A 72,089-nucleotide genomic window follows, 5' to 3' on the forward strand; every position below is an offset into this window, starting at 1 on the left:
CTGTGTTCATTTTTGCAGTTGGTCCTACTTTAAAGCTTTCTGGTACATAATGGTCTCTAAGATAATTTTTCTGCTGCCTGTATTGCCATATAGAGGCTGCCTGCAAATGATACAAATATTAGGTGGGGCAATCTGAGTCAATTTGTTGTGGAAACCAAGGAGCATCAACCAGTATAAGCTTTGTTTTTAAATAGGTACAATACAGTCAATAAAATTGGCAAGGAGAATTATAATACTGGCTGCTAGAGACAGGATTAAGGCAGAACTTTAAATGGCAGAAAATTTTTCTGTGTTTGCTTCACTTTTTGCCAGAAATCAGTTTATTAATTGCGAATCAGTGTCATTGGCTTTTTCAGAGGTGGAAGCAATAAACATACAACAAGAGTTGCCTCACTAGGGGAGAACGTAATTTAAAAGAATTTGGGTAGTATGGTAACAACTTTGATAACTTAAATTGGGGTACAATTCTAGTACACCTGTGCCTGCGGGGGGGGTGACTTTCTGATTTCATTCCAAAATGTTCAAAGGCTTCTTCTAATTTTTAAAGTTCATAGAAGTGGGTAGCATCAGAGAGATGATCTCTCTGTTGATGGGTACAACCAACCTCAAATGTTGGAGGCAGTGAATGCAGAAGTGTAGCATCTGTTCTGCAAAAGAGCAGTTTGATACTAATCCGCTGGGAACTACTTGAATTATTCAGATTAAGAATCAAAAGTAGAAATTCCCATGCTGAAGAATGGGAAATCATCTGGGGCTTTGCTGCCATGATTGTTGCTGCTGAGCTAGCAAAAAGAGAAGGTCCCACATCAGACTGTCAAATATTGCATAGCTATGGTTTAATATATACAAGCTAAATTCTTGGAATGAGGGAACACTGTGGCTTTTAATCTGCATTTTGGTCTTGTTGGCCTATAATGCTAGGAGTTAAATTAAAATTAATTGTCTCAAGTGGTTTGTTATGGCTTTGTGAGGTGGTGGTTTAAGGCATCTTATTTGCTAAACTGACATTTCCAACTGTCCACAAGCTATTAGATTATGTTAACCTAGTGGGTGTTATCAACATCAATATTTTCACTTGAAACAAAACAGGATGGCAGCTTACAAGAATGGGTTTTGCCAAGGGATGAATTGATTTTCTATCATTTCAAGTCCCCCAAGATGTCTAGATGGCAACAATGTTTGAATTTACTCTCTTCTGCTACTAAGCATGCTGAATTTGGACCTCAGCTGCAGCAGAAGAGACTATTCTATCACTGCACTGAAACAGTGTAAATCCACACTAGCTGAGAATGTGTAACCCACTGTGTATGAGGCCTTGCTTGACTTGAATTAGCTGCTTGTTTGTGATGACAAGATTAAGATGTTCTCAAAAAAAATATTCACGCATTTGAAACAGAGAAGCTGGCTGAATTCCCTCTTGTTGTTATACTGCCATTTTTCTTATCAGTCATATTTTGGGTGGAAAAACCTGTTTATTTGTTCTGTACGCTCCAGAGCTTGTTTTAAAAACAGGTAAGACTAGGAAAGATTCTTGAATAAGTAAGATCTGGCTTTTATTTCTTCCACTACCACTCCTAGTGAACTTTAGCACATGGGAGATGGGGCCCTTATTAAGCCCTATACTTTTTGTGAACAATATGCAGTTAATTTAAGTGTCCTTCTATGCTGATAATTTGGAACAAATCAAAGAAACACCCTCAAGAGTCAAATATTAATTAATTAATTTCCTCCAGTTTCTAACTTCAGTTCTACGGTTTCTTGCCTTCAATAAATAGAAGTTGATCTCTTCACTTACCTAATTTGGCAGTTTTCATATTAAGTGCAGCAGGATCCGAGCCCCTTGTTAGCTGTCAGCTAACTGACATTTAATGTCCACTCTTTTTTTTTTTTTTTTTTTTCAGAGCTTCCCTTGATCCAATTTACAAAACACTGCATGTGGTCGTGCAAGCAGGAGATATGTTCCTCCAGCCAGGCAGGAGTCTATTCTAGATGACTTGGATTAATGGAATGTTCTTCCATGTATTTTATTTTGTTCCTCTGGCTGGCCTTACAGCTGGAAGCCGGCATCTTCAGACAGTTCCATCTATAATACCAGGGGACATAAATAATCGGAGTATATCTTTAATCTTATTAGAAAATAACGTGGAGGAGAGCGTTACTTTGTCTTTGTATAGCCTGCACAAGTAGTGAAGTGAACCTCTGTAAAGAAAATTTAAAAAAAAAAATATTTTGGGTCTGTAAGTCTAACCTAGAATGAATGATTAAAATAGAGCAGATATAAATTACAGTAATGTGCAACACATTGCATTTGAAGGGTACAGAACACTTGGAGGGGTAATTTTTCAACCTGGAGACGTAATTTTTCAAGAAAGCTTGAAATTCCAGCATTACCACAGAATTCTGTGGCTGACAACAGCTAAGACTGAAACTAAGGCTTAGGCTTTGTAGAATAATCACCTGTTTGGAAATATCCCACATATGTTTCTGCTTAATATTTTGGTATAAGTAAAATTTCTTATTTTGAATACCAATACACTTTTATAACAAGTTTTTGCTTTTTTTGAGGTGTCATGGATGTATATTCTAAAACTTTAATTGATGAAAGTAACCTGTGCACCATCATACCTGCATGAAGTTAATGCATGTATTTAAGTTGCTGACAAAACCCAGCAACACCATGGAGTCATGGTTTTAGCTGGAATAGAGTTGACTTCTTTTTACTAGCAGCTGGTATATTGCTCTGTTTTGGATTTGGGATGAGAATGGTGTTAATAGCAGACTGGTGGTTTTGGTTGTTGCTAAGCAGTCAAGGCCTTTTCTGCTCCTCACACTGCCTCACCAGCGAGCGGGCTGGGAGGGCACACAGCTGGGACAGCTGACTCCAACTGACCAATGAAATATTCCATGCCATATGACGTCATGCTCATAAAGCTGGGGGAAGAAGAAGGAGGACGTTTGGAGTTAAGGCATTTGTCTTCCCAAGTAACTGTTATGTGTGATGGAGCCCAGCTTTCCTGGAGATGGCTGAACACTTGCCTGCTGATGAGGAGTGGTGAATGAATTCCTTGTTTTGCTTTGGTTGTGTGCACAGCTTTTGCTTTACTTATTAAACTGTCTTTATCTCAACCCAGGAGTTTTCTCACTTTTGCTTTTCTGATTCTTTTGCCTATTCCCACTGTGGGGCGAGTGAGCGAGCAGCGGCATGGTCCTTGGATGCTGGCTGGAGTTAGACGACAACACATGGAAAAAGCATATTTTTTTTGATTATAAAATGACCTAATACTTAATATACTTTAAAGCTCAGGCACCAAACTTTAATAGCAGCTTCTGAATGAATGTGGGGAGGCTCCAACAAAGCTTTTGACAGCCACTTTTTATGCATCTCTCTTCCCAGCAGCCTAATCCAAGGCTGCACATCAGAGCTGCTCAAGGTGCTCGGGGCCTGACAGTTCTAATTCCTACAGTTCAGCACCAAGAGTAGGACTTTGAACTTTTATTGCATGTATTGCTAGGTACAGCCGAACTTTCGGCTTAAAGACAATCAGCTTGCTCTAGTCCTTAAACATTTATTTTTCTTTTCTGGTTCAGTTTCAAGCCACTCTTCTAAGTGTAAGTCTAGACTGCAGTTGCCATATTTACTTACAACTATGAAAGTGCAAATCTCTGATCAATAAAGTTTCAAAATTCATCAGGTGGGAGGAATGGAGTCTGCTTGAATCAATGCTATAAGCTGTCCAGTGCTTTGCAATCTTGTACCCTACCATTTGAATTGTAGCCAAAATGGAAACTATAACATCTAGTTTTGTGTTGAAATTCTTCTGATTTGTAGAAACATACAACAAATATATTCCTGTCTCTTGTGCTTCATAGCTGGAGAATGCCTCCTACCATTTGCACAAATGCAGAGCACACTGATTTTTTTATTATTTTTTTTTGTTACGGTAGGGTAGTCTAAACTGCTATGCAACTCACACAATCTTGCATTACTGAAGGATGATGCCAAGGCAACTTACTGAATAAAATGCTATTCCCTGCTGTTCCTGCATGTATTATAAACGTGTAACAGAAAATGACCTAGTAATACGATCTTATGCAATAACTAGATAAATTAAAGCAATTAAATACTTTTGAAGGTTTCTTTAGTTCCCTTTGTATGTAGAAGAAATTCATAGTACGTCAAAGGGTACTTTTCAATTCACATAAAGTTAAAATGTGGTAATATTTTTCAGTTATGCAGCTTTGCTATAAAAATTAGATATTTACTTTGTTTCATTTAATAAATGCTGTTGTTACATACATATTGTAATGGCAGCATTTTCCACAACTAATAAATGGATTGAAACAAATTTTTAAAATTATTTTATCTCCCTTGTTGTTAATTTGTTTAGCATTATCTTGCATTTTTGAGAGGAAGCACAAAGGATCTATGACTTTGAGTAGTATGCTTATGATTCTTCCCAGCCTAAAAAGGACTTGTGATCTTAAACATAAACATGATAAGAGCTGGGTATTAGTAACATTCCTTTTTATGCTGTTACTTTGCTAAGATCTTTCTAGAGCTTTTCCAAAGTTGAGCTGTCATTCTGGTTTATGGTATTGCAGGACATAACTGGACAACAACTGTATAATGAATAGCTCTGTGATAGAGAATTCAGTCAATATAGAGGTTCAATTCCTGTTCAGTCCAAAGGAGTTATCAGACTGTCCGGTATTGTCTGGCCCTCGTTGGGTCAAAGAGAGCAGGAAGATATAAGGATAGTGTTATGCTTTAAGTGTGGGCATTCACTTGACAGTGACCTTCTGCAGTAAGCATTTAGGCATTCTTGAAATAAAGGTGCTGGAAGTTTCAGTATAACTATGCTAGAGGTGCCTAACTAAAGGGAGGATTTAAGGTTGTGAATCACTAACAGCGGTAACTAATCTGCAGAGGGAGTTAGGGCTCAGGGCATGTTTTAACAGTCTTGTCTTGGACAGCTTATGCAGGCTATTCTGTAGCATCCACTTCTTGTCCTGTGTTGAACAGAGTCAGGGTGCATTGCTCAGACAAGGCATGGGAGGCAATGTGTTTTGCAGCATATTAACTTAGCGCTGTTCTGTCACAGTTCGCTGTTTATGGGTGTACTGGTGAACACTGGAGGACAGGATGCCATGTACAGCTGCCCCCTTATTCCTGCTTTCTGTCTGGAAAGTCAATTGTGGTGGGGTTTTGTTTGTTTGTTTTTTAAGAAGGGCAAAATGGGCTATGCAATCACTGTTGTAGGCTTTGGTGCTCTTCCAGCTACTTTTGGTTCTCAGCCCTTCTCCTCCGCAGGAGAATGTGGCAGGAAGGGAGGAAATGTCTGTTGAAAGCTTCCAACCATGAGCTGGTAGAAGTGAAGATATTCCTGGGAGAGAATAAGCCAGTAACCCTCAGGGAAGGAGGAGCCTCTAAAAATCTGGGAAAGGCAAGAGGATATTTTTGAATATTTATTTGTAGAAGCTCAGAGGAAGGTAGGAGTAAGAACTACCATAAGTAATCTTCACAGATGTAATGTATTGGGTGCTTATCACTCAGCACTTTGAGTGCTTAGAACCCCGTAAGATTCCCAGGTTTAGCAAAATAGAACTATGGCTCCATTTGGAGAACCAAAGGGTACTTTGGGGAAACATATTTTGTAGGTAATTCCTAGAACTAAAATTAATTAGTGGGAAAGACATAGCTATGTTATGTGGACCGTTCATTGCCATATCAATGAAAAACTACTGGCTCCAATGTGTACTCTGAAAACCCTGGTGTAATTAGAACTTAATGATTTTTCTCATTTGAATTATTCGTCTCTAACTTTCTTGATCTCCTAACTAGCTCAACCATTCATTATAGGCAAGGTCTAAGACAGGACTGAGTTGATGGGTTTGCTGCATAAATGTATGTCTGCCTACCTACAGGAAGATGGATGTGTTGTTAATGCAGTTAGTTTTCTTTGTGTGTCAGCAGAAGCTTTACCATCAAATCACTTGCCAAATGAGACTATAGAAGCTCAAATTAAATTCTGAGACAAAGAAAAAAGGTGTAAGATGGGGTAGAAAATGTGCTTATCTCAAGCAACATCAGGTTTTGATCTAAGGATCCCCAATTTCTCATCCTTGTGATTCTTTTTAGTGGCTTTTAGGTTTAGGATTTTCTTCCAGAGCACTGTCTTGATGGACTGTAACAATCTTTGTAGAGTATAAATATTTAGTGCAGCTGTATGGAATGAACTAAACTGCCTGGGAAGCAAACAGCTTTGAGAAGATATTCCTAACAGAGGTCACACTTTTTGTCTGAGAATTGATGTTTTTTTAATGCCTTGTTTATACCTGGGGGAAGGGGGTCTTGCTGTTAGTTGTAGTTGGTTCTTTTTTTTTTCCTTTCCATACATAAAAGAAAAAAATATACTAAAACCAACAGTGTGGTGCAGTTCTGAAGGATGCTTTTCGGTGGTAGAGTGTAAAAGCAGCAGCAGGCTAAGCTGTATTTGCTGTACTTGGGGAACTTAGTGTGCTGTGTAGCAGTGCCCTGCACTGCTAAGAACTAGTCCTTGCATGCCTGTCACTCTGCATTTAAGAGTCATCCATTTTGTTCTGCAGTTTTCAAGTCCTGAAAGGATGATGTTTATGTTTACCCCCTTTACTTCAGCAATGCCTTAACAACTCAGTGAAAAAGTAGGACCCCTCCATGCTAAGTAGAGAACTGACAGATGGTCCCTGCCCTGAAGAGCTTACAGTCTGTTTTCTAAGCCTGGACTAGTATTTCCAAAACACTTAAATGTAACACTTTGTCACACTATTTAGCAAGCAGTGTCTCCTGCCAGCAGTTCTGCCAGTTCCCCCTATCCAGGGGGCAGGCAGCTGTGGTGGGCTTGCTCAGCCTGCCCAAATCTGCCTGCCTGGCTGGAGTTGTGCCATGAGGAGCAGCTGCCCCCAGCTCTTCCTCATGCTCTCAGCTGTGCTTCCCTGAATAGCAATGCTCCAAGCACCTGGGGATGTCTTGTCTCCCTTGTGTCCCTCAGGCCAGAGTGGGGAGGAGGGCAGGGTTTGTTCTCAGTTCCTGGTTTCAGCAGCAATCTGTTTCTGTGGACCTTGAAATCATTCAGATCGAGGGTATTTAGGCTTTCCTATTCTAACTAATCCATAATATCAAAACAACAAAAAAAAGTGACTCCTTTCCTTTATGCAGTAAATACTGGAAGTCTGTTTGCAGTCATAGGGAATTAAACATCTTTTGGGGTTATGAACTGAAGTATCTGCATGCCAAAAATAATAGGATAGGGCAGTAGGGAGTACATTTTTGCCTCCTCTGTACAAAACATTTTGCTCTCCTTTCTGTCTCTTAGCAGAACATGGTGAGCATTTCAGAGCTACCTCGTGTTTTGTCATCATACCATGAGTAACTTGTGTTTTGTTTGTTTGTGGAAGAGAAAAACACTGCTTTGGCTTGGGCTACATGTCCACATCCTGTACTGTGTTTTCATCTCCAATGACAGGTGTTTCAGATGCTGCTAGACTCAGTAATTCCCCTGCTTTACTTCTACATGCTAAAAGTAGAAACAGTTAACTAAAATGTAAAACACCGGAAGCCTGAGAAGCAATGCATTGCTAATGGCTGGAATAGTCTGTTACTTGCTTAATTACTTATGTTAAACAACTTGAGCTTTGGTGTTATTAACAAATTCATTTAATCGTAGTAAATCATGAGGGTTATAACTGAAATCATGACCTTTTTCTCCTGCAGAGATACTAAATTGTGCCAAGTTTTCTTCATACCTTATAAATCAGTGCTGATCAATGACTGGCAATGGCCGGGTGTAATAATGTATTTGCACCTCTTAAAAACTCTAGAGGAAGGGATGCCAGTTCAAACATGCATTAAGGATCTCAGGAAGAAAGTGAATGTTCTCTGCTATGGAAAAAAGTGAAAGTGATTGCAACTAAAAGTAGGAAAGTGCCAGTATGTGTTGCTTATGCAAATGTACAGTGGCCAATAACTTCTGACCTCAAACTGGTTAGTTATAGCGTGCATTCAGGAGCTCTTTTCAAGTGGGGAGCAAGTGGAACTTGAATCTGTGCCCCCATTTTCTGAAACTTTATTAGAAAGGCAAGATTGAAAAAGTAGTAAAGACTATGGAAAGTCTTGGAAGAAGCCAGAATCTTCATCACGTTGTATACAAATGCCTGTCTGTAGGGTACCAGGTACAAAAAAACTGATGGGTTTAAGAAGATACCATCCAGTGGCCAAGATATTCTAGGGCTGTATGGTACTGGCTTCACATTTTGCATGCTTTCTGCAATAATGTCTGAGACTTCCCTCCTAGAGGAAAGATGCCTGATCAATTAGTGTATTTCCTGTTTAAAGGTCTACTTCTATTAAATATATGTGCTCACCCACGGCATAATAGTATATAGCCAAAACGTGGAAATACTGACTTACAGGGAACCAGAATATATCTGTAAGCAGTTTGCATGCAAATACATACTGTTCAGATACATATATTCTGATCAGATAACTGATGAGAAAACTTTGGCCTTAATTTTTCTTCCTATGTCCCCCTCTTTTTTTTTTTTCTTACAGCTGTAGCACACACTTACTAGCCCACATTCAGCATGTGACTGTTTGCAATTGCCACCCTTCCCTGTACAATGTTGCTATGACTTCTATCTAAGTAAGAGCCAAGAGTGTCCATCTGTGGAGCAGGAAAAAGGGGGGAAAAAAAGATATATTAGTTTCCTTAGGCAGCTGCTAATTGCAAGCTTCCCAAGTCCTGTTTTGTGGGATGGAGCAGGATGATGGAAGTTTCCCTTGCCTCAGACCTCTGTGCTGAAGGACTATTTCTAGCTCAGTGAGGAATGCAGAAAGTGTGGGGAAAATGTCACTTCCTACACCCTGCTGTGCCCAGGAATGATGGGCTGCTTAGAGCTGAGAGTCACCTCCGATGTTTCTTCCCGACCTCCAAATAAAGAACTTAAACTGGGAGCTAACCCCTGACGTTGGAGGAATAGTGCTACCTCTGTGAGGAATATTAGCTATTCTGCATCCATTGCTATAGTAACAAGCCATATGAATCTTCTCTGCTATAACTAATTTGGAAAAATTATCTTCCTGTTGTAAAAGCTGGACCATTGAGCACATACCTAAATAGGCTTGTACGTTGTTCCTTTCTACTAAAACCAGAGATGGCTGTAGTAGACCTCAGTGGATAAAGAACCATGCTACTGGGAGACTTAAGCAATAGGAGCAGCTACAGTGTCACAGCAGCTTAGAGTCACAATGGCTTGGTTTAATTCAGAGCTCCCCAAGATTCCCATGTTCCCCGATTCTTACTAAAACTTTTAAAGCATTTAAAAAAACCCACAAAACCACACACATACAAAACCAAACAAACAAAACCACCAAAAAAAACCTGTTGACCTTGGATGGCTTTGGCAGAATCTGCATAATATGTGCTGGATCTGGGGTAGTTATTTTTGGGAAGCAATGGAGAAAGCCAAGCAAGAATTGATAACCCCTTTCTCAAAGTATTTTCCATAGAAAAGAGTTATGAAACATTTTGTGGCAGTTGCAGATTGGGGGCATGCTGGAATTTCTTCCAGTCTAGTTAAGTGCCTAAGGCAGAAGTTTGTTTGCCTGCAGAAACTTAACAGAGAAATATTAGAGAAAGAAAGTATAAGCTATCCCCTAGCAATATATGATGCACTTGAATATGTCAAACCTGACTTGTAGTGAATCTACTGCAGCGCCTGCGATATCTCTCTAGATATGCTTGGTCTTGTCTGTGATAAGAATGAACCTTTTGATGAGTGTAATGAAATCCTGTGAATAAGGAAAGGCTCCATTTTGCATAGGAAATGCAGCAACAAGAATTAAATAGCTATTTCTGCTCAGTGAGATTTAACAGCTTAAGATGCAATCAGCAATTGTGTGTCATTTGAACTTGTATCTGTACACATTAAAGCAGGATCCTAGAAACAATTCAGAACAGTGGCAGAAGTCAATAGAAATGATTATACATTTTAAGCCTGAGCATAGGAGCCTCAGTTTTATCCCAGGACCCCACTGTGGTAGGTTCTACATAAATGCAAAACCTAAAGGCATTTTCTGCTGAAAAGATCACTGTTTTCATATTGTGAAATAATAGACAAATCCAGTTTGTAAAGCAGTAGTATGACTGCTTTCATGATTAATTTAGCATTTACATTGTGATCGCAAACAGGTTGAGCCCCACTTTGCCACGAGTCACGTGAGCCCCACTTTGCCATCACACAGAATGAGTGATAATTCTGTCCCAAGGAGCCTATGGTCTAAAAGATATGATAAGAAGGCAAGAAAAGCAAGCAACATGGAGTAGACTGTAGAAAGAAACAGTGCAACCAGTTGAAAGGGATGTCATGTCAGTGTGTTTTTAGGAAAGGTTTGTACTGGGTTCTGTACCCTTAATTCACATGAGCAATTTGTACAGACCAGCTGGTGTGAAACTGCACTTTCCTGTTCCCAAATTCTTGTGATCTCTATAGTGCACCTAATGAAGGTTGTTGACATCAACATGAGCACAATCAGGCATAGAACTTGGACCAGTTCTTGGCAGTAGAAGCTGTAAGTGAATGATTAGAAAATTACTTAAAATGAAAGCAAGAAGTCTAAAACCCATATTATTGCTATTTCTATAAAATCACATAGTTTTCCCCAGGCAAGATAACAAATTAGAGAACCGCAGTATTATAATAACTATAAACAGTTAGAATAAATCAAATATTCTCCTTTTGGTTTGTTTTAGACTGCTTTATAATTAACTAATGTGCTTTCCTGAAACCAGTTTGATGTGGTCCTAACATCTTTGGCTACTAAATGAGATCACCAACTATGATTGCCTAACCACAAGGACCTTTCACGTCCTTTTAGGAAGTGCTGCGTTACCTTAGACTGAAAAATTTTGCTGCTCTACTATCAGGTGCACAGTAACACTTGTGTATGGTACTGAATGTGTTTTTTAATGCATATTGCATAAAAATCATTACAACAAAATTCCACATACAAATATTCATTTGTGTTGTCAATACTGCATGACAGTTTCAGGAACATTTTTTTTAAAAAAACTTCTTTTTAATAACCTGGTTCAGCAATCTACTGAGAAGGCATTTGAGACCCAGTGAGGTGGATGCCAAAGCTCCATAAATGTGATATATATATCAGCTGAGGATTTGTCCCAGTGGGACTTAACATACAGTTATATGCTTTCCTGAATTGAGACCACAGAGGATTACATCCATCTCATTAAGGTGGTTAAGAGCGCATAAAATATTTCAAGGGGGTTCAAGTGCGGGTGGGGTTGGTGATGGCTGTGCAGAAATACAGAAACAGGCTTAGCCTTCAGAGATAAAACCCTTTTAATAGTTGAACTTTTACTAATGATCTTAAAGGTTTCCTGTGATAAATCTTTTCTCCCCACTTTCTAATTCAGTGGTCTATAAAGCAGTTGCAATCCAGAATCATCATTTCATTTAATAGACTGTACCATGTTGTTGGTTTTTGTTCACTCTGGACAGTGTATTTTTAATTAATCATGTAGTACGTTATTAGGTTTTGTTATTTATAACATAGAAGCTAGAGGTCACCAAATGTAGTCCATTCTACTGTAATGTGTTTATTTGTTTAAATATACCTATTTTGCCTTGCTTACTTCACTAAAACTGGATCCTGACAGCAGGGCATTTACAATATTTCCATAGCTGACTGAGTGGTTTTATATGGTAGATGATAATGCAAGAATTATTTGAGAAAATATACTTTTACAGCTTACGACAAAAAAAAAGTTTCATTCAGTTTTTTGGGACTGTATTTTATTAGATATTAATTTTTCTATAAACCGTGAGAAGTGAAAACCTATTTACTGAGTTGTCAGCAAAGGGAGGTTTCCTGTTGCCTGTTTGGATTTCAGGTGTGCACTGCCTATCTGCTCTATCCCTCAGAAGAATCGCATGAGATGGCAAGGACTGCCAATCTTTCCTGTACACCATCCTCATGCCCATGAAGCTAGCAACATTTATTTGAGCTTGGCTTGTTTGGAATTCCTGGAAAAGTTTGGCTAGCTTAACAGACCCTGAGAAAAGCTGAATTTTAAAGTTTGACCTGTTGTCTTTAGGAAACAAATAATATCCTACATGTAAGAGACTTCCTGTATGGTGTAAATTTACATAAGGAGGTTACTTCACAATTAATATTCAGCAGTCAAAGAAATTAGGAGCTTCCTTTGGAACATGGAACCCTCCATGTTCTGAGGGTGGTTGCTTGCTGAAGGTGGCAGGAATATTCAGCAGATCCTGCTGACAAACCTTTTCATCCCCTGCATATTTTTTTTTTATAAGGACTGAGATTAATTATTTCAGTCTAAAATAATTTAACTTTTATTATAAAAAACATGAAATTGAGAGAGAATCTGGCAGTGAAAATAATGCCGTTACTCTTGCAGTCCTGTAAGACTCTGCTAACTATTCTTTGAGCAATATATTACTTTTCATGTCTGCTGAACAGATGTGGCAAGATGTCTGCATGATTTATAGCTACTTGCCTGACAATCCTGGGATAGTTAGTTGGTTTTATACATTTATACATTGTTGTCATACCATTTTGTGAATGTATTATCAGTTGCTGAAGTCTCTGTTCTCTCCTTGGATTTTAATGTTGTGAAGTTTCTGAAAGGATGAAGAGAAAAAAGATGCTGAAGGCAGTTGGAGAGTAGCGTTGTCAAAAATGACAAGCTGACATAGTTCTATTTTCAAAAACAGCTTAGCTTGCTAGGCGCTGGGAGACAAATAGGTCTCCAAAATCAGATTCCTGAACACCTAAATCATTCTTGACAGAGTTTAAAACTTCTGGATTTTGAATGCAGTCATTTAAGTTTCACCCTTCTTGCTTTTAGAGTAAATCTAGTTCTTTGAACAACTAATCCATATAAAATCTCATTGACTTCAACAGAACTTATTTTCTGGTGTTATTAGATACGTAAGTAAACATTACAAAGAGCAAAGTCTAACATGTCACGTGCAGCACAGAAATACTTTCTTTGGCTGTGAGGTTACCTTATGAATTTTCATACAGGTAACATTTAATAGTAGTTAATATGAATGTAATAATAATATCTGAAGCACACAGTGTTTGCTGAGTTGGCTTTTATTGAGTATAATAGGAGGCTTGATATTCCAGCCCTATCATTTTTAAGGACAGGGAGATGACCATTTTGTATGGTGCTCAGTTATCTCTGAATATTATATGCTGGAACTTGTTCTCATCAAAAAGGAGGGGCTGGTGGGGAATGTGAAGCTCAAGGACAGCCTTGGCTGCAGTGACCGTAAAATGGTAGAGCTCAAGATCCTTAAGACAGTGCGGGGGGAGCACAGCAAGCTCACTACCCTGGACTTCAGGAGAGCAGACTTTGGCCTCTTCAGGGATCTGCTTGGTAGAGTACCATGGGATACAGAGAGGGAAGAGAAGACCAAGAAAGCTGGTTAATATTCAAGCATCACCTCCAAGCTCAAGAGCAATGTGTCCCAACAAAGAGGAAGTCAGGCAAAAGTGCCAGGAAGCCTGCATTGATGAATAGGGAGCTCTTGGACAAACTCAAACACAAAAAGGAAGCGTACAGAGGGTGTAAACAAGGACAGGTTGCCTGTAAGGAATACAGATAAATTGCCCTATCAGCCAGGGAACAGGTTAGGAAGGCTAAAGCCAAGATAGAATTAAATCTAGCCAGGGATGTTAAGGGCAACAAGAAAGGCTTCTACAGGTATGTCAGTGATAAAGGAAGACTAAGGAAGATGTGGGCCCTCCCTGGAAGGAAATAAGGCACTTGGTCACCCAGGATATAGAGAAGGCTGAGATACTCAACTACTTTTTTTGCCTCACCAGCGAGGGCTCTAACCACACCGTCCAAGTCGCAGATGACAAAGGCAGGGACTGGGACAATGAAGAACTGCCCACTGTACGAGAAGATAAAGTTCAAGACCATCTGAGGAACCTGAAGGTGCACAAATCCTTGGGACCTGATGAGATGCATCCACAGGTCCTGATGGAACTGGCGGATGAAGTTGCTAAGCCACTACCCATCATATTTGAGAAGTCTTGGCAGTCTGGTGAAGTTCCCACTTCCTGGAAAAGGGGAAACAAACCCCTCATTTTTAAAAAGGGGAAAAAAAGACAGGTTAGTCACTTGTGTGCCTGGCAAGATTGTGAAGCAGATCCTCCTGGAAGCTGTGCTAAGGCACATGGAAAATAAGGTGATTAGTGATTTGCTAAGGGCAAATTATGTCTGACAAATTTGGTGGTCTTCTACAATAGGGTTACAGCATTGGTGGATAAGGGAAGAGCAACTGACATTTAGCTGGACCTCTGCAAAGCATTTGACAATGTTCCGCATGACATCCTTGTCTCTAAATTGGAGAGATGTGGATTTGATGGGTGGGCCATTTGGTGGATAAGGAGTTGGCTGGATGGCTGCACTGAAAGAGTTGCGGTCAACGGCTCCATGCCCAAGTGGATGGGGCTGGATGGGGCTTTGAGCAACCTGATCTAGTGGGAGGTGACCCTGCCCATGGCAGGGGAGTTGGAACTAGGTGATCTTTAAGATCCCTTCCAATCAAAACCATTCTATGATAGGTGACTTGTGGATTACGCATACCATAGACGTTCTCGTCAAACTTTTAGCAGTTTATTAGACCACTTAGAGCACATTCCAAACATTGCAGCAGTATTGCTTTTAGACTAGCTTGGAGAATTATACAGCTACCCTTGCTCTCCAAACAGCTCTAACCATGTTGGTACTGTGGCAATTTTGTGCAGAGCCTCTTGGGCGGCTCTCCTGCACCCTTCCTAACCTGATGGAGTACAGGAGTGTTTGATATATATGCGCAGAGAACAAAATTGGTCATATCTGAAACATAAGTGTTCTTAAATTTGAAAGTAGTTATTAGAATGGAGATTATTTCTTGTTGATATAGTCAACAAAATTCTTTATAGAAGTGGCAGAAGGAGAAGTAGGAAATTATGGCAAGCGCAAAGCTGCAGTGTAATGGCTCAACATTTGAAATAAGGGTCAACAAATGCATAAATTATCCTAGCAGTGCTTTCTGCAGCATAAAAATATTTATTTGAAAGACTTGTTTATACTTTGGTTGACTGAGTCAATGTATTTGCATAATATGAGTAGTATAATTTTTAACTGTATTTAATATTCAAGGATAGTCTTTTAGTTACATATATTCTGAATAGTAAAAGGAAGCGTACAGGTTCATTAGGTAGTGTAACTGGGCACCCACTGCTTTTAAAGTCCTCAGTGTTTTCCACTCTTCAGTTCTGGTAGCCCCAAGGTTACCTGTGAATCTGAAGGCAGCCTTGTGTTTTGCAGAGGCTCAGGGCTGCTGCCACCCTGGGACAAATTACCCTGTGGTGCAGGAGGCAGCCTAGATATGTGTCTCCATCAAACAGGACTGGAGGGCTTGGCACCACATGGGCAGTCCTCTGCTCGGGCAGCCAGGCTAGCAGCATCCTCCGGCTCTGCTCTGCCTTGTGAGTATATGGGGGAAGCGTGTGCATGCCGCTGGTATCTCCCAAGTTTTGTTTGGTAAATGTCCTAATGGAAAATTAAAGCTTGGAGTGTGTGCTGGGGAGAGGAAAGAGGGAAAGCAGAGAAAGGAAGAACCTATTTGTTTTGTTTTTGTAGGCATATATTTCATATTGAATGTCTTGCTCTCTCCTTGCTGCTGTCAACATGTCCATACTAGGTGGTAATAAGGAAAGCAGTTTAGTCATTGTATAGAATAGTGTCTAAATTTTATGACTGAAAAGATAAAACTGGGCTACACACCTGCTGTTAAACCTCAATCTCACCTTTAAAACTTCTAGCTGATGTCAAACATCAGGATGATTCTATACAATTTAAAAAGAAAATGGTACATAAGTTTTTTTCAAAGAAAGAATAATATCTCTTCCCTTTTGAGGATGAAAATGGGAGCATCCTTTCCATACCGCAGTCTGCTGCAACTATGCAAATTGTTAAACAAGCACTTCATTCTCTGGCAATGTAAGTGGGTACACTTGTGTATGGGTAAGAATTCAAGTCTGTATTTAAGATGAAGACAGTCAGCTCATGATCATATAAAACTACACAGAGCGGGACCTACATTTTGACTTAATAATGACCTTGTTTAAGGAAATAAAATGGTAAATATCCTAAATTCTGTCCTGGCTTACAAGTAATTGAAAAATGTGCACACTACATTTTCTGAGTGTTTTCCTGCTCTCTTGGGAAGGCATTGGGGTATTGAGTTAACCTTATTTCATAATTATATATAGATAGATAGATAGATGTATATGTACACACCCACCCACCTATGTTATCATTTAAAAGACAAGTCTACATTTTTTGATTCACACAAAAAAAATCACTTTTCATCTTCAGCATCTGGGAGATGTCAGATCAAAACGCTGTCAGATGCAGGAAAAAGAATGTATCTAAAATTATGTATACTTCTAGAAACAATGTTGTCCTCAGCATACACATTTCATTGTCATTACTCAAAGCATTATAACTCATTGTGTAGTAAGCATAAGTCACATGAGAACATATTTATATCTTCCTTGTATTTCTCATGCAGTAATTTACCTCTAATGAATTATAATCGATGCTATTGTTAGAAATTGACATTTAAGGGTGTACTTAAAACTAAAGTTTTTCAGACTATTTTGCTCAAGGTCTCAAATGGTCACAGGGAGTCAGATGCAAAGGTCACGATACATCTTAAAATAAACCATCAAGCTTGCTTTTGAATCTTTGTCAATGCTTGTGGCAAAGGTTTTCCTTTTTTCTTTTTTTTTTTTTTTTTTTTTAAGTTCTGCCTCTGGGTACATCAGTGAGAGCGGTGCCGCACAGCCCAGCCGCTCGCCTGTGCTCCCTGGATGTCACAGTGGTTCCCATCAGGGTACGTGCATGGTGGAGCGTCCTTAATGGGACTGGATTGCTGCCGTGCATGCTGGCCTGTCTCTGTCAAGATCAAATGCAGGGATTTGAAGAAAGGCTGTCAGGGTGCGATATGCCTACCAAGGGAGCAGCACCAAGGTTGAGTCTACTGTATTTTGTAAAGGAATTCTCTAATATGAGGACTGTGATTTTTGGAGAAAAATTATATTTATGAAAGAAAGAGGGAGGCAAAGACCTATTTCACCCTTGGTGAACCATCCTATCTGACAGAGTATGGAAGGTTTTTTTACCTGTGTGATGTAAAATCACACCTGTATGGTGAGGTGCAAAGCAGAGTAATAAAGAACCCCTCCCTTCAGGGCAATGGCAGCCTCAAGGAAACCCCAGCTCCATGAGTGGAGACTGATGGAACAAAGCACATGGGTACAAGCAATGTCTGTTGTTTTCTTGTAACGTGACTGACATTTCGCTCCAGCACTGCCAGTCCTGATCTGATGGCTTAGAAAGGGATCTCCAGGCAAGAAAGGAGACTGCTCTGACTTTGTCTGTACTTGATCTTTCTCTGAACCAAAAGTGAACTACTCAGATTTGATTGAAGCATAAAATGTTCTGGCCAGTCTTTATCTTATTTCAAGCATTTATTTCATGTATTCCCAGCCCTAGTTTAGGTGTCTAGAAAGGATCAACTGATGAGCTCAGGGACTCTTCAGACCTAATAGGACTAAGATTAATCTTCTATAACTAACTGTTAGAAGGGAATGAGTTGTTAAATTGCTGTATCGTATCATGTTATGTAAAAGTTATTATTTTGAGCAGAATGGAAGTACTTTGAGACCATGGGAAAGTTTTCCAAAGCTATAAAACTAGACATAGAGTGGAGGACTGACTTAAAATGAAAATATACTTTAGGGGAAAAAAAAAAAGAAAAGACCAAAGACATGTGAGTTGAATGTGAAAATAGAACGGCTGTTTGATCTGAAGTAAATTCAGTGTTTCTGAACAACGAATCTACAGTCATCTGAATATTGTTGTGGTCAAGCACAGATTTCTAGCTGTGGAAGAAAGTTATAGTCTGCTGTTTTAATAGATATAAAAAATTAGTAGGCAGATGTATTAGGAAAGCATGACTGGCGTTTGAAAGTAATATTTTTGAACTTCCTAGTCGTAAGAATGAAATGTGAATTGAGTCATAGGAAAGTGCAGAAAATATACTTAACAGCTCCAATATATGCTTAATGTCATGGCGGGATCATATGCTGAGTGATGGATCTTCTCAAACATTGTAGATATCGCCTTCCTTCTCAGACAATATACTCAATATCTCCATACCAAAACCTCCTAGTTCAGCTCCTCAGCTTCAGCTCCTGTTCCTTTCTGTTTGAAAAAATAATCTGTCCCCAAACCTCCTAAAATAGGTTTTATTGGGGTGAGTGGGATTTACTAAATTCGAGATCTTTGTCTTGTAAAATGCTGTCTGAGTCATGCATATGTTTACTCTTGCCCTGGGTGTATTGAGCAGTATGTAATTTGAGTACTTGAGGCTATCCGTGAGGATCCTGACTGTGAAGAGCTGTGGAGGTAGTAGAGCATGCATAATGGGAAGATGTGACTGAGGTTGTCTTGGAAGTGAACTGGTCTTGCTGTCAGGTACAGGAGCCATACCAAGTCTATCCCAGTGTCATCATTTACGTATGCGATATTGAAACCTGCACTGCAAATATGGTGAGATACAGTTGTGTGGAATTTTTGAAAGTTTGTCATCCAGGTTCTGCTTTCCAGGATACAGGTGTTGGGTCTTAGTCTGTACTAAAGGTACTATAGAAATTTTAATTTTTTTCTGAATAGTGACCACTAGATTTCCTCTGTCAGAATATTACTGCCATATCATTTTTTTTTCCCCTTTGAGCTTTTATCAATCACTCTAGTTTTAGACATTGCTCACCTAAATATCCTGAATGATAGAAGCAAGGTGTTCGGTTTGCATTCTCTCCTTATTCATCATCACCTACAGTCACTTCAGTTTGGAAAAGGACATTAAACTTATTGATAGTATTCTTTTTTACTGTGCTTCATGTTTCTAATGATAAATGCTGCTTCACTCTCACTAAATCAAATAGATTCATGGTCTTTGTTACTTCTCATATATCCTGAAAGAAGAAATAAGTAGGCGATACACAATGGAGGCCAGCGAACGAGGAGGCTGAGATGGTTTGCCAGGCTACTCTGTCGTAACCTGTCAGGTATTGTGAACTTAAGAAAAGGATAATAGAAAAAGGATGTCCTGTTTTGAAATCTTTTCAGACCTAGGATGGGGGGTTATTTTCAAAACCGAATATGATTTGTGCTGTGTGGTTCTAGAGGTCAGGGTTCATCATTCTTTAATAGCCAAATTTTCCATTGACCTCAAAGAGAGCTTTGTAGGAGAAAGGACTGTGGGATTCAGCTCACAGTGATTTCTGTTCTTTTTTAATAAGGAAAAGTCTTGGCTGGCTAACACTGTGCATTCTACTGAAATACTGGCTCATCATTTACAGAGTAAATGTACTGTTTAATATTAAAGAAATGATTCAGTCTTTCAGTAGCAAAGTTCTTTTAGATTATTAAACTAGCATTATAATTTCTTTTCTACTGGTGTCACAAATGAAGTTCTGCAGGATGGTCGCGACCAATTAGTAATACTTTGAGCCTTAAAAAGACTCATTTTAATCACTTCTTACTATCCAGCTTTCAGTTTCTCAGTGCTGAAGGAAGGTTTGACACTCAGCAGATTATCAAATCACTGAGCATTTTTCAGCTTTCTTAAAAATACTGCTAAGCAGGGTTCTAATCAGTAGTAAGGTCTTCAAGATTGTCTGTTCCTTTTGCCTTGATTTAGCGTTCATATCTTACATATAATATCTTTTTTCATCAGTGTGATGCATAGTGATACATATAGGTGACTCCAGCTGAAAGGGTACCCAGTAACATTTGGGAAAGACATGCTTTTAGAATAAGTTTGTAATCTAGGTAGACAATACAGGCCTAAGAATATGTCTCTGCACACCAGAAGGTGAATCAACTAAAAGGAGGGGGAAGAGGGTGTTAATCAAGTTAAATAGATAGTTGACCAACATTTATTATTAAGATATATTAATATGTTTAATATTCTATGTACTATAGTATTTTTCCACATACTTCAATACTCTACAATACTTGTTAAAATATGTTGCTCTTCTAAAAACTTACATCATAATTAGTAGCAAATGTAGTGGGCATAACATCCTAAATGTCACAACATGGATAGAAAAACAACGTGGAAGTACCTGTCAGATTTAAAATACTATTTTAATTCAGAAGAAAGGGCTTGACTGATGTTAAGGGGTGTTTGCGAGTTGAGAAAGGCTATTCATCTTGGTTTGTGAATCCAGAAATTAGCCAGGATCCCTCCTTTTACAGCTGTGACAAATGTTTCTTACAGCAATGCTAGTGAGGATAACCTATTTACAGATAGTGTGGAAAAATGAAAGAAGATAAATCATTTTTGATAGTAGAGCTAGAGAAATTTTAAGCCAGAAGTGAAAATGGGTATTTATGATAGTTCCAAGGAAGCTTTTAATAGCTGTCTGTTCCATTTTCTCTCTGCTGTTTAGTATATATGATGCTGTAAAAACATGCGGGTTTTTTTGTGATAGAAGTGTCATTCAGAATTAAGAGATTTCTGGATTTGTTAGCAAAAGCACATGCATGGTTATACAATTGCCCAGTAGCTGGAGCCTTTATTTCCTAACACCTTCGTCCTTTGAGTGACATGCTTGAATGTTTTACATGCCATGTGTCCATTCTCCCGTATCTATTGAAGTGATACTTTTTTGCCCTGTTGATATCATATTGGTCTCTCCTTCATAGGTTTGTTAAAAATATTATAAATACGATATTAAGATTTTGTGTGTGTATTAAATTAAATATTAACATAATCTTAGAGCAGAGTATTTTTTTCAGGAGGCTAGTAAAAATTTACGTTGCTTCAGTCCATAACCTTGGCTATCTCCCCCCCTGAAGTGTGATGACAGCCTCCTGTTTCTGTTCTACCCTGGGAGAGCTGCATCTGAAACTTCCACAGAAATATTAAATAGTTCGTGCATGCAGCTGCTTGGGCTGCCACTTCCACTAAACACTTTTCCTGTTTTCCTGTTGCTTTTGCTATGGTAGATTGCCTGCAAGGCTTCATTCTGAATCTGGGCTTTTAGCCAAAATAAAAGGCAAAGACACATCAAAAGACTTGCTCAGAGGATCACCAAATATTAAATTTAACTAGAACAGAGAAAAGTATTTCTTCTGAAACCATAGGCCTATGTATGGAAAATATTGTGTAGAGGGAGAGATTTGGAAATCTTGTGAAAAGGTATTTGTATTGGACAGATACACATACTTGCTAAGCTTAAAAAAAAAAACAAACGGCATCTTGGCAGCACTATGCTGCAGAAAGACCTTCAGCCATTAAAACTAGATCAATAGAAAAAATGAAAATTGCAAAAGGAAGTTGAATTTATATTGTGAATAATCCCAAAACCATGGCATTGACACTAAAGTTTGAGAAGTGCAAGCAAGAGATGATTTTGTAGAGCTTGACTGAAAACCAATTTGATCTTGGAGCAGTGAGCTCCCAACTGAGTTTGTGAAACAGAAATTAAAAGGAAAATGAAATGGTGAAATGGTCTGTTGGTCTGTTAAACTCTGTGCTTCAGTTGCTCATGTGCATTCTCTGCTGTTGAACCTGAGCAGCACTGGAAGCTTGCAGGGGTGTGATGTGAGAAGAGCAGGGGGTACCTGCCCCAGCACAGGAGAGGCTTTAAGCAGTGGTTGTAGCCTGCTGAGAATGCAGCCCTATCAAGGGAAAGTGACATAAACAGTAGGAAACTGGTGTTGTGCATTTCCTAGTGTTGTGGGCAACTAGGACCACGCAACTGTTGACTCCCTTCCCCTGAGTAGGAGAGGGAGAAAAAGAAAAAAAACAACTTGTGGGTTGAAATAAAGACAGTTTAATAGAACAGTAACAGAAGAGAAAATAATAATGGTAAAAAAAAATACAAAATTGTGATGCAATATAATTGCTCAACACCCAACAATCAGTTGGCCATCCCATTCCAAGCAATGATTGTGGATTCCTGCCCCCTGGCCATTCCCCATTTATATACTGTGCATGATGTCTCTGGTATGGAATGTTTCTTTGGCCAGCTTGTCCTGTCTATGCTCCCTCTCAGCTTCTATGGGAAACTGGAAAAAGTCTTTCACTTCATACAAGCATTACTTAGCAAAAACTAAAACAACATATGCTGTCAACATTATTCTCATACTAAATCCAAAACAAAACACAGCAGCTACTAGGAAGAAAATTAACTCTATCCCAACTGAAACCAGGACACCTAGAAATAATTGCAGCAATTTAATCTGGAAGCAAAAATGGATGTAACCTGTCCAGAGAACTGAGAAGGGGAATCTTAAGAGTTTAAGAGCAGAAACAGAAATATAAATATAGTTTTTTCTTGGGAATTTTCTCTTGTGTGACATTCTCATTGACTCTGTGACACTCAACACCATATTAATTCTCCAAATATTGAAGAGCCCTTTTGGGGCGAGAGAGGGGATGTAATATAGTATATATGCAATCACTTGGCTCCGTCATGACAAAAATAAATGTCCAGTACCCTGTCAAAGAAACCTGGCTGGTTATAGGGTAATAATATTCAGGGCAGACAAAGGAGGTGATAAGTTTCAGAAACTCTGGTGTAAGCCAACACTTGAGCTATACCCTGGCTTGTTTTGTTCAGTGCTGATAAGTTGGTGTCAGGCAGCGAAGTGGGATCTGTCAGACTTCTTAGCTCCGAGAGATCACTGCACAGCATGGGAGCCTGGAAAGAAATATGCGTCACAATGCTGAACAATAGACAAATGTCACTGATGCGTCTCTGCTTATATAATTGGAGTTTTACGTACTGTTGAAGGGGCAGATCCTGAGCTTGTTATGAATTACATCCTCAAAGGTATAACAAAATGAATCTGCCCACCGATGAGATTGTCTCCTCTTGATTAGTGCCTTTATTGAACTGTCCTGTCACTCTTGTAATCTGTCTCCTTCTGTGTACGAAATACTACACTAGATCGAACTGTTGACTGCAAACAAATTACCAGGCAAATGTGTGTGAAAAGCAAATACAAAAGGCTGTGAACATCAGTTTTGATTCCTAACTTGCCTAAATATTTGTGAAACACTTTTTCTAATTATATTCTCAGTGGTGGTAGAAATATAAAAGGCTCCTGAGGTTACTCAGCAGATAGTCTTAGATATGTACGAACTCTGCTTACACATTTTCTTTTGTTCATCCATTTGTTCATAAAAACTGTTGTTCTATGTCCAGATTTTTTCAGATGTTTCCATTTCATGTCTAAATTTTAATGTTTACTGTTTTTCTCTCCTCTGGAGAGTACAGAGCCTCTGATATCTTAACAAACTGGCACACTTTGATATGTGAAGATATAACATTTTTCTGCAGTATTACCAGCAGTATATTTATTAGCATCGCGGAGGGGGATTTAGCACTACACAGAGCTACAATGCAGAAAAATAACCTTCCTAACGATACATAGACTTGTTCTTGTATAGAGTGCTGTCTTTCATATTGAACTGTTACTAGTCAACCTCAGAATAAGCAGCTCTTACTGGTTAATATATATATTCAGACAGTCTACTTATGAGATTATAAATTGAAATGAAACTATACTTAATTTATACAATTCATCTTTACTTAAAATATTTCTTTGGCAGCAGCTTTTAAACATGATAATACAAAAATATTGGTGTTAATTTACTATTCAACATGTGCTATGAATTAAATTCTGTGCTCTAGCCAGAGAGCACGTGGGTTTGTTACAGTCCTTAAGGCTGCAGATTTAGATTTGATGCTTAAAATTATGGACCTACTTTTTGCTGTTTGTCTAGATGGAGGCTGTTGCTTTAAAGCACTATCTTTGTTTGGAGAAATAACCCAGGCTCCTTACTCATCTCTAGACTTCCGGGGGAAACACAGGAAAAAATACTTATATTTCAAATAGAGCATATTTAGGCATCTTATAATATGAATGGACACTGATGCAATTCTCAAAAGTATCTATCACTCTAAAAGACTGTCTGAATTTTTTTATTTCTTTATTTTTGGACCTGCATTGCCACCTGCGAAATGGGCAAGTGACTCTGCTGTGCCCCGCAGGAATGTTACAGGGGAAAATACAGTGTAAGGCCTGTACATCAAATTATTCCTCCACAGAAGACTTGCAATTTTTCAATTTGAGATTTCTCCCTGGGAAAATATTGCTGACATCACTATCACTCACAGTGAGGAATATTTTTGGTATACAAGGTTAGGAGAAAATTTCTTTTTCTGTGAGTACGTAGATTACAAAGCCTTGTTGTAGTCCGAGTCTAGAAAGTTATTACAGAACATTCTAGATTAAGCAGAAAATATTAAGCCTTAAATTACTTGTGAGAACAGGTTTTTCCCAGGAGAACACAGCAATGTTCCACACTGCAAAGGGCCTGTTCTGTTCAGTTCCTGGTGAACATGAGCATTTCTCCCCACGGCAGTTTGCTGAGTGCAGTTCGCCTTTGCTTATAAAATTCTACTGCAGGACCTTGATTTTTCAGATTTAAATGTACAGCTAAGCAGCCTGCTCTGATTAAATAATAATTTTTCCTGAGGGTGTTTCTCTTTGGTGCTTTAAGAAGGATTTTAAATGTCTCTAACCTGCTAGTAATGCATATGTGGTATCATCATGCTTAAAAACTCATGTTAACAAATCTGTGTTGGCTGGAGGTTAGGCTTTTTCAGTCAGCTGTCAAGTGTTTTGGGACATCTTCCGTGACTCACTTGTGGGTTTGCAACTCAGATTATGCAGTATCTCAAATGCGTGCTGTGAATTTTAATTCCATTTTATGTTGTTTCTGTTATAGGTGTGGAAGGAGGAGCAGAGCAGGGAAATAGCAGTAAGATGCATCGTTGTACAAAAACATACTTGTGAGTAATGTGGATGGAAAATTGTCACAAATTTTGCAAGATAAATCTTTGTGAATGTGTTTTCAAAAGCTGTAAAGATTTATATTTTTCTCTTCATGTTTTTATTTCACTACTCTGTCATGTTCTTATATGTATTTGTACCCATTCACGCATATGGATCAGTTGTCATTATCTTTGGCCTTCAACAGGATGATCACTACAATTAATGTCTACACTCTTCTTAAACTTTATAGATCATTGAATTTTAGCTTTTGATCTTCAATATTTCAGTTAGTTTACCCCCAAAGTCTTCCTCGTTGGATTTTAATAAGTTAAGTGACCTTTTCAGCTGGTCTGTCCATAGCCATGTTCACCCAAGCAGTAAAGAACTGCTGCTTTCTAGTAGTACAAGTCCTTGCAAATGGAGATGTAAAAGTTTTCATGTGAAAAAGATACCCCGAGGGATACCCTGGGATGTTGCTCCAATACAGGTGAGGACAGGGAATGACTGAGAATCCCTGTCAGCACGCAGCATGCACATGTAAAAAATTTGATGGGGGCTTGGAAATTGTTGCTGAAAGCAGAGAAAAGGTGTACAGCAGTGCTGGAGGGCCTCTGTTTGCACAAGAACATAATACATTGTGGTTTCTTCGCTGCTCTGAGTGGTTTTCTGCAATTTCTTCTTTCAACATCGATTTGTGGTTGCTTTCCGCTTCCTCTTTCATGGCTATTCTTGATCTTAAGTAGCTTTCACTTCCCCATTTTAGACGTGACATTTCTGTCTCCCCTTTATAGCACAGGAGAATATAAGAAATGGCAGGATCTGTCTCAGTGGCCTGTCTCTGTCAATATTGTGAATGCATTGGACAAGATAATAGAAAATGGGGAATATAAGCAATATTTACTTTCTTGGTTTAGAGACTGCCCCAAGGAAGTTACATCCATACTTTGGAGGCTTTGTGGGAATGGCCTCAAGTGCGCTCAGCACTTCACAGGAAAAGCCATCTCCTTCCCGGTGGGGAGAAAGCAGAGAGGAACCGTATCTCATAGGCTGCAAGACAGAAAACAGCTTATCACTGCGCTCTTCTGTGGAGTTAGTATATCCTGCCCTGTGGTGTGGATGCGTTGGTGTGAAAGAGTCTACAGGCTTCTGCCTTGAATCTTGCTCCCTCATTCCTGTTGCTGCTGGGTGCAGTCTCTGCCCGGTTCCTCCCGCTCTGAGCTCCTGCATGCTGAGCACAGTCCTAGCCGCACTGGTGCTTTCAGCCTCTGCAAGGGAGGGAAAAGCTGCGCCACAAACCAGATGTCTGAAGGAAAAATTTGAAAAGGGCAATTATTGTTTCACAGTCTTCCCTCCTTTTACTTAAAACCGCATGAAAACGAATTATAATGTAGAATTATTGCAGCCCTAATTGAGCACACTTGCAAACATTTGCTATCTTTTGTTCTTTCTAATCTAAATTGAATCTGTGAATAGTAATGATTTCATGATGTGAGTGGGGGGAAAAAAGTAACCCTTCTGAGCAAAAGGGTGACTATATGAAGTCATACTGATTAGAGCAATACTTAAGTGACCTAAATGTTGCCTATAAGTGCCACTAACTATCAGATACTTGTTCCTGAGGCTGGCCACACTGAGTGTATGTAACAGGGATTCCTAAATTACAAGGAGCTCGCTCTGATCAAGCCTGTGTCCAGCTGTATCCTCAGCCAGTGCAAGAGGTGCCATGTCACTTGTTGTTTGCAAACACTTTGATCAATTTTATTCAATTGCTTTCTTTTCATCATCGTGCTTATGTTTCGTTAAGAGAACTGTAGAGAATGTTGAAGTAAATGGAGATCTTAACCTGTGGTGAGGAGTCACCATTAACTAAGAAGGTGAAAAGTGTTTTATGTATTAGTATGTCTTAGCCAGCTGATCCAAAGAGTTTTGCAGACCTGTATCTTCCACAAACTGCGCCCAGAAAAGGGACCCATGAGAATTCCACAAAAATTAAATATTAGTCACATTTGACGTTTGTCTAGCACAAAACTACATTGTATTCCATCAAGTAGAAATTACTGTTGTATGCTATGTATTCCCTCTCCTCAAAAGGTGTTACATGCAGAATCTTTTCTGGCTAGTCCTGAATGAATAATTGTCACAGACATTGTCTCAAAAATCTTACTAATTCTCAGTACCTTTTCATTTTCCTAATCTTAATTAAATCTGTGACTGAAGAGGACACATGATGAGAATGGAAAAAATCACCTTGTATAAATCAAAAGCAGTGATATGAAATCAAACCCATCAGGATAAAAGTGTGCTTTGTATATAAGCTATTAAGGACCTTGTCTTCACCCCCTCCTACCCCCCTCCACCCCGCCTTTTTATTTAATAAATTGAAGGGACAGAATTGCCGTTCAGCTCCTGAGGCAAACAGAGAGATGGATTCTACAGCTCGTACAGAGGCTTCTTGTGCAGCAAGACCTGCACTGCATCTGGTTTTCTGAGAAATGCACTGTGCTTCCAAAAAGCTTCATCGTTTTTCTTCCCAAACCACTCTGCTTCCCTCAGCGACTGCTGGATGCAAGACTCCCTTTCCTGCTAAGGTTGTTTTTCAGCCCTAACATGTTACCTGATGCAGCTTTCAACCTCCCAAATGATTGTCAGATCAAGTGACAAGGCAGCACAGTGGGTGTAGAGGGTGGGGGTGGGGGGGGAGGGAGGCGGGGGGAATAGCCAGAAATGAAGGAAGAGCAAAACCACCTCAGATCAGCCCTGCTGTCAGCCTTTTTGTGTGGTGTACAGCAACCGGGCAAAATCAGTGCAGTACCAAGTAGAGATGCCAGCTCAAGACCTGGAAGCACTGTAGCGCTTCACCCAGTTAAATAAAGGTCTCTTAATTAGCTTAAGTGCAGTATCTAATTGACAAAGTTATGTTTGTTGATGGCAGTCACTATGAATCTGTTACCTGGTGCTGTATTGTTGATAGGAGAAATTGCACATAAATTGCTAATTCCAGTGGATTAGGCTCATGTAAACCTCGGCTTGAATACAAGCGTGTGTAAGAGTTTGCAGAAGCTGCTTTTCTTAATTTGACAATGTCTTTATGTAAACATGCAATTTTTCTGCATGCTCAGAGCTGTCTGTTGTTATACACCAGGCACAACTTCATTAGTTTAGTTTGAAACCAATGCAAGAAGGAGTTTTACCCAGCTCTGGGGTTTTGCTAAATTTTGGGAATTAGGGTAGGAAGTGGTTTATTGTAAATAGATTTGTCTATATGCTGTTATAGTAAATAACAAGCAAAGTTCACTTGATAGACACTTAAATATCGGAACAGCAGACTAATAAAATGAGATGGAATGTTTTAGAATTATATGTGTGTGTGTATATATATATATATATACACACACCCTCATATTTGGTCAAAATACTGAATTAAGAGATTCAGACCTTGGGACAATTTGAGTAATAAGAAATTAATTTAATTTCAGCTTTTGAAGTTTTGACTTTAAAAAAAAAAGAATCATGTTCAGATCTGATGATTGTTAGGTTATTCGCTGTTCAAATCTTGTTTGGCAGATTTACCATAGGCTGGTTTTGGCATAATTGGATAGATAAACAACGCATACTGGATTGCCCTGTGAAATGAGAAAAGCAAAACACACCTTCTGGTAACATCCGATGCTGTGAAAATATTGTTTTTCTTAAGTGTCTGACTGAAGGTAAATTTTCCCTTAGAGAACTTCAGATGGGCTGTGTGGTACCTGGCAAATATTTTGATCAATATTAAAATTCTTGGTGCAGCTTTCATGCATCTAGGGGAAGACTAATCCTTTTTTACTTTAAACTACCATAGCTGTGTTAACTTTCTGTCCTTGCAGATCCCCTCTATGCAGCTATATAAGATATGGAAGCAACAGCAGCAATCTCCACCACTCAGTGAATGTGTTACAAATGAAAGGTATTAATGTCTTGAGCATTTTGTTCTTGTGCTATTTTGTTGCAGAACATCATGCATGTACTAAATATGTGAAGACAGGAGCGCAAAAAAGTCACTTAAGTTTGAGATTTCTGAATTTTTGTCTATCCCAATTCGAAGTCAAGCATTGACCGTGAGCATATGTGTTTTTGAATAAAGCAGGGATTCTCATTTCCCAACCTAGGATTGGGATCAGGATCAGGAATAAAGAGCAAACAGCCTCCCAGCCTCTCCCAGTCCTGGGAGCAGGCAAGTGTGGCTTCTGATAAATGTGTTTAAATGTGAATTGTATAATATTTCATAGCAATGCCAGATCCAAAAGTAGTCCAAGGAGAAAGATCTTAAAGTAATTTAGTTTCCAGGGGAAAATTTAATTTTAAAGACATACTGTAATAAGAAATAAAATGACCATCAGATATGTATCATTTTATAATCAGTGTCAGCTTTGCTACTGCAGATTAAATGCTATTACCTACCTGCTCAAATTCAAGGTTGAAAAGGCTTATTGTTGCTCAGATGACTTCCAAAAATCATTATTCTAGTAAGAATATACAGTATGTTTGTACTGCACATGCTATGTTTTTAGAGCCGCTGTATATCTATGCATATTTAAGTTCCTGAAGGCTATCATAATGCATTTGGACAATGCCCTTAGTAACATGCTTTAACTTGGTCAGGCAGTTGGACTAGATGATCATCGTAGGACCCTTCCAACTGAAATAGTCTACTCTATTCTAAATGCCTGTCAGAGTAGTGCCATTTCTTAATTGCTCTTTAGTTTGGGAATAATGAGTTAATAAAAATCTTTAATGTGAACTTGCTAAGAAAAGTTTAAGGTAGGCTTTTTGGGAAGATTCATTTTGAGCTAGGTTTTCATCTCTTAAGCCACTTTAAATTTCATGGAAACTTGATAATACTGATGAATGAAGATCTGTATTTATAGTGCAAACAGTACAGTGTACCTTGTAATGCCACATGTTTACCTTACGGCCTGCTCAGTTACTTTCTTGCAAAAGGGTTACTTTTCAATGGTGAGAAAATGGTTTATTAATTGGCATCATGCACTTTCCATCTTTCTGGACTATTTTAGTGAATCTACTCATAGTGAGCAGAGTAAGAATCTACAAAGGGGCTTAAGAGAATTTTGTGGGTGTTCAAATCATTCCAGCATGAAACTATCAAAGAGACAAAACTAAGCACTAACCAAAGATGGATTTGAACGCAGTGGCTTTATATTTGATGGTGTTTCTTTTGAACGGTTTTCTGATGGATTTATTTTTAACCTTATGTTTCATCTACTTTGTAATATAGACTGTATAGGTAATGAAAGACACACAAAAACCCCCCATTTTTAAACTGTGAAGTTTAAGATAAATTTGAGAGAAATTCAAACACTATGTTCAGTTTCCGCTGTGGTAGTATCTATCCTTGAGTGATTTATTTTTTATTTTTTTTTTTTTTTCTTCTCAAAACTTTTGAACAATTCAGTCTTGTAAAAGTTATCCCCAACGCTGTCTACAAAGGGGAAGTTTTGTTGAAATCAAGATGGGTTATCTTGGGACTGAGCGTTGGTCCCGAGAGTAAGATTTTTTCAGAAAACAACATAAAAAAAAAAAAAAGGCAGTGACTCAAGAAAGCTTTAATATAATCCTGAAGTGGGCAGAGAAGTATATTTTTTCCACTTGAGCTGCTTTTATAAAAAATAACTTTCTATCTTTGTACTTCAAAAACATCAGCTGACACATGTATCATTTCGTGTTGCAGTTTCTTTATTGATTTTTCTGGACTTGTGGCATTGTAGGCTTTATATTCCACGCTTTCCCTCACCTCAGTTACAGAGCATATACACTTTGCTTTGGCAGAACTGTGGTTTTCTCTGTTGTGATCCAGTGATAGCAGAAATGTGAAAACTTACAATGCTTTGCTTGTATTTCTTATTCTGTCATAAAACTCAAGATATTTGATGAGAACTTGAAAAGCTTTCCTTGAACTAAGGTGTATTTTAAAGGTATACAAGGTTGCTAAAGTTGTGCTTCCTTTGATACTATAAATGAGGAGTCAGTGTATTGCTCGTATATAAGTTAACGTAGCTGTTGGCAAAATTTCGCATTATGAGCAGAAACTCTGGAAACGGCTGTTAAAGAATTATTGAATTGATGTCAGCACAGGGTTAATAGAAGACTTTTGCCATTGGAAGTCCTCTTCTGGGTTAATCGATTATTTTTTTTTTAATTTTTTTTTAATTGAAGAAAAACGTTTTTCTGCAGGATTATGTTCATTAAGAGCATGTTTACTCACTCTATACTGTAAGGAAAAGAGCAGTATCCCAGGAAATACTTAAGGGGAGAGACCTGCTCGCTTCTTTTGTGGATCACAGTTACATCTGTATGATAATTTTGGGTTTTAAACAAAATGCATCAGAAACTCTGCAAGCCTAGGTCCAGCCAACAGCTTGCAAAGTGTGATGCAGCAGAACAACCCTACCCAAGTACTTGTCCAGCATACTCTTGTCCAGTATTTCCCAGGCAAATGTCTGTGCACACACAACACCTGATAGTAAATTCACTGCGGTGATCAGATTTTGAGGGGTTTGGGACCAACAGTTGTTTCTTTAGTAACTTCACTTTACGAACTAGACACTGTTTCACAGTGTCTTCGCGTAAGGCTGTGCCCTGAGGGCCTGTGGAGCCGAAGTTCCAGAAGTCCTAGATAAATGTAGAAAACCTTTGCTTTTTTCACAGATGCTTACCTAGTAAGAAACAGAGATAGGGTAACTGGGGCCTCAGGATTTGGTGCTGAAAACGTCTGAATTGAACACACTCCTTGGCTGTGAACTAGTCTAGTGCTGTGTGTCATATCAATGACTTTCAGCAGCTGAGGAATCTAAGAAAAATTGTGCTTTGAAAACTCCAACTTTTGGCCTCCTTACAGTATACAACATACAGAACTTCCTTTAAGAAATAAGCTTCAAATCTTTTTTTTATTTAGTTCAAAGTTGGACTGAAGCCACATTTCAAACTGTTGAGATTTGCTATGAATGAAGAATTCTGGCCAGTTCCATCTCCAGGCAAACTCATTCACAGCTGAGTTTGCACACCACTGCCATGTTCCCATTACCATCTGGAGAGATAAACATGCATAGATGCTTCAGCTAAAAAATTAAAAACCCAAACCTTTTAATTCTGTGAGAACAGAGGATTACATTCTGAAGAAAAAAGTTCATCTGTATTGTATGGTGTGTAAGTACTAGTAAGCAATGTGGAAAATCATAGGTCTTATTTTATAAACAGTTGAACTTTTAGTGAAGAGAAATATACTTCTGCAGATGAATGACTTCATAAGGAAAACACAGATGATTAATCTCTGGGAGCGGATAACTCCTGCAGATGAGGCCATCGCTCAGCTAAGCCAACTGCTAAGCAAAACACATCATTCAAATCTGTGGGAATACTTGCAGTTTTCAGGGGTAAAATAATGGTAGACTTGTGTTATGCATGAAAACTGAACATTCTCAAATGTTCAAATTGAAATTGAATGCAGATAAAAGTGGGATGCTAATGGGTAGAGCTGTATACTTCTGTAATGACAAGCATTCCTTATGAAACAAGTCACTAATGGCATTTCATCAACAGAGCTGGACTGTAGCCAGGATCTGTTTTTTAGATTCCTCTTTTTCCAGAACTTTTTTGTTGTTGATCATTTAAACAGACATAAGTGGCTAATAGGTGTACCTGACAATAACTCCTGATAACCTGAAGTAAATTGCACTGCAGGTTTCGGCAACCAGCCATCTGGAGCACTGTTTCCAGTTATGAAGGGTTAGATCCAAGAGTTAGTGAACTAGTGAAATCGTGTTTGATAGACCTGGGAAAATGCAAAGGTGTGTTAGACTAATGTCAGAGCCTGATCACTGGGACAGGTTCTTAACAACAGCAAATTTCCAGTAATAAAGCATGAAAAAAAGGAACTTCAGAAATTAAACAGGCATACATTTCTAGTCTTGCAAGTAAGGTTTTTTTACTTTATATGCTACCAAGGTAGGTGGGTAGCAGCAGGGGGAAGGGAGGGCCACTTGAATTCTCTTTCTCCACCGGAGATTTTTCAGGTGTTCCTTTAGGGCAACAGAGAAGCCCTGAGAAGGTAGGGAATAATGCGTGGTTCTTCCTACTGTAGGTGAACTTATAAAGCAAGAAAACAAAATTCCAGAATTAAATGTTTTAATTAAAATAAGATGATTTTGCAAAATCTTAGCTATCTCTTTAATCTTTTCAACTTCCTGAATGTGAATGTTATAAAAAAAAAAAAAAAGCCAACACTCCCCCTCCCCGCAAACATCTGGATTTGAGGCATTATCTCCCGTAGACAGAGAATCCCGAAGGCTTTTTCTCATTTCTTAGTTCTTGTGACATAGCAACAAAAGTGCATCAGCATAAATAAATGTTAGAGAACCTGAGGAAGCAAGACTTGTGAATGCATAACACCATGTTGGGCTATAAGTTACTTTAAAGTGCTATTTGTAGAGGAATATTCAGATAGAGGAATTTATTATAGTTTAATAATTTGTGAATTTGTCCTAATGAATATATTAAAACCAAATTACTTTGGTGACATTTTAGGAACCAAATTAAATAAAATGTCTATAGTATGTTAATTTAAGCTCATAAAAGGCTAATTTGAATATGTAATTTGGATCAATTAGAAGTCTTCTCAACTTTAAATAGTGATAATAGAAATATAAAAAAGCTGGGTAGCTGTTAGGATTAATTAAGAGTGATACATCTGGGAAAAGCAAGTTAAAGTGTCATTTTTTAAATGCAAATGAGGTTTAAAATTTAAAGATAATATGCATATATATAAACATGTGCAATATCTGCAAAAAAAGTCATAATTCTTTTAAAAAAAAACCAAAAAAAACCTCTGTAGATAGTGAATTTTTCATGATTAGTCCTTAGTTTTGTCTGCAAAACGAGCAGACAATAGTAACATTTTTACTTCCAAAGAAAACTTAACTCTCTCAGAAACCGAAGTGGCATTCATTTTCTTCCAAAATCTTAACAGTAAAAGCTGTGGGCTAATTTTCAACCGTTTGAATTGCCACAATGTAGTTAAACTGTATTTAAGTCAGGGTAAATAAGATTAAAATCTGTCCTTGAAATTTTAATAGTGTATACAAAAATATGTCGCTGTTCCTAAGGAATTTGTTACATATTTGAGCAAAAAAATGTGGGTGAAGGCTGGTTGGTTATGGGCTTTGAGAGTGCCCATTTTGGTTATGGGATGGACAAGTCTTGTGGTGAGTTTTAGGAGAGGCATTTTTTACAAATAATTCTTTGTCAATTATTTTCTGTGTAACTGGTGCATGGTTATTATTGTATCGGGTGGTCACTGCTACCCCTGCAGTGAGAGGATTCATGCATCAGGCAGGATTTAAAATGCAATTGTCCCTTTTCTATGCCCATGGTAGTCAGCGTGGTGCTATTCTGGTGTTTCACAACTGTGTTTCAGAGTGAGCCAATTTTCTAATGAAGTCAGGAGCAGAGTCAATATGGGGCAAAAGCAGGAATGAGCAAAATGCTTAAGATCTCTTTCGGTTTAACAGACCCTTTAGAAGTCTGGTATTCTCAGGGTCTCTTTATAAAACTGCTTATATCAAACCAAGAAATCCCTTTGCACGGCAGCTAGGCCTGCAGTTGCAGCACGGTCCAGCATAGCCTTGCTGGTGTCTCACCTCCCTTTCCCAGGTCCCTGTAAACACCTGCTTTGGATGGGCTAGGAAAAGCGTCTGGCAGGCAGCTTTCTAGATACTGCTCAAGTCCACAGCAAAGTGACCTACTGCGCTCTTGTTGCAACTGATAGCAGCTGCAAATTGGTTACATTTATCTGAGATATGCTTACATACTCGTTAAGCATGTTTTCAGTTTTGGTGCTCGTGCATGCCCTACTGAGATGTTTTTCTTTAAAAGATATATTCTAACAATGTCTTGCTAGGGTGCTTGTTGCTTATGCTTTTATTTGTGGAAGTAGCTGAATTTTCCTGCCAGCAGCTCAGAATATTGAGGCTTCAGGCTGCTAAAGGAGCAGTTATCTACTTACGTATGTGGCAAAGTCAGAGTTCTGGAATGTATCTTTTCAAGATTATTAGAAAAAAAAAAAAGTAGAGAGAATATATTTTCTTACCCTCCATCAAACGTAAAATCTCAAGTTGTAAATGTCACTAACGAAAACCCAAGGGTGTTATTTGGAACTACAGCATTTTGCATGGCAGCTTTATGCACTGCTGCTATGCCACTAGGCTTATTAAATTATAATTTTAAGAAAATTATTACAATAGGGTGGAGAAAACCTACAGAGATAATTTGAGAAGAGACAAGAATAATTAAAACCACAGACTATCATCAATGGAATTCAGCTCCAGTTAATTTAAATCCACATTGGGTCATTCTTACATACTTCTTCTCAGAGACTACAGAAAAAAGCTAATCTTTATGCTGCAGGAAAACATGATTAAGATCACCCTACCTGCGAAGCTTGTTTTAAACTAAATTGCTGCATGTTTATGAGGACAAAAATATTTACGGTCTACAGCATGTGCATTAAGTGTAGCTATGACTTCAGTTGGCTTCTTGCCCTCAATTTAAAATAATTTCCTTCTAAACCATACATTACATCAATTCAATCGAATAGTAAAACAACCCTTACAATATTGAAATGACTCTTACCAGTGCAGATCCACAGTGAATGGTGTGTACTTAGATTTCTTATTGTGTAAGCCATATGCTATAGAAAAGATGATGTTGAAAATACAAAAGAAAGTAGTGTTTTCTCCTTTTTCGTTGGATTTGTGGTGAGTAACTGTTCCTGGTTTTGAAAAGCTGCAAATCACAAAAGTGTTGTGTGAGGTTGTTTTTGTTTTTGTTTTTTTGCTGGTATCCAAATCATGACAAATTTCCACCATGGCAAAGCAGGGGTTGCGATGGCAAAGGCCCCACCTTGCAAACTCAGTCTGTATGTGTGCAGCTGCTGCGCAGGTATTCACACCTATCACCATCCTCCAGTGTGGCTTCCATTGCCTTACTTGTTTGTAAAGCCTGAAGAGGAATATCATAGCAAATAGCTATGATAAATTTTAGAAGTGCTCTATTAATTCCACAGATGGTTTGTCATTGCTAAAAATCAGAAATAATTTTTAAAAGTTTGAGCGTCCTCTTTTGTAGCAGCCGCACGGCAGTGTGTCGATAGGCATGCCAGCAGCGGAGCGGGGCTGGGCTGGCTCGGTCCCAGTGCTGGGAGCCGGCTCCTGGGCAGAGAAGGTGCTCTGCAGCTGGGTGTGGGGCTCTGCCGGTGGTGTGAGTGTGCTTGCCACCACTGCTGTGTCGGGAGGGCTTTCTGGGCTTAGAGATGGCTGCCCCACAGTGCACTCCTGCACCTCGCCTGCCTTTCTCTGGTGCCAATTATGACGTGTCAAGTCACTGAATTTGCATGTTCTTCATGGGTGTTCTGTCCAACGGGATCAGCTAAATCGCAGCATTCACAGAAAGGAGTGTTCCTGCTATACCACTCTAATATAGGTACTTTATAAAAATTAATTCTAACTATTGAGAAGCAGAAATATAACTAAACTTCAAGATAGAAAAAGATATCTTTTATGCAAAACTAGATTTGTCATCTAGAGAAGAAACAGTTCATTCTTAGCACATATTTTATAAGCTCTTTTGCAGAGAAGGTAGCTTCAAATATTAGTTTTGCTTATCAACATGTAGCACATTTACCTGTGTATAGTGGTTTTGGGTTTAACATCGTTTTTGCCTTTTTCCTTTCTTTTTCCTGCCACTTCAGTAAGTGCAATTTTACATTACTTTAAATATTCTTTGTCAGCATCCTTCGAATTGTAGAAATCATACTGGTTTCACCATCAACTGGTTTGTGGGATATACTATTCTGAGGCTATGACCAGAGAATTATTTGGTTGTTTGCTTGTTTTATGGTGGTTTTTTTTTTTTCCAGATAACGTATGTGTCTCTGGGGTACCCTCCTTTATTCTTATGTGAGCCCAACAACATCAGTCTAACCTTAGTGGCTACTGATATTATGGCCTGAATTTTGTTTGAAAAAACTTATGATCCAAATCAAGCAGCCTTTGAAAACAGTTTGAACGTTATCTTTAGTAAGAGTTGGACTTGAACTTTTAAAAACTTCTTCCCTTTAAAATGGCTACTTAAAAATTGCTTTATGTTATACATGTATTATATGGAACACTTAATTTAGGATGATATAGGTGGTCTCATGTGTGCTGAGTTTTAATTCTTGTCAGACCTTCCTAACCATTTCTAAGTAAAATATATGCTTCACTTGAAGTTATGTATGTATACTAGAAGCTGATTGCTGGTGAAACATAGCATGCTTCATTCATGTATCATTTGCAAATCACTCAGAGCCATTATGATCTAAATATAGACTTAGCGTCCTGTCTTGTTAGTCAGTATAGCTGCTAACACAATCCATAGCAGAGGAGATAGGATATGAAGTATTGTCTGCTTCAAGGAAAATAAATTCATGTAACCATTCATCTATAGAAGGTATATTTAAACTTAGCTTTATGGCCAAACTTGCAAGATGAATTATTGCTGAAAGAATAGGAATAAAAAAAGGTAATCATGACATATGATTCAATAGCATTATGAAGCTCAGCTGATAACGTGAGAGGATGATGCATTTTATTACCTAGTCTCATTTGTCCATTCACATCTATATCAAATTAATTCAGTGAAAGGAACTTTCCTGGTCTTAGTATGTTGCTCGTGCATAATAGCAAATACAGATTTTATTTTATTTTTTAACAGGTAACATGATCTAATTTTATTGTAAAGCTATGCTGTCTGTCAGCTGCGTCATTGATGTTTCCTTGCAATTTGAGAGCATGATGGGCACTGACCAGCCTGTAGTGGTATTCATGTCAGGGAGGCAGTAAACCTACAGAGATCCTTTTATGGACCCGGACATAGGCTGTCAGGTTCACAGCCCTTATGTATTGGTGTGGGAGTGCACGGACATCTTTTAGGGTGCCCCTCTGACGACCATGGGGTGATGCAGTAATGTCATGTTTATGTTTTCACTGTTTGTGGACCATGTGAGAGACGGAGAATATATTAGCCCCTGTAATCACCTTGGCAGCACAAAAGGACTGAATTGTGGTTTGCCATCTGCTATATTCACCCATTAAGAGGTAGCATTAATATAACGATAAATTGCATAAATCCTATTAGATGAGTAAACTAACTTTTTGGAAGCTTCCTAGTTCTGATGTCCTCATCCAGAGTTGGTGGGATTCTTTTCATCTTCATTTTCATGCAACTCGCTTTCTCAAAAGCAATTAAAATTCATGATTTTAATTCACAGCTTTCCCTTAAATAAATTAGCAGAAGTCCAGAACGTTTTTATTTTATTATGCAACTATTCATAAGTAAGTCCTGATAACTTCATACGTGTGCATAATTTTTTTATATGTGATCTTTCTGCATGATGCATTTTGAAGTTATGATCTATAGAGTTTGGAAGAAAACATGAGCAGAATATGAAAAATCCTGTCTGGTCCTATCACATCAGTATGTGGCATGGTCTGAAGAGCCATTTTTCCTATAGATTAGGCAAATATGGAGAGATCTTACAATATATACATGAAAGGAAGGCTCACAGTTATTAGAATTGGTTAGCACTGTGACTCGACAATAATGTCCTAACTGTTTAGCAGAGATGTTGATGAGCTTAACAAGCAGCAGACATCTGGCCAGAAAGTTATGCTATTAAAAAAAATCAGGAGGTTAAATACTTGGTGGGGAGTTTGGATCAGAAGGCAGTGAACAAGTTTTTTAACCCATGCACTAAGTTGGGAACACCCTTTAATGCTGAGTTACTGAATGAACTCTCTCTTAAAATATTTATCTCTATAGGATCTTTTCATTCTACCTCCACTGCTCCAGAAACCTGTCACACTGAGCATACCTCTATCTTTAGATAAAAAGGCTTTTTCAACTCAGCAAGTTGTGGTTGGTTGAGATAATGCAAGGTTTTGATAGCAGTAAAATTGCCTTAGCACAGATGAAAGACTTTTGCCAAGAATCTGCATCAAAAGTTAGTTCCCATCGCAAATTTGCCACTAAATGCCGTGCTTTCAAGAAGACTGCTTTATAATTAACGTGAGTTGGATGTAGGTTAAAACAGAATTGTCTCTTCTCAGTGTGGGTTTGCTTAGAGATAAAGATTGGAACCAGAAATCTATACTCTATGAATAGCTATCTTAAAGCAGCTTCTCTTTAAGTTGGTAGTAAAATACTGCCAAGAGCTATTAATCTGGTGACCTGAGTATTCCTAAATTAATAGCAAGAGCTGTAAGGATCTGAAGCACAGTATAGTTTGTTATGGATTTGAGGGTCAGATGAAACTCCTGTGATATAGTCTGGTTCTTCTTTTTTGCCTTGTCTGCCTGTGGGTCTGTAACATTTTTCCAGAAACTTTTAAGTCATCTAGGAAGCTAACTCAAGATTCTGGCAATGCCGGATCAGTCATTGCCTTCTGAAGCAATTAGTGCTTGAAAAGGGCAGAGGTGTTATCGTGGGTAAGTGCGCTCACCTCGGTAAGCCAGTTCCTCTGCTAGGGTCAGATTCATTATCTACTGATGACATTGGGAGACTCCAATAAAAAGTAAAACCCAAACCACTATACCTTTTGATCAATATTTTTAATCAATTTTAATTGCTGAAGAAGGCAGTTCAGAAGCCTGACTAGGAACCGTGTCTCAAGTCAATTTCAGAACTTTGGCATGAAAAGAGGAATTTTAACCTGATGATCTTGTAAAATGATAAAGGTAGATTTAATCATTACAAAAATGTATTCAAACATAAAATTACAATCAATTGTTAGTTCATGGATTTTTCCAATGGAAGTATATTGAAGAAGAATGCCTTTTAATGGTAAGGGTTTAGATCCATTACTGTGGGACAGTATCTTACAGATCAGTAAATTAGGTTGGGAATTCTTTTTCCTATCTATGCCAATTAATGGATTGCCTCCTATGATTTAACCTTGGATGCAAAAGAATCCATTCACTGGCAGAGTATGTGTACAAAGGGGAAAACAAAGCAGCAACTCAACATGGTAGGTGCTTTAATAGCTTTTATGCAATACAGCATCATAACCTATCAGTAAACTGAAGCAATACAGATCAAATTGTATCAAGTCAGATGAATCAAAAGCCAAACTCTGATTTTTATTTTTTTTTTAATGTATGAGTATATGTTAAATCTCTCTCTATGTGTTTAATACTCATGGGGTAATGGAGAATTATCAGGATCACTGTATGGTCTGTATACTTTCAAAAAACTTAGAGTTCAGAAAGAGTTTATGCTACATGTATGGGATGACAAAATTCTAAACTAGCTTACCTCTAAGAGTGGTTGTCTGCAGTTTGTTCACCTCCATTTTCTGACGCTGAAGTCTAAACTGACTAGTCACACATGACCCGAGGAAGTGAAATTGCATCTCGCATCTCTCTGGGTTTATAGAGTTCAAAAGGTTGATTATATGTTTTCAATAGCAATTTTCCAGTCCAATAGTTTACCGTATCAATTACTGTACACTGGGAGGCGTGCTACAGTTCCTATTGCACAAATGCACAGCAGATATCATAATATAGCAGTTTCAAAACTACCTTGTTTGGAGTTTTTCTTGCTTCAGCTCCTATTTTTCAGACTTCTGTACCAAGCATCTGGGCTGTTACTTCAGATATGTTGATCATTACTTAATATTTTCCTGTATAAATAGAAGAGCAATGAGCATACACAATATTAGGATACTTAGGAAGCATACATTAAAGAGAAATTATATTCAGTGGCAGCAAATCTGGTAAATGATTTAAAACAGAGAACACAATCTAGAATTCCTTGGGAGTAGTCTTTCTCTGAGGCAAACCCATAAGGCTGTAGGGAAAAGGAACAAGTCAAGATGCTGAGATCTAAAATGGTAGAAACGTAGAATATAGAAGTATAGTATTTAAATCATCCGATCCAATTCTCCACAGGGACTGTGCAAAAGAGCCTTAGCTCTAAAGAGTGCACATAATACCTGCTCCAGCTCTCACCATACACTGCAGCCCACAAAGTCACCTTCCAAGACTAGAAGAAAACAAAAATTTTTAGGAAAAGACCAAAAGCCAAACTTTGCAGCACAGGAGCAGAGCACTAAAAAACTTATGTTCTGCTCCTGAAATGGTTTGGAAAATGCTAAATAAAAACACAGATGATCTTAAGATGATGACTGTCCACCAAAGCAAAGCACTTTTCTGGACCATGAAGTGACTAAATGGATACGTAAATACAGAGCAGATGTGAAATAATGGAAGAATTTTTTTTTTTAATACAGAGGTTGCTCTGCACTCTGCTATTCATCAACCTGGACAGACAGGAAGCCTTAATCCTAAGGAAATCAGGGAAAGAACTTGCAGAACAATTTGATGTCTATGTGTCACCCTATTATTCCCTCAACCTCTTTCTTCATCAATTATCTACAAGTAGACTGAATCTAAATTTTGCTACTTGTTCTGCATAACTACCATAGATGCACAACGAAAAGTTAAATCCTTGGACCTTTATCTCAGATCCCGTATCTTACTTTTTAACTTGATGAATCTTGTTTAACAACACTCTCCCTATAGCTCTTCAGAATGCTACACGTGTATAGTGAGTGATAATGAAAAGAAGCATAGTGTTTGCTTTTGTAATATATGCCATAATTTACATGAACTTGTCATTATCTGAGTACAAAGAATGTGCAGAAAAGTTTTGTGCTGTTCTATCTGTCCTTTACTCAGTAATTAAAAGTGCACTGATAGAGATGTATTGTAGGCAGATATTATCCAAGTTCTGACAAAGAACCAAAATTATTCATCTAATCTATCATTATGGCCATCTTGAATACTAACTAGAGCACTTCTTGATCAGGATTGTCAAAAGACACTTCCACTGTTCTCCTACCAGGGAACATCTTTTCTGGCAGATGCTTTCATGTGAACTACAAAGAATCTCTCCTGCTTCATTTTGCATTTTTCTGGCCATGAAGAAACATAGCACTATAAATGAGTCTGTTTTTTCTTCCTTCCTTTCTCTGCTGAATAGATTTTTTTAAAGTCTTTCATGACTTCATTAACATACTTTTCTTGGCAGTACAATTCTTAAAGCTGACTTTTTTTTTTTAAATACATAGAATTCTATTACTCCTTCACTTCCTCCTACGTGGTAGACAGAGTAGAGTGCAGGACCTAATTCTGTTCTTGGTGGTTAGAGTTTTGATTCCACTGATTTAAAAGGAGTTTATTCTGATTTATACTGCAGATATAATAGCAGACTCAGGCTTTATGATAATAGACAGTAATATGGTGTTTTTACATAACTTGATCAGTTCCGCTCTAGGATGTGTGTATAAGTTCCCATTGACATTGCACACAGCATGAACATCTGGGAGGAGAGAGGGTTTGACCCTGAACTGAAGAAATAATTTGAACTACTGCAGCTACTTTTCTTTTATGGGAAATTTTATCCCACCCAAGGGTATGCAGCTTGTCATTTGGGAGCTGTGTGCTTTGTAACCTCAGTGAGACAAGAGAATTTATAAACTTGGCAAGAGTTCCCAGTATTTCTGCCAATCCTTGTTCATTATTTGGGGGGCAGGATCTGTTGCATGTTTCAGGAGTACTTGCAGAGTGATCTACTTAGAGCTCAATTGGTTGGCCTTAAATTCCTGTAGTCCTGCTCTAATCCCTGTGATAACTCAATTTTTAATATAGTGTTTTGTTTCTATATTAGATTGTCATAAATTAGTACTCAAGTTGTAGTATTGATTTAGAAAATGCAGTATAGAAAATGCAATGATTCTCATGTATTTTGAATGCTGTGAAAGTAAAAAGTGAGGTATCCCAGGGACTTACCATTTGGCCACATTTGGGAGAATCTGAGTGACAAAGCAGCTGCCCGGAAGCCAGGATATCACTTGTAGCCAAAATTCAAGTGCCTGCTGAAGGTCCCAGGTATACTGGACTAGAACATCTCAACAGAAAAGCTGTGAGTGTTTTTACCATAGATAAAGAATATATTGCTTTCCTAAATTCAGTTCATAAGTTTTCCAGAACTCATGCCTGAAACCTTTTAGAAAGAAAAGACTGTGGCAGGTACCTAGGGTGGAAAACTTCACCCTATCAAAGTTACAACCTATATAATGTTGGGTCACACATTGGGATGACTCAGGCTACCTAAAGTCTAGGCAGCACTACTACCTCTATCTAAAGTGAAAATAAAAATTATTCCTGTTCTATAAGTAAAAACTGGTGTATTTACACATATGCTTTTAATAATGTAACTAAAAGGTTGAACACCTTGTACTTTAACAAACATATCATCCTGGGATGATGGTTCAGATGTCAAACTATGGAAGCTGCTTCCCCATCAAAGGCATCTGGGCTCATTTTCCAACTCTTCTGGCAGTTATGCTGGAATCTTGAATTTGCCTCTAGGTCATTAGTGTGGATAGGCTGCTAATAAGCTTTCTGGGCTGTGTTATTCTCCTGACACCATTTTTAACTTATTTTGTACTCTGAAGAACCAATGCATTTTAATTTTGTTTGTGTATAAGGCCTTGCATAAATTCCTTGATGAGATTTCTTCATAGATCTTCTCCTTGATTCTAAAAGCATGATTGTTCTTGTTCTGAGTTATGCTTTCAGAATACCAAATATGCATACCTTTTAAAGTACCCCAAGATCTATTTTTCTTTGAATTTGAAGAAACAAGACAGAGCTTTTCACTTATAATGATACATTCTTATATGTAAGCCTTTCACTGTAATAAGTCCTGCAAAAACGTGTAAATCCTCAATGCATACTATGTTGAATTTACTTTGACTAATGAATACACATCATGCTTCTTATTCTATGAATGTCTAACTTTAGATTTTTGTTCTGTCCTGCCACTTTTAGTCTTTTTACTTAATCTCATCTTTAAATCCATGTGTGCTGAGAAGTCAGGTGCTGGCAGTGATGTAATGCTGTTTTGACACCTTGTGAGAGATTTAAGATATAGAAGATAGTGCCAACCAACATTCCCTGTGGTTTAGGATAATGCTGTTCTGCCTATGGTGCTTTACTGTAACACCTTTTTATGGTCTGTGTAATTCTTGTAAGGGTTTAAAAATACCAATCAAATATTAATGACAAAATCCTGACATTACTTTAAATAGGTAAATCAATAAGAGTAACGTTACAGGTCTCTGGAACTATTTCAGTTCAGCAGAAGTATGATTTTCTTTTTTCTGTGAACAACTATGTGTGAGTGATGCCAGACCCGAGCCTGCTGGGGAAAGAGGGACGGTGGCACAAACGTATCCGAGGCACTGGGGGAGTGGGCACTGCAGCACGATGGGTGCTCCTGGCCCTTCCAGCAGTCCCTAATCCTGCTCTGTGCACGGAGCAGCCGCTGGAGCCTGTTGCCCATCTCACTTCCCCATTTTCCCCCTACCTCACCATCGTTCTCTCTTGTGTTACAATTTACATCTGTAGTTTTATGAAGGTTTTAAGTTGTCCTTGCTGCCCAAAGAGGCAGAGGGGTCCACTGTCCCCTTTCTTCTCTCGCGCAGTGGAGGCTTGATCAGCTGCGTGGTGACCTGGCCTGTTGGGCTGAGCCAGGTTTGTAGTAAGCAGCCAAGAAAATAAATTAATGGTGAGTCTGAGTTCTCCCTACTTGATGTGTTTCTGGTATGTATCTGTGGTTCATGTGTACCCATGAAAACTGACTTTGATGGTAATTTGATAATTTCAAATTCAATTTTGAAATCTTTGTTTAAAGCTGCTGCTCAGCAAGGCGTAGCAGATGAGCTCCATGTAAACAAAACACAGCATCGCTATTCTGCATTCAGTCTCTGTGCAAGATATTCACTGCTGTGCTCTTTCTAGTACATGAAATAAAACTTGATGAAAAATAATTTCTTATCTTCAGAGGGGTGCTTCTTGGTCTAGTTAGGGCATGAATAATTATCTAGTCTCAAAGAAATACCAGTGGCAATGCAGCTGGTTGCGTGAAAGGTCTGTGTGGTGACTGCTGGTTTGTGCATAGGAACATGCACTGGGTGATGTGATTTTTTTCTCTGGGCCTGCTTTTATAGCCTAGGGTTATTCTTTTCTTCAGTGCTGGACAAAGAACTTGTTAAAAAAACCTCCTGATAAAGTGTTGGGTTTTTTCTTTAGAAAATGCCGCTTCTCTGATACTAAAATGGTCTAAAAAAAGTGGTGACTTTGAATTATTTTTTTTAATAACTTTAAAGGAATTTTGACGAGCTTTATGCTTGATTTGTAATTTTAAAATGTTACTGCATATGAAAGGGAGAGGGAAGCAACATCAGAATGAAGTATTTAGGCAGTTTTTATTTTACGAGCAAAGCAATTTTAAGATTTTAATTTTACAGGGTATATCCCCAAGCTGGTTCACTTCAAAATTAATCTGTGCACCAGGAACTGTAGACTTTGACCAGCTCTAGCTGGAAGGCTCAGTTCCTTGAGCCTTCATTAAGCAATCTGGGATTCACAGAGGGAAGTGCAACCCATACATTATCACTGTATGGGGAGCATTAGTCTTAACTAAAGGACTTTCACGCTCTAAGATATTTGGGTTTGATTCTTAGATTTTGAGCAAGAAGTATAATGTGCAGTCCCTAATCGCGGCTGAGTGAGTCTGTACCTTGTTTTGTGTTCACTTCAGTGTCAGAAGGTGCGGTTTCAGCTCCCCTCACCTATTGTGTGAGCTGCTTATGAGGCCACTCTCCAGACAGGCAGTGGTTGGCTGTATTTGCCGCTTTGCTTCTCTGACTATCCATGAGTATGGAAACCGGCATATAGTCTTCAGTGCTTCTAGCAGAATGTAAACTGGCGAAAGCTGTTCTTGGAGGCAACATTTCTTGTTACATTTTTTTACTGCCTTGATTACTAAGAAAAGCAGGATGGCTTTTGCATTCCTCTCTCTCTCTATTTCTTAGTTTGACCCTACTTAGAAGATCAGATTAAAAAAGCATTTACAGAACTTGTGAATTTGCTGTATGAGTATTCACACAATTAGAAATGGGGTGGTATCTGCAAAAAGTGGTATCTATAATTAAGGCATGGAAAATGCTTATGTTCTTTTCCTTGTCCTTTAATTAGGATAAATGTCTGTATTTCTACACAGCTCATTGGGAGTCACCTGAATACATGCGGAAAGAGGCATTTTTCCTTAAAAATAAAGTGAGCTGATGAGTGTGGTGCACTCAAGTACCCAAGAGCTCAGGGAGGTATGACCCAAACTGCTGTAATAGCTTGTGTACTGCAGAAGAAAAGAAGTGGAATGAGTCACTGATAAGTAATAGTGGTAGTCCCTTTGCTCAAGCCCTCTTTCCCTTCTTCTTTGCAAATCATGAATGTTCACTAGTCTGCATGGTCTGTGTGCTCAGCATTCTTGCTCTGCAATTTCATACTTAACACTTGTTTGCTTTTGTGGCAATATTGATAATAAAAGGCCTTACTCAGATATTCAAAGGGTGAAATTTACTTTTTCTTTCACATGCTACTCAGCGAGTTTTATTTACAAAGTGCTCCAGTAACTGGTTCAGCAGCTGTAACTTCCACTGTATTCCAATACCACCTCTCAAGGTTAGTGTGAGGCTGTATCAGTCATTAGCCAGCTGTAGTTTTAGATAATATTTCTTTTTAATGCTTCAGTTTGGATTATAATTTGCCAAATCCCATAATTTTAGCTTTCCATTTCAGTTGAGGCAGTTGTGGTGGTGGTAGTGTTATTAACAAAATTACTTAGTCGTGTAATTTGTGCTGCAAAGGATGAATACAGAATTTAAGAGAGGAAGGTAGAGGCCAGGAAGGTGACAAGGAGAGTTGCCCTGTATGTGGGAGAGCAGCTGGAGTGTGTGGAGCTCTGCCTGGGGAAGGTGATGAGCCATCTGAGAGCTTATGGGTCAGGGACAGGGGGCAGACCAACATGGGATGACATTGTGGCGGGTGTCTGCTACACACCACCTCATCAGGAAGAAGTGGTAGAGGAAGCCTTCTTCAGACAACGGGAAAAGCCTCACATTTGCAGGCTTTGGTCCTCATGGTGTACTTTCACCACCCAAATATCTGCTGTAAGGGCAGCACAGCAGGGCACCAGCAAGCCAGGAGGTTTTCGGAGTGCATCAATAACAACTTCTTAACACAGGTGCTTGAAGAACCAATGAAAGGAGATGCTCTGCTGGACCTGATATCTATAGACAAGGAAGAATTAGTTTGGGGTTATGAAGGTTGGGGGCAGCCTTTGCTGCAGTGACCTTGAGTTGATCTAGTTCAGGATCTGGATAAAATGGACAAAGGCAAACAGCAGGATTCCGTCTTGGACTTCAGGAGAGCAGACTTTGGCCCGTTCAGGGATATGCTTGGAAGAATCCCGTGGGATACAACCCTGGAGAGAAGAGGGGTCCAGGAGAGCTAGTTGATTTTCAAGGATCTCTTTCTCCAAGCTCAAGAGCGGTCCATCCTGGTGTCAAGCAAGAGTGGCAGGAGGCTGCATAGATGAACAAGAAGCTCCTGAAAAAACTCAAACATAAAAACAAACATGGAAGGGTTGCATACAAGAGGTCAAAGCAGGATCAGGTAATCTGGGAAGAATAGAGCAACAGAGTCTGAACACACATGGGTGGCGTTAGGCAGGCCTCTTCCATGCTTACTTTGCTGCTTCTGCACTGGGCTGATCCAGTGTTTGAGCCAACCTTTTGGTTGGAAGATGGAATAATTAAGACAATGTATCTATTTGCTAGTTCTTCAGATAAGTGGGTAAGTGACAAAGCTTTAGTGTATTCAAAAGTTACTTTACAATGCTGGCATTGCAAATCTCACTTGGCTGCCTTAATAATGACTTTATTTTTCATTACTGGAATTATGAAAAGGTTCTAACGCATGTATCTGTCAAGTCTTGGGTTGTATGCAACTTGCAGGGAAAGACAATATCTCTGGACTCAGATAAAGCCACAATCTTATTAGACTTGTCTAGAAATAGCTTATCTATTATTCCTAACTACTAGCTGCAGACAATGTAAAAATAATTGTACTGCTATTGAAGGTGTCCATGATCTGATTACCTGTTGTAATCTATTAGGGATACCATATCTATATTAATCTGATACTATATTCTGCAAAGAATATTTCTTCAGAAAGAAAAAGGAAGATCTATAATATGTTTGACAAATTTCCCCTTTGTCTTTAGCTACTGTCGTAATTAACGTGGAAGAAATTATGACAAATAAAGAGGGGGAAAAAGCTACCCACAAAGTCCTGTATCAGATTATTAACACTTGCCTCAGATGGGAATAGGTAAAAAAGGATTGTTTAGGGTAAGAAAGAGGTGGAAAAAAACCCCACACAGTGCTTAAGGAAATAAAAGGCTGTGTCTTCTCGTTGCACTCTTGTCCCTTCCCTGTAGGCTTGCACAGATTTGTTTCAAGACCTGCATGGATTCTGCTCAAGACTTGCACATCTGTAGTGATGTTATCCAGGTGCTGGGTGGTCAGGGCTGTTGTGTGCCACCTGCAAGATCTCATCACATTTGGCCTTTGCCTGCATTGTTGGATTTTTTAAAAATTAACTGCTGTTGCTTAACTAAATAGTAGCCCAAAGCCTTGTAACTGTGAACTTTTATTGTGGACCCATCTGAAATACATACTTAGTGTACTACATGTTGACTATGATGTGTTAAGTACTTTCTAGTCTTCTGTTCCACACTTTCTTGCTATTTTTGCTAGCAGATAGTGTTACTGCTTGTATGGCTGTTGTGGTTAGTTTTCCCTTATTTTCTTTTTCCTGGACAGTTCATAATTTACATCCGCAGAGGGTTTTGTTAGCCACCTTCCTTCTTCAGTGAAATGAAACAATTCTATTATCTACTTCAGCTTTGACCATCTATAATTATAGTTCAAGATCACTTGGTCACTACTGCTTATATTTAATGAGGATACCCCTCGTGCTTGTGAAAATAATGAAATCTCAAAAGCTGTTGCTTCTCTTTCTTTTACTGTTAGCTGGCTGAGACAAACAGCAATTGTGCCACTATAACTATAATCTAAAGTTTGTATTGAAAGGTCCAACATACGCAGTCAAAACCTTGCTGCACATGTGTAGAAAAGTGGGTATAACTGGGTGTGTGTTCCGTGCAGGGAGAAAAATAAAACTGAATGTATCTGAAGCTGCTATGAAGCATTAGTTGCTAATATTTGTCATGGTGTGCCTTCTTAATGTCCATGCATACGGACAATATTAGCATAGGGTGTCACTTTGTCTTGTGCTTATCTAATCTAAGGTCTTACTTTAGAATTTAGTAATTGATTCCTGACATCAAAGTAGCTTGTTCCCCCAAGATGATTTTCCACATTCTGTAAAATTTCAGACAATATTTTGGGAAGACTTTTTACAGGTCTCAAAATCCCACTGCAAATGTTTCTGGTTTTGGTTTTTTGTTAACCCGACTTTGTCTGTATTTTGGCTCTAACAGCATCCAGTCAGCATAGCATGCTCTGTTTCACGACGATGATCTCATTGTTTGCAGTGTACTTCCTAGGACACAGCACAGAATAGCTTCCATATTAACATGTCTATAGTGCTTAATAATAGTATTCATTTTTAAAAAGGTAAAAACAAGTGTAGGTATAAATATTGCAAACATGCATGTTAGAAACGCCTTGCTCCTCAACGTACTTACTGGGATTAATTATATGCAGCCTGTGAGGGCTAGTCCTGATTGCATAGTGTTTATACCCATAAAAATCGCTATTCCTACAAGTTATCTCACTTTCTTCATTGATACTAAACCATTCCAAAGTAGCTAGTTAGGGGGAAAAAAAGAGTTCTTGTATTCCCTATGCACAGGGAACCTTTCTAGAGATGTTTATTTTCCTTTATGTTTAGAGGAAAAATAGAACTTCTCATGAAGCTGGATGCATATTAGATAATCTCAGGCTGATAGCTTTCTTCCAGTGGATTATCACTGGAAACAATAGATGTTGCATTAAAGAATGGTGGCCAACTTTATTCAGTTTTAGGTGGTATTCAGCTCCATAAAAAGAAAGAAATTTGTCCCACCCAATTTTTTAATAGTAAAGTATCTTGAAAGTTATTGTCATTCTGCTTACGAACTCCACTGTTTTTGGAGTATTGCAGCATTTCTTTTTGCAGCATCTTTCCTGTTTGTAGCCAATAGCAGACAGCAGATAATACTAGGAGTAGTGCTGAATTTTAATTACTTTCTTGGTCAGTGATGATTTGCTGGTGTTGCCAGATAGTCTTAGTGGGTTAGATTGCACGGTGGGGGCCATATATCACAGAGATGAAAGTCTAAAGGAAAACTTCAAATCGTTTTGTCTCTTGCCTGCTGGCTTGGAATTTTGTTACCTCTTCTTGTGAATGGCTTCAGCTAGACTTGAAATCAATCTTCTCCTATTCAGGTCACATTCATCTTTTCTGTAAAAAAGACTACTGGGATATATTGAAAAATTTATGTGGTTTAACTAGGATTAACTCGAATAAACCATTTTGTCTCATTGTGATTTACCACTGAGATTTTACCTGACTGTCTTATCACGTAAATTATGATGAATGCTTCTGTACAGCCTTGTGTTTAATTCATTAACACGGTTTGACTGTAACTGCTGTCTATAACCTAGAGGACCTATCCAGCACGGAAGACTCAAGGGATGCGATGGACAGAAATCTTTGCAATTGTCTTGACAGCAAATACAGAGCTTTGGTATTCTCCTTAGAAATAGAAACAATCTTTCTTTTGGCAACCATATTGTTATTTGTTATCATTTATGGAAGCAAGTAATAGATTCCAGCTAGATTTATTTTTTTTTTTAAGTGTCACTTTGTTCAAAATGTCTGTATCACACAAAGGACTGCCTTTGTTAGTAGAAAAAGGCCCATTCCAAATGTCTTTCTAAGGTGAGCAAGTTTTGATGTGATTTTTTTCCTACGCAAACCCAAATGAAACTTGGGGAATAGGGTGATTTTTGTTCTATCACTTCAGCTCAAAATTCTGAAAATCTTTGTTTTCCTCTCTTTAACTTGAGTAGATTAAAATGAAATTATGAAACTGCTCCTGAATTTAACTGTCTTTGTCCAGCTGTATCATCTATGGCTCATGTATTAGAGTAGCCATGATTCCCTGGTTTTGAATTCTAATACAAAGTACACTTGCATTTTTTTTTTATTGGTTAAATCAACTGAAGCAAAATCTAAGATTATCATCCTGTAGTAAGTGGAGAGACCTCAGACTTCTCCATATAGCCATTGGGAATTGATATGTGTATGCAAAAGGAAGGAGTCATGGCCATTGTGGGTGCAAAAGGACAGAACTAACCTTTCTTTTTCTTGCTGGGTCAGAGGGTGGAAGGGTGAGAGCTGGTATTATAGCCAATACTGAAAGCAATGTATTGATTGTCCTGCCTCCCTGTTTGCCACATTCAGAGGTAAAGACTTTCCAGTTGTGAATAAGATCCCTGAGTCCAATCAAAGCGTATCAGCAATTGAAACTGGAATCAATGATCAATGTCCGGTTGCATACTTGGACCTGTGACATGTACATTTTAGTTATTCAGGCACTTGGGAACACTTTACAGCAATACTCACAACAGTCCCTGCAGTCACGCTGTCCATTTGAAAGTGTTTCCAGGGTAACATATATTTTTAAACTGAATTCCTAGGTTAGAAGAGTTAGGGAATTGCTGTTTTAAACAACAAAACAAAAAAAATTTAATGGGGAAGGAAATACGGCACTTTGAAAACGTGAAAAACATCCCACAGACTCTGGATATGAAGTTGTCGAGAGCAGTTTATGAAAACAGCTTTGTCACTGAAGGAGAAGTAAAGCCTAATAATTTTTAATAGACCTATAAATCTCTCTTATGATATCCAGCTACTGTAAACACTTCTTCCATATTTTTCCAAGAATTTATGCAGTGTTATTAAGTGTTGTTAAACAGACATGATTGCCAGAGCTAACCCTTTGCCTCTGAAGGAGTTGCCAGCTTACTGGGGGGTGGCTAGAGGGAATGGAGAGTGGACAGGGCAGGGGAAAAAAAACTAACTCCAAAATGGAAGCAGCCTATGGATATTTTTAGGAAACCTATAGGTATTCATGCAGTTATATACGCTAGTTTGTGACTCCACATGAAGGATGGAGAGAGCTGAGGGCAGAAGGGACAGATGTGCCATCAGATCTTGGCTGATTTCTAGAGGGATTCTGAAACAGGCGGTTCTCAGAGCAGACCCACCCCTTAACTCCTAAAATGTTTAATAAAGCCAAGTAATGAACAAGGGAGTTAAGCACGATTGAAAAGGCTTGTTATGATTCCTCCAGTTGTCAGGTGGCCCCACAAATAGAAGGTAGTTGTTTCTGGAAACAGAAAGCGGCTGTGCTAGCACTGCTCCAAAGGCATGAGGAAGCACTAAGGCTGGAGGGCTATGCTGAGCCTTGGCAAGACTTCCTGTGCTAGAGAGGTCAGTAATGTGGTGTTGGTAACTGGCCTGACAGGGGTTCATAGGTTGTGCAGTACTGTAACAATGAGATTTGGTAGGAGATGTAAATGGAGACAGTGGATTAAATAGGTTGGTAAACCCAGACTGAGTTTTTTATATACAACCTGATCCTGAGAAAGAATCTGATTAGATTAGTCCACAGGCGCAATGCAGCAATAGCATTCCTCCCACCCATTCCCCTTCTGCAATTTAGCATGAGTCCAGCTTAGCTAATCAGTGCTAAACCTTGCAGGGATACCTGCTGAGCCTGTGACAAAATGCTGCTAAACATAAGGCTAAGTGAAGAATCTGTTCATTCTTTCCGTAGAGATCAACTAGGTCTAATGTTTCAGAAACTGGGGTTCCTAGTTTCCATATTGGAAACTAGGATTGGGCCCCATGTTGCTATTCCTTATTGTGTGCTGTCCTGTTGGTCTGTCTTTGCCTGTACAAAGGATTCAGGTATTTTGCAGATGTGTTAACTTTCTTGTGATGCTGATTTTCTGTGGTGTGGAGTGAGGAATGTGAAAATGTGGATTTCTGGGAAAGTCCCTGGGCACTGCAAGCACAGCCACCTGTGAGTCCTGGAGTCTATGTGCTACTGGAATGGGGTGGAGAAAGCCCACGTGACTGCTCATTGTTCATATTGTGGCCATATCCAGCCCTAATTTAGACAAATTCCTACTTTACCCAAGTTGTACGATCCCCATATAACAGGACTTGAGTTTCAGAAAACTCTGGAACTAAAAGAATGAAGTTATAACAGATTTGTAGCAGAGAATGCTGTACTAGGGGACTTACTGTGAATGCCTCGTCGCTTTGGGGTGATTCTGGGTCTAGAACAAAATTGTTGGCTTCCTTATAATGAGGAAAATTTAAAGCCTTGTTCTCTGCTATGATTCCCCTTTCAGGCTTAGACTGGTGGATGTAATAATATTCTTGATTCACTAAAGACATGAGTTGCATAAAATACGACAGCCCTCAGCCCTAGCAAGATGCATTGTCTCCTAGGGATGCATGTTCTGAATATTTTCAGATAGTGACCTAATGGATATACCTGTCATAAGTGAGTAACTTTTCTTTATGCCTGCAGAAAGAGTTAGTGCATGTTTCAGTGCCTGGACTACTCTGGTGCAATTTATATGTCAAGGTCTTTGGAGTTGGATAGAAAACAAGGAACAGGACACTTTAAAGAATGAATTTCTACTTTGGGTTTTTCTTTTAAAAAAACCCACTTCTGTAAAAACGGTAAACAAGGCCATACAGACCCGAGTAGGAATCCTATTCCCTGGAATTATTTTTTATTACATTTTAAATGTGAGACTATGAAAAAATAATTTACTCAAGATGCCATATTGCTTTGTACACAGCATACATAAAGGAGTCATTTCAACCACCGTTCAAATCTAGCTGTCCCTTGTGTGAAGCACAAAAGTGAACCAGAAAATTTGCCCATGCATGTAATGTGGTTTGAGACAGATTTTGAAAGAATAGCGTTAAGCAGCGATACACATCTTGAGTTGCATACTGAGGTGCTGCCTTGGAAAAAATGCTTGATGGAAGTACAAGCCCTTGGCACCATTTTACATGTCAGAGTCTCAGTCAAGGTCCTTGGCATCAGGGTGAATTTACTCTCATGCTTGGGGGCTTAGCAATGCCTGGCTCTGTTTGTAGAAGAGAGCAGACATTAGTTTAATGCTCATTTGAAAGAGATTCTGAACTGAAGACTAAGAGTATCTATCATTTTCTGAGTATCTGTAAATAATCTCGTGATTTACATTAAGATAAAGTTGTAGAGTAGCACTGCATTATGCTGTGCGTGTGGCTTTCTGGTAGAGCGGCTGCCAAACCAGTTAATCAGATCTGCTGGACAAGATCCAGCTGTGAAAGGTGAAGATTTGCTCTATTTTTTCGGAACATGCTTTAAGCTTTTCTTGCCAGACACATTTTGTAGAGAGAGCTGTGAATTGATGATGATGGTGGTGATGTGTATGAACTGTGCAGACCCACACTGGAGAAAAAATGACATCAGCTGGACAAACATAGTTTTATATGCTTTCCAACCAACGTGTAATGCTAGTTTTGGAACGAAACACAAGTAATGCAGGGCAGGCCCTGGGTGTCTGAAACGTTAACAGATTGTTTTTCAGACAATAAATGATCTAAGGTGAAGCCTGGGTAAACATATGAAAATAAAAATAAATTGTTTAAGATGCTTTTTTTAACTGATGAAAAATAAAGTAAGATTCCACTATTTTTATACTTGTATTACTTTGTAAGGAAATTAGTCCTAATGCTCTCCACATCCTGACATGTTACAGCAATTTGAAACAAATGATGTAAATTATCTTATTTTTGCATGGAGAAGCAAAACTCTGGCCCTATCCTAAGGCAGTGACATTTTTTCACCTGAGAGCTATATATTTTCTGAAGGCTGCATTGCTGACTATCTAGAATTAAATGCTGTAACTTGAACTGCAGTTTTTAAGGACTTAGCCTACATGGGCTTTAAAATTCATACGCAGAATTAGAAAAGTTGTATAATTAAGTACAGCTTAGCAAAAAAGATAACAAAGCTCTAAATATGAAAAAAAATAAAATCTTCAATTCTTCTGAAAACATACTTAATATTCCACATTTTTGTTAGTCACCCATCTCTACTTAACCTGCTGCCAAGATTATTTCTCTCTCTTATAGAGTTTGAATTTTATATTATGCTCACTTGTTCTCTGTTGTAGTTTTGGTTGTCCTTCGGGGTACAGTAAAAATATTGCATCCGTCTGCTGAAAAACTAGCTGCATCTGCACTTCATGTGCCAAGCCACATGCTTTTGTAAATTAAATAAATTAATTTTCTGGTGCAAACGGAAAGCAATCTCAACCCAGACATATGAGGAAAATCTGAATCAAGTAGGAAATAATTCCCTTGATTTGTTTTTCACATGAAGCAGTTTTCTGCGTGTGTCAGCTGAGTACAGCCACCCGCCTGCAGATGCAGGTAGGGGGAGCTTAAGGATCACAATCCAGTTCTGCTTGTTGCATCACTTCACTTTTCCAGAGTTGCATTAGGTGGAGTCTGGGGCTGCTGCTGTTATTAGTGAGTCACACAGGTAGCTATTAGGTACAGCTGTGACCTAGTTCCTCCTAGCTTCGTTTGCTTGTATTTCCCTAAAAGCTATAAGGAGTGGGGAAAAAAGAGAACCCAATCCTTCACGTGCACTGGAGGTCAGTGGGGATGGTGGCATTGGGGTGTGACTTTCTGGGTTCATCACAGGCTGGAAGGAGGCGGTGTTTCAGCTCTCCACGTGGTGTGCATCCAGCCCATCTACTGAAGTCGCAGCATCACATGGGTGTTTGTTCCGTACCCCATGTGCTTGGTAGGAATGGCAGCCTCCTACTTTTCTCTCCATGGCAGGGTGCCATGAGATGGTTGTCAGGAGGCCCTGCCACAGCCAGCAAAGCAGCCACTTGCCACCATCCACAGGCATTAGTCAAAGCAGGAGGGACCCCCGCGCACACAGTGTCACTCCTGGGGACCATGTGTGTCAAAGTCTTTGGTTGGAGACTCTCCTATTTTGGCTTTTGCCTGACTCTTCTCATGGTTTGACGAAGTACAGTTATAGGTTGAGAATACTGTCTTTTTTCACCTTAAAACAGTTGATAATTGTGCTGTTTTATAACATCAACTAGCTACACATCTGCCATTTTCAGCCCAACCCCAGGCACCTCTCCTGTTTCAAACAAATGTATTTATTTGTGGTGTACACATGGAGCATGAGGCTTTCCCTGGATTTCATTCTGCCAAGGTGTGTTTCTAAGAGACAATGAGCACAAACAGAGGGGAGTTGGGTGAGCTGGAGATGCAGTGACAGAGCAAGTGTGGGGAGCGTGGACACCAGGAAGGGAACAATGCTTGAGTGAGGAACTGTAAGAGTGCCATGGGGGAAGGCCATGGGCTTCAGAGGCAGGGCTCTCCGTAGCTAAACAGCATTTAATTATGGAAGTATTTGGCATCGTCACAGCTCCTCTTCCAAATGGAAGCAATCTCTGAATTTCTTTTTCCCCAGTGGCCCAAAAGGCATAATGCAAGCTAAACCTGTTTCAGGCACTTTGGCTAAGATCGCAGTTGCCAGGCTTCTTTATTATAATAATTTATGCTGCAATGTAATTCCTAAAGTAACAGTAATAATAATTCAAATGGTGACAGACTCTTAATTAAAATCACTATAGAAGTCTTCAGCTTTTAGCAGCTTCACTCTTCCTACTATCAATATGTATTGAAATGCAACAGTTTGCTAACATTAAGTTAACACAGCCTGGTGACAGCTATGAGAGCTGAACACACCCTAAATGTCTCCAGGTACACACATAGAGATAACTAGGAAAACAGTAAGCATTTCTATCAAGTTTTTGCCCTGTAAGCAACTGTCTGATCTACGACCTGGAAGATTAACTTCTAGACCAGTACTGAAAATAATGAAGGAATATTGAGCAGAAGGGGAAACTGGCAAGTGTGAAAAACTTCAAGAGGGACTGCAGTTGGCTCTTAGCCAAAGTCATCGTAAGAGTCACCAACACAATTCAACTCTGGACTTTCTTCTGGAAGGGGTGTAAACTCTCACACTTAATTGGAAGCAGTGTCTCAATTGGAAGGTGGGAGAGGAAGGAAACCTGCCTCTCCAGAAGGCCACCCCATTTCATATTGTGGAACATATTGTTCCTTTCTAGGACACAGTAAGAAAAAGGATGAAATGAACTATTAGCTTGATTCACATGGCGATTCCCATTTGCCATGTGTAAATCAGGAATTGAAGCCGCCATGTGAACAACTTCAGTCCACTGAGGTAGCCAGTTCCTTCTTGCTTTATTTTACTCTGAAATTCATTTCAGACGTAAGTAGACTGATGAACAGAAGTTGATGAGTAATTGAGTTAATCCAAGAAAGCTCTGGGGCTACATCTATCAAAGTAGGTATAAAAACAAATGCATGCAAATCCCGTTCTATATCAGGGTGGATTATCTAATTATTGTCAACCTTCTGAGGCATCCATTTGCTTAGGTCTGCTAGGTTGCATTTCTTCTTGTGGGAAAGAGTCACTTTTAGTAACGTCTTAGACTGAGACTTGAAGCAATGTAGCACAAAGGGTGTTAGATAAGAACATAAACCTTTGGTAGTAGGAATCACTTTATAAAATGATGAAAATACTGAATAAAAGAATTGTTTTCTTGAGCATGTAGAAATATAGACTTTGTTATAATCCAAGTGTGCACATTAACTTGGATGAAAGATCTCCTGTGTAGCCTTGCCTTCAATTACTGATAACAATATTCTCATATAAAAAAAATGCTTATTTGCTGCTTTCTGGGTTTGTCAACCTAGGTCAAAATAAAAGTTAAATAAGTTGGGAGGGAAGGATCTTTTCATCCCTGTATTTTCCCTTCTTTAGGAAGAGTTTCAATATACACTTTTAATAGCAGAATCTCATGGTGCTAGAGATCCATCAGTGACTTTAGAAATTACCATGTTTGAGGTAATTTCTCCTCCACACAGGAAAAATTTTGTCCATCACTCTGGTATCAGGCACATGGTGATAATAACAAAGATACTGGGAAGATGTAAATAAATAATGTTCATTGATCTTCAAAGATATCAAGGGGGTCTCTCCATCTCTCTTCTCTCTTATACGTAAATCCACATTTATGCATGTAATTTAAGTTCCCCTGGGATTCAGAAAAAAACCCCACATATTAAAGTACCATTTTCTGTGAAATGAGCATTCTGATTTTTCAAAAAACTCTACTGCAGTAAGTAAGAATGAGGATGATGCCACATGCCATTCAGATTCTAAAATCTTTGCATCCTTCACGGTGCTTAATGTGTTTTTCTCAGATACCTGTGTTACAACAGGGAAGTAACTCTAGCTGCATAAGGCCTTTTTTGTAATTTAGGCTGGTATAAAGTGTTTCTAGGTAACTTTTAGCTCACTGATATGCAAACAGGCAAAATTCTTTCTCAAGCTGACATCAAAGCTAACACTAGATCAAAAATGTTTAATGAAAAAACTCATGGGTAAGCTATTAAAAATGCAACAAAGTGGTCAGTGTCTGGCAAAGTTAAAGGATAGATAATAACATTCATATGCTAATGCGAAGCTGTTTACTTGAGAGAAATAGAAACCTATCAAATTATCTGAAGTTGCTATTAAAGTTCATGGATTCTTTTCGAAGATGAGAGACATTCCTGTTTGAATGTAGATAAATATTCATGGGAGGACTTCATTTGGGAGGAGGAATTTGCTATTAATAACATTATATCTGTTCAAGATGTAACAAGCTGCTACTTGTATGTTGCAGTAAAGGTGATTTGCATCATGTGAAAAAGTGAATATTCACAGGTGTCTTTAAAGGTTCTGTAAAGTATGACCTAAACAAAGACATATCTCTTGGGTTTTCGTTGTGGGTTTGTTGGGTTTGGGGTTTTTTTGCTTTTGTGGGTTTTTGGGGTCTTTTTTGTGTTTTTTTTTTTTGGTGGTTTGTTTTGGTTTGGGGTTTGGGTGGCTTGTTTTTTGTTTTTTTTTTTTTGTTTTGTTTTCACTAAGTAGAGATACATTTGTCTAATACCTCAAGGCTTACGGGAAAAACCAGGAAGAAAAAGAAAAAAAGGAAAAATGCATTGAAAGCTTATGTCCAGATCAAGTTAATGATATCTCATGTGAGGGGAGCAGCAAGAAAAAGGGAACACAAGAACATATGGATCTGGTAGAGAGACCTTCTGGTTGACTGATTTTAATTGTTCGTGTTTTTTTCATAGATTTTTTTTTTTACATTATGTTTTTAAAATAGCTTTTCTCAAATAAAACTGGTTTTGTTCTTTATTTGCAAGGTACCTGTACAGTTATTTAAATGTACATTTGATAGCTACTGACTTAGCACTGCACAATATTCCAATTGATGAGGTAATTTGGTGTACAGTCAAGCCAGTGCAACCCGCCTGCCTGTGAAATCTTTGTCTTGCATTTGATCCCTTGTGTGATTTCTCTGAAGGTTAAGGAGTAGAGTTCATCCCCGAACCATGTTCTTCTCTGAGAGGTTTTTTTTTCTTTTTAGAAGAGCTTACTTATTTTTATTGCTGATTTTCTTGAAATTATAGGATTGTAACATATTTTGTGTCTAGCATGATGAAATATCTGTGAAACCAGTCAATAAATTCAAAAACTTTTGAAGAGACTGGTTGACATAAACAGAGTGATGGCTTAAGATTTGATTTCTTCGGCAAAACTAGCACTGTGCAACATTTTTAAGGCAGATATAAGTGCTTTAAGAACTGCCAGACACTTAGATCATGACAAATATTTGTTAATGAGGAATGAATGAGTGTTTTAGCAAATTAATATCAAAATTAGTCTTATTCAGCATTTTTACATATAATCTTAAGTAAGTATAAAATTGCCCATGATAACATTTGCAGATAACCCAAGATCAAGGTATATATGGAGGACAGAGCACTTGCTGATGCTGCTCGCTGGTTAGGCTGGTTCCCTTGGGCCTTAGCATGGCCAAATTCAAAATTACACACCCAGGAACAATCAGCATAGTTTTATCTGCACAATTGGGTCTATATTCTGGAAAGCTCTAACTCCGAAATGAGGTAAGGAAATCTTCAGCTCCAGGAATCTGCCTGTAATGCATGTAGAGATGGGGAGAGCGGGGGTGCGTGCAGATGGCCTGTGGGCCCCTGGCAGTCAATACATTGGAGGAAAGAACTGGAAGAAGGCTCTTCTGGAGCTCCCAGAAACCCTCCATGGGACAGTATGTCTGAGGAGAGGGATCTAATTGAGCTAGTGCTATCAGTATTCCTTGCTCCTTGATGAGATTCCTCATATACAAGGGTTGTGTTGCTCAGAAGGTTTCTAATCAGTTCCTGGGTAAATCAAAGGAGGAGGGAGGAGCATCTTGTTTTCTTTCTTAGGTATGATCTAGACCTAAGTTTTATCATAGCTAGACAGTTATTAGACTGCTACCACGCTGATATTATTTTTAAAGAATTGAAAAGAAATAGAAACATAGATGTTGCAGGAGCAGATAAAAGATGCCTAATGGGTAGAAAGGGATGATTTCCCCTAATCAGATAGAGAAAAGAGCTGGATTAACACTCTTGCAGTTGAATAGCAGTTGAATACTGTGCACAGATTTCATTGGATTCCCTCCAGGCTTTTTGATGAGAGACCATACTATAGTGGCAAATGCTGGGGTTGTACTCTCAAAGGAGCAACACAACGGAATTCATATTTTATGGTTCTGTAACAAATCTACTAACTTTTAGCAGCCAATGTGTTAAATGTTTTATCTTATTCAGAGCCAAAATATTGAGTGGATGTTACAGATGGTGATATGCATGCCTTTGGAAAGAGGGTGAATGCCTCCAGCCCTAGCTGCAAATGACTAACTAATTAATTATTGTACAGTGAGTTCCTGATTATGATACAGTGGAAATTTACAGAATTAGCTTTGGTGAATATTTTTATTTGAGAAACAATAGCTTTTAAGAATAGTATTTATTCACTGGAGGAATCATCTTTACCTACAGAACAACCACAGAATCTACGTACCATGTGAGCTACCTTCAAGGCAGCAGTTAAATACTGAAGGGGAATTGCGGCTGATACTGTCTGCCTGTAGACAATTTTGAAACTCACTCCTAAGATGAAATTCTTGATGGGTCTGTGCATGTGGTTGCAAGCTGCCAGCCCCTGTGCTTTGGCCAGGCAGGCTCTGCACCAAGCAACATCATTCTGCTCATTTTCAGTTGACTAAACTAGTGGTAGAAAAGGGATGACTCTGGGCAGGTGGGGTATCCAGCGAGAAGAGACAAAGGTCAGAGGAATAATTTAAATTTTTCCTTGCTTAGCAATATTTACCAAAAAAAAAAATAAATTAAAAATCAGTATGGCCAAATCATCGGCCAGAGCCATAGGCCATAAGGTTAGAGTATAAACTGTGTCAATATTAACTGCTGTTAATGCAAATGCAGATTACTGGAGCAAAGAAGCAGAAGATGCACAGGCAAGAAGTAGGGCCAAGGAGAGAGCCAGCAATGGGGTGGTTATGGCCACTGTGCTGGACAAAATGTAGCTGGGAAACAGGACTTGGTGTAATTGCCTTATAAATATGAAAAATTGCACTGAGGAAATACCAGCTTTACCCCTAGCTTTTTCTCCTTATTGAAATAGTACACTCTTTGGATCCCTGTTGAGGCTGAAATAGCCTAGCAATAATAACAATGGCTGAAACAGTAACCAAAGACCCCATGCTGCAAGCTAATCTGGAGATCAACCAGCTGTGTTTATTCTTGGTGAAGAATATATAGGCTGCTTTCTGAAATACCAAGGCTGCTGCCTCCTGAGAAAGTGCACTGGGTTTTCACATATCATTACAGACACTGAGGGCTTGTTTGCATTTGCTGAAAGTATATTTTATTAGTCTGGTTGCTTTTCTTAATGGAAACAAATATTTTGAAGTGGTTAATTTACGCAAATAAATATTATTCAGCAGGTTCCTAAACTCCCTAAGGTAAATAATACAGACATGGTAAAGGCCAGCTCTGTTATATTAATAATTGATGTTTGGCTTCCTCCTAGCTCAACTGTAATCTATTCATTCTGCTTTGTAAAAGTGCAATTAGAGCTGAATTATAGTAATCAATAGAGCAGCAGCATTTAGAACCAGGGAGCATAAATAGAAGGAAATTTTGCACATAGGAAGTTTTTTGAGGTAGTTTTTTGAGGTATATTGCAAAAACTACCGTAATTGGATAAAATTTTAAATGACTGCAAAGGAGATTAAGTTATAATTGATATAGACATTTTCAGAGGTTCTTTTTTTTAACCAAACCCAAGTCCTAACAATTTGACTGAAATTATTTCCCTTCCTTTACTTCTGTCGTGTCTCCCAGTCAGCACATACGCTAGTGATGTGACTGGGAAAATGCAGCTTTCTTGTGCTTGTCCAAACATCTACACTATTTGTGGGCAGGTGAAAGGAATAGAGGGGGATGTGACGGGAAGCAGGTTCTTCATTTGGAAGACTGAGTGGCAGATGTGGGAGGTTGTAAAAAGGAGTGGTCTGCTAATGAGTAGGAAATGAGTAGGAAAACTTGCATGTGCTACAGCCAAAGGAAATAGAGTCTGAGAGGGGGGAGAAAAAACAAAACAAAACACAAAAGCTCCTAAAACCCCAAGATTCTATAAGGTTTTGGTTAACCATCTTAAACGTAGAAACTAATACAAAGAGAAATGTTGATAGTGCCCAGACTTTGATGTAGAAAGAAGAGATACAGAAGGAAAGGCCTTGAAAGCACTGTGTTTCAGATAGCGAAAATAAAGGAGTTACAGTACTGAGATGAGATGGGCTGCTACAAGCCTATGGTGCTGTCCTGTAAAGCTTGTTTACATGTTGAAGCTCACACTAAAGTAGTTTGAGTATCTCTGTGACTTAGGCACACTGTGTGGTTTTTTGTGCCCTTGGGATTTAGGCATCTTAAACAAAAACTGGATGATGTTCTCTGCCCTTTTCCCTTCCTGCTTCCTTTCATGATGATGTTTTGGTTTGGAATAGCCTTCTCCAGTGTTCAGGAAACCCTTTCTGGACCTCATGTATTCTGTGGGGCTGGCAGGAACAGCTTACATTTTTATTTCTGCACTTCAGTGTTTAGTTTGGTTCAATCAGGCGCAAAGCCTGTGGTACGGTGTTATCTTCCCCTAATATTTCATTTACTCAAGATTAAGGACTCTCTTGCCAAAATCCAGCTTCTGTCCATATTACTGGAGAGAAGCTGCTTTGGCAGCATAGGACACTGATGTTCCTTTCCATGCGGAGGAGCTCTACAGGGGGACAACCTGCCAGTAGATGTTGACTTAGAGGGCATGGTGAGTTGGACCCAGAGCTGGTGGGAGTCACTGGGAGACTGTCAACATAAAAGCACAATACTAAGTGATTGTTAATACTAATAATCACCATCATATTCGCCTTCTCTAGAGCATTGTTATGTTTGAGGTGAAACTAAGTGCTTTCGGTCATCTAGGTTATGGCTCAAGTGTTATGGCTCAATAATGTATTCCCTGTTGTGACTTTTGGACTTTATGCAATGGCAATAAAAGTATAAAATGTGTTTAATTAAAGGAAGAGGCCAATTTTATTGAACAAATGTACCAAATAAATAACAAAAAGTAGGACCATTAACATGTTGGTCCAACTTTTCAAGCACAATTTTCATTGTGCTGTAGAAATCTAAAAACACAACATCTGTTAATTAGTGCAATTAATTTTTTGTTAATGCAATTAGTTTTTATTTTTCTGGTGGTAATAGAGTATTAAATAGGAGATACCAACTAGATAGGAGAAAGGTACGATTTAAACTGCTACGGAAGGAGGTGCTTTCTTGGCTAGAGCTTTGCACACTTAAACAAGGAAATTAAATAATTAAAGCTCAGTTTAAAACAATATATTTCCCTGGGAAGCATTAGCCTGTCACTGTGTAATGCATGCATCACTCTGCATGTGCATTGTGTTTTAACAATGCCTCCATCTTCCTCATAAGGCATATTGTCTTCTAATGCAACCCTCTCTAATAAGCCTATCCTGAAAGTTGTCACGCGGTACTGATTGCTTTCAGTGAGTAGCAAACCCTGCTACTCCTCTCCTACCAGGAATTATTTTCCTCTCCTACCAAGGTATAATATACTTCAGGTTCTTTGTACATAGAAATGCACCTTCATATATAGTATTAGAATGTGCATGGTTTTTTCATATTTTTTTTTAATCAGCCTAATGAAATGATCCCCTTCCAAATCGTGGAGTAGCATAATGCTTATTGATTTATCGCTGTACCTATTTATGTTGGCTTATCAGAAAGGTGCTTCCAATGCATTAGCAAACCCCTGAAGTGCTTCTGGTAATAGGAGAAAGTGCCTCGGTAGCTGTAAATATAGGAAAGAAGGCTTACAGTTTTATAAAACTTAGAGCAGAAAATTCCACTTACGCTAAGATGGTAGTGTGCTCAGCCAGACTATCTCCCAGCTAACCTTCTCTACAGGGCAACTGCTTGCAGGAGAATTGAGTTTCCCTTTGGCCCTGGCCAGCTGCCTTTGGCAGCGTTTCCCAAATGTAGACTATTGTGCCCTCATTTTCTCACTTTGTTTACCCTGCATTGAAACAATTTCTGTTAATGTGAAGAGGCAGAAGCTGCTAGATATTAATCCTACACTGCAAAAAAAGAATTAGACACTACAGTTGGGCATCAGTTTAAAGACTTTTCCAGAAGCTATGATTTAGGGTTAGGAAACAATTGAAATGTTGTAGCCCACCTACATACCTCCATGTGTGTGCTGTGTGGGAGGAGGGGAAGCAAGCAAATCAACAAACAAGTCATTCCTACAATAAATCTCTTCTGATTGAACTTGAGCACAGCACAGTATGCTACAGAAGAATGAATAAACTGATGATAATAACAGAAGCTGATTACATTGTGATGGGCGATAGCAGCAAATAGGCCTTATCTTGCACTGTGAAATAGAAACTCATGGCCAAACAAATAAGTCTAGATTCCCAGAGAAAGCATTTTCAGCAATCTGTGGGCAATGACCCTCAAAATTGTGTATTCCAAAAAAATAATTATTTTCAGAAGTGCAGCCTTGGCCCTTAGTGTGGCTGAGAATAAGGTATTTGTGTTGCTCAATTGCACATGCAACCTATCATCAAATTTTCATCCCATTGAGAAATGCTGGTGTTCACAATTGGATGCTGTTCAGGACCTGGTCACGTATTAGCATGTGTACTTTCTGCTCTTGCTTTGACTGTGTACTCTTCCTTCTTCCTCTTCATTCAGATAAATAATGAGTTTTTATGATCAAGGGAAGAGATTTTTAAATCATTGAAAGTGTACCGGGGACTTACCCTTTGAGGACTTATCTGAATAAGCTGTACTGCCATAGGTGTACTGAGTGCACCCTTGTTTGCTTTACTGTGTGGAGGACGGAGAACAAGCTGGTTTTGCTTCTTCACACGATCCCCAAATTTTGAACATGTATGCATACTTTCCTGCCACTGGAAAAAGAAATAGTGTAACAAATACTTGTTTATTTTTGTAGAAGTACAAATAAATGTGTAAAAATCCAAGGTGGTATCAGTTGTGAGCTCCCCATATGCATTATTTCAGCCTGAGTCAATGAAGCACTTGGCCAGGTACTTTGGTCTCAGTAATGTTTAGATTATTCTGAATTGTTAGACTACTCAGTGTTTGAATTAGGTGAGCTCCAGTACTCTTGGGTTTAAAGAGGCTTAAGTCCGTGCTTAAAATTAAGCATGTTTTGATTTATTTATTTTTTTTGTCATAGAGGATTGCTATTTATTATAATGCTAACTCTATCCTGAAAGAGCTTAAAAAATTACCTTTTTGTGTATCCTATTAAGAAGTATAAAATGTCTCTGCTCTATGCTTTTCCCGCCTTTTAATAAAGTTCACTGAACTTTCATAAATGCAACTTGTACCCAGTGCTTTCTTCTATTAATGTAGTTTAATTAATTAGTCACGAATCTCATTGCTCTTTTTAATACACCCAAATCCACCAGAACAGAGCAGATTGGCATGTAGATCATGCTTAAGTATGCTTGTGACCCATCAAGTAGGCGTTCCCTGCATGTGTTGCTGAGTTAAACATCCTTAGAGCACCATGAATGTCACACAGAAAAGCAAAGTAAAATGGATAGATGTAGTCCTACGTTAGCTGATAAGAAGCTGGTAGACAGTAAGAGGAAAAATGGTGACATAAATCTCAGGGGGATGATAAGATTCTGTCTCCCTTCCTCCATATGCTCCTGACTGGGTGCATTGTACCCTCGTGTCCCCACCTGGGCTGGAGCTGCTTAAACTTGTAAAAGAGACTGCAGCAAGATGAGTTGGATGCGTGTGGATACACAAGCGAGGGAGGCTCTCCTGCACCCTGTATCTACTAAGAATCAGTCCAGCAACTGAGCAGCATCCATTGTTTTCCAGAGAGAAAAAGAATTCCATCAATATAAGCAAGTATCTCCCTTGTTCTCTATAGAGATTTCACTAGAAACGTTTCAGCTACAAAACTGTGAAATAATTAATTTTCTATTTAAAAAGGTGCTATCAATATCCATATGACAGTTCAGCTTGGGTGTTCCTTCCCTGGTTTGTAGTACATGCTGGAAAAGTACCCTAAATGAGAAGATTGTTATTCATTGGTAACTGAAGAAATGAAACAATTTATTCTAGCTGAGTATAATTTTGTTGAAAAGATTGAAAATTGAAAAAAATTGAAATAACTCCCAAGCATGTTTTACAGCCCTATCAGAAGAAAACATCAAAGGGCACTAATTCCAACATTATGCTTGCATAAATCAGCGTGAAGTATTAGTATTGCAATGGCTTTTTGTATCCCTTAAAAATAATATGAAATATTACCAAGAAATAAAGTAAAATATGCATCCAACCAAATTGTTACAGCAATAATAATAATTACTGATGGTTGTCAAAGGTACCTTTTGGCTCTAAAATCTCAAGTCAAGTCTTTCTCCTTGTTAAGAGGAGAAATAATTGTTATAAATAATTGTTGCTGGACTGCTGGCTTGTTTTGTACCGGTAAAGCTCATTGAAAATCTCCCTCTTATTAAAGATGCTGCATTAATTACTGTTTAGCAGTGCACACTTACATTTCTAACCACAGATTTGGTAGGTGGTGGTTTTGTTTACGCAGTGATAAAGGTTGAAAGGAGCACTTGCAGGATCAGTCATGAAATAACCACATGGAGTGTCTTAGGACATTTAAAAATGGGAGCAGGGTTGTGTAATATTTTGGTTTGACTGTGTGTACTTAAACCACTTTCTGGAACTTGAACTCAAAATTCAGACGAGCTAGTTTCCAACTAACTTTATTTTACATTGTGCAGTTTTGGAGCACACCTTTACATTTACTTAAGCAGGAAAAAGAGGGAAGTGATGCTGTGAAATCTGAGGTAAAGTAAGTCTGGCTTCAGTTCTGAGTTTTGCTCTCTTGCTCTTGGGCATTTGCACTTTGTAACGTTAGTTCCTGTTTGTGAAAGCTGATCATTATCCTTCAGTTTTCCCCTGTTAATTTGTTTAGAACGGACTTCAGAGAAAACTCCTTTTGTCATTAATTCATATTTTAGGAAAACACAGAATAGAAAATAATTAAAAATAATTATTAAAGAGAAAATCACGCTTGATGTGCACGTGGAGTTACCAGTTCATTAAATACATCTTATTGTGTTTACTAGTAAATACATATAAATTTCAATCTCTTGAGACACTTAAAAAAATATGGAGTTTAAAATGTAAAGCCGCATGATAAAATTCTAACTAAGCAGTACATATTTATCACAAAGCAATTAAATATCTTGGTTTGTTTATTCCAAAAATTAACTTGGCACATTAATTTAACATGAAAAGAGTGATTTAATGAAGTCTTCAGAGAATTAGTATCTGCCCTTTGAATAAGTTATCTAAAATGCCATTTTATTATGCAAAGCTATGTAAAATAAATTGCATTCAAGCAGTGGTTCAGAAAGTAGCTTATCGTAACCTGATGTTCATAAAGAAATGACATAAAAGATCTGGGGATCACTGCTTTGCTTTCAAGATGGGAAAAATTAAGCAGAAATAGTCTTTCATTTGAAAATAGCTAATTTGACATGGAGATAATTATCTTGGTACTTTGAAATGTGATTAACTCTAATTATAGCCAGAAAAAAACCTACAGGGAACAGTGAAAACAAAATCAAAATTGTAGAAGCATGAGTGCGGACTGTCACATGTGTGATTCATGTGACATAGCAGGTCTGATTTTGTTGGTTTTTTGTTTGTTTTTTTTTTTTTTTTTTCCAAGAGGGTAGCAATCCTCTTGTTAAAATATGCAACAAGCCGTGCATGTCTTAAATGGCCGAGTTTTCTAACTGTATGTATGCATGTGCATAGACACATGCACATACATGCAAACTATATGTGGCACCCAACTTAATGTAAATTGAGGATGTTGTTTTGTCCATGGGGATAATCACCCTCTACTTCTAGCACAATCAATGCATTGATTCCAATAAAGGGATGCAGAAAGGCTACCCAAGCCAGCTATTTAGTGGACATTTTTCCTTTGCTAAATAGAGAAAAATACTGTTCTTCTAATTTCATCTGGTAATTAATTTGAAATATGATGACTGGTAGTATTAAATAGCTAATATTATTCTACATGGGTGGAAGTTATCTTCCGCAATTGGCTTCCTTTTAACTAAACTTAATAAATTATTCCCTTCCTTACTGTTTTCTGACAGTGACATCCACAAGCAATTCCTATATTGTGCTGTGTTTTGGTTTTGCTTCATATTTTAAGCATTTCCCAGTAGTTGTCATAAACCATAGATTTAAACCAGGGATCATTTTCCTTGGGTACAGTGACAGATGCAAAAGTACATGCAAAGAAGAGAAACCAACATGGATTATTTAGTACTTCTCATACTGAAGGCAGTTCCCCACATAGCTCACAATGGTATGTGTGGCTTTCCATTTAAGCAAATGCTCTCATATTCTTGTTTTATGGAAAACAGTAAATAGGATTATGGTTTTATAGTTAGTGTGTTATACAAAGCTCTATACCATTTTCTAAAGGATCTGACCATTCTGGTTGTTCATTATAGAGTATTGGACAATAAATGGATTATTAGTTGTTTGCGTTATTGTCAGTTTTGCATTCCTATCGCGCTGGCTTTTGGACAGGCAATGGAGGGCTTTCTGTTACGTTTTAGCCTATTATCTCAAAATTGCATGCTGAGATTGCAATTATTCAACAAAACCATTCTTTAAGTTACTTTATCAGTTTGGCTTTTTTTTGTTGTTGGTTAAGGCTTTTTTCTCTTTGTTTCGTATATGTACATAATTTACTGACTGTGTTTGTACATAATAATGTAGAATGTGGCTTCCAGGCTCTGACCAGCTTGAGTTAGCTCTGTGCTCCGGTGCAATCTGCTGGAGATAATGGAGCAAGGAAGCCTAAACCATTGCACTGGGAAGCAAATTACAGCTCCAGGTTTGGATTCAAGGCTCACAGCTTTGTGATGATGGATGCCTTAATATTTGCAGCTTAAGCCAGTCTCTCGGGGGAGCCTGGCTTCCTATGTGGGGCTTCCAGACACATTTCACAGCAGTTTAGAAACACTGGATTCCCTACCAGCTGAGCCTCCATATCTTTAGGAATTTGTAAACACTGATATATTCATGGGTAATTTCCCATGTTGATGAATAACCACTTGTTTCAATCGAAAAATCCATCAATAGACCAAAGCTCCTGAAATACAGTTTTGCCAGCCCTCCCTTTCCTGCTCTGTCGCACGTTGCATGTTACCTGGAGCCCTGTGATTCAGCCCTACGGAGGATCTGGAACGGAATGCACCATAGAACCATAGAATTGCATAGGTTGGAAGGGACCTTTCAAATCATCTAGTCCAACCATCAACCTAACTAAGGAGTGAAGGGACATGAAAGCTCAAATAGAGAAAGAAAATTCTGTAAGCCCTTTAAGATGAGATTAGGAATTTTCTTCATAGGGGTGGGGAAAAAAAATCAGCAGAGGACTGAATAGGAGGGATGATGGGATGGGCCCAGGAAGAGGACTTTTACAGTGTTCTATGACTAGACTAAATGAGGGAAATGGTAAAGCCATCAGGGAGCAGATTACACTCATTGCCAGAGTTAACTTAGTTACAAAGGTAGATGAAAAATGGGCTGCTAAATTCCTTAGTTGCAACCTGGAAGCTGGATGTTAAATCCAAATATCTGGCCATCCCTAATAATTGTTGAGGAACTCATCGATAATTCCATAGCAGTTTTGAAATTAATAAGGAATAGTGTTTCTTCTCTAGTGAAACCATTTCTGTTGTTTAGTCCAGCTGAGCTGGGCGTACACAAATGACAGAATTTCCTAAAGCTTCTCTGCAGGGTTAGGCTGCTTTGCAATGTGTTAGGTATGAAAAGCATGGAAAAAAAATTGTAATGCCTTTTTATTCTATTAAACTGATATAATTGTTTCTGTGTGCAAGGAAAACAAATGTCATTTTAAAACTGTGCTTTACTTGTTTGTACATAGTAAACCCACGGTAAATGCAAATAGATTAATTAGGTAGAGGCTGTTACCTGACTTTATATTCCCTTTTAATTTTATATAGTTGTGCTGAACTGAGACATCTCTCTCAAAACTGCTGTAGTTTATATGACTCAACATAGCATTTCTATGTTCTCATTAAAGCACAGGAACAATCTCATTTTCCTTTTTTGAATCTTTTTAGGAATACAAGCGACATCCTTTCTCTTTTACTTTTGATCAAAAAAGGAAAAAAAATCTGGTACTGTAGAAAAGTTGTTGCAATAGGGAATGAAATGCATGCTGTAAAAAGTGTAAAGCAAAAGATTTGTACTTAAATACCATGGAACATATGAATATTTTGGATAGAAGAGGGGCTGTCCAAGTAACTCTGGCAGCTCCTCTAGTATTGCAGCATTAAAAAGAAGCTAAAGCAACCTAAAAGCCAGCCTGGTATCCTCCTGCCCTTGGGCTGCAAGTTCTCTGAGCTGTACAGGGTGCGCTTGAGTGTGCATAACTAATTTAAATTGCCATGTTCTCATACAGCAATAGCCTTTCACCTTCTTATTATGTGTACTCTGTGTCACTTGTACCTTGTGATGTATTCCACAGTGACAACTTTTTAAAGTTTCCCATGAGAAACCTACCGAAGTTTAGTGAAGGATGGGAATCACTTCTCACCATGACAGTGGGGACCTGCACACCAAAAATTCTCCAGAGCGAGGAAATGTCTTATTATTTTAATTACTGCTTAAAGTTCCTTAGATAAGCTGATACATAATAATCATGCTCACTGGCTTTCCTGTTTTGTATTTAATACAGCATAGAAAAATCTATTGCTCCAATTATCCAATTTTCAGGGCAGTGGGGGGTCTTTGCCTGTCTCCCTCATTAGCTTTCATTGCATATTCCGTTGCTTCGTTCTGGGTACTGGCACGCTTGCTTCCAGCACAGCTCCACAGCTTCTTTCCAAGCCCCTGAGGCCACATGCCTCCTGCATGATGCTGATGCGGAGCAGCAAGGAACTGTGTGGTTCCTCATTGCCTCCCCTCCAGCACAAAATCCACGTACTGCACTTAGAGGGCTACCTTTAAAAATTAACTGCATAGCTACTATTGGTTTCATCTTCTTGTTTTCCATAACATTACTGGTTTCTCCACACACCCCCCAAAAAAATTTTCTTTATGAGCGCAAATCCAGTTGAGGATTTGGAGAGAACAAGATGATGATGCCAGAGCTGAGCGTGTTGACAGAGTTTGAGTACTAAGAGCAATGCATCCTGCTTCTACTGTGTATGTAAACCGTGATGCACCTACAAAAAAGCAC

Source organism: Rissa tridactyla, chromosome 4 (assembly GCF_028500815.1).
Source record: "Rissa tridactyla isolate bRisTri1 chromosome 4, bRisTri1.patW.cur.20221130, whole genome shotgun sequence".
Lineage (NCBI taxonomy): Eukaryota > Metazoa > Chordata > Aves > Charadriiformes > Laridae > Rissa > Rissa tridactyla.